At 46.6% G+C, this 72,089-nt stretch overlaps 3 protein-coding genes and 1 pseudogene across 3 annotated transcripts; 2 read left to right on the top strand and 2 right to left on the bottom strand.

The window, feature by feature from the left end:
• Nucleotides 1-6,251: 6,251 nt before the first annotated feature.
• Nucleotides 6,252-7,312, bottom strand: LOC125553623 (uncharacterized). Its single transcript, XM_048717380.2, has 2 exons — nucleotides 6,849-7,312; nucleotides 6,252-6,764 (listed from the first exon to the last, which is right to left on the bottom strand). Exons 1-2 carry the CDS (start codon nucleotides 7,011-7,013, stop codon nucleotides 6,564-6,566), a joined length of 366 nt encoding a protein of 121 aa, XP_048573337.1. The 5' UTR covers nucleotides 7,014-7,312; the 3' UTR covers nucleotides 6,252-6,563.
• A 1,211-nt stretch (nucleotides 7,313-8,523) lies between these two features.
• Nucleotides 8,524-8,949, top strand: LOC147974994 (uncharacterized). Its single transcript, XM_087520229.1, has one exon. It carries the CDS (start codon nucleotides 8,524-8,526, stop codon nucleotides 8,947-8,949), a length of 426 nt encoding a protein of 141 aa, XP_087376355.1.
• Nucleotides 8,950-23,192: 14,243 nt separating this feature from the next.
• Nucleotides 23,193-27,002, bottom strand: LOC125550864 (uncharacterized). The gene is made up of 5 exons (XM_048713975.2): nucleotides 26,538-27,002; nucleotides 24,930-25,027; nucleotides 24,773-24,838; nucleotides 23,974-24,686; nucleotides 23,193-23,429 (listed from the first exon to the last, which is right to left on the bottom strand). The coding sequence occupies exons 1-5, from the start codon at nucleotides 26,906-26,908 to the stop codon at nucleotides 23,418-23,420; spliced, it is 1,260 nt and encodes a 419-aa protein (XP_048569932.1). The 5' UTR covers nucleotides 26,909-27,002; the 3' UTR covers nucleotides 23,193-23,417.
• An 8,529-nt stretch (nucleotides 27,003-35,531) lies between these two features.
• Nucleotides 35,532-38,869, top strand: LOC147974995 (uncharacterized; annotated as a pseudogene).
• Nucleotides 38,870-72,089: the final 33,220 nt, after the last annotated feature.

Below are 72,089 nucleotides of genomic sequence, written 5' to 3' on the forward strand. Positions count from 1 at the left end.
GGAGCTTTCTTGTGTAAATAGTTTTATTTCTTTCTTGTTCTTTGGGGGTCGATAGGAGAAGACCGTAATGAAAATGTTGAGTGGCTCTTATATGCATTATTGTTGATCTAACAAAGAGCCCATATTACCTTGCCTTCTCTCTTGAATTGAATACTTGCAGATTCCAGCTTAGTCCAATGCACGTGCACTATTATTATTATCATCCACACTATTCGGTCATGCAAGTGAAAGGCAATAATGATGATTATATGATGAACTTATTGAGATGAGAAAAGCTGGTATGAACTCGACCTCTCTTGTTTTTGTAAATATGATTAGTTCACCGTTCATGATTCAGCCTATTATGAATAAACTTGTTTGCAATGACAATTAGAGATTATAGTTGCTTATGCCATGCTTAATTAGCTAGGAGTTTATAATGGTTTATCTTGCATGCCAACATGCAATTAAAATGGTTGTGATGTGGTATGATAGGGTGGTATCCTCTTTTAAACGATTCGAGTGGCTTGACTTGACACATGTTTACGCATGTAGTTGAAACAAAATCAACATAGCCTCTACGATATTTATGTTCATGGTGCATTATATCCTACTCATGCTTGCATTAGGTGTTGATTAATTCTAATGCATGTTCATGACTGTTGTCGCTCTCTAGCTGGTCGCTTCCCAGTCTTTTGCTAGCCTTCACCTGTACTAAGCGGCAATACTGCTTGTGCATCCAATTCCATAAACCCAAAGTTATTCCATATGAGTCCACCATACCTACCTATATACGGTATCTACCTGCCGTTCCAAGTAAATTTGTATGTGCCAAACTCTAAACCTTCAAATAAACATTATGTTTTGTATGCTCGAATAGCTCATGTATCAACTAGGGTTGTCCGTATCTTCCATGTTAGGCGGGTTATTCTCAATAGGAGTGGACTCCGCTCCTCACTCATGAAAAAATGGCTGGTCACCAGGATGCCCAGTCCCATGCTTTATGCAAATCAAATCAAAATAATTGCAAACAAAACTCCCCCGGGACTGTTGTTAGTTGGATGCACTCGTTGTTTCAACCAAGCCATGGATTGATGCTTGTTGGTGGAGGGGAAGTATAAACTTTACCATTCTGTTTGGGAACCGCCTATAATGTGTGTAGCATGGAAGATATCGCCATCTCTCGGTTGTTATGTTGACAATGAAAGTATACCGCTCAAAATATTATTCATATCTATTTCAAAACCAAGCTCTAGCACCTCTACAAATCCTTGCTTCCCTCTGCGAAGGTCCTATCTATTTACTTTTATGTTGAGTCATCACCCTCTTATTAAAAAGCACCAGCTGAAGAGCACCGATGTCATTTGCATTCATTACTGTTAGTTTACATTGAGTATGACTTGACTGGATCTCTTTTACCATGAATTATAATGTCTAGTCAGTCCTTGATCTTTAAAGGTGCTCCGTATTTATGTTTTGCGGTCTCAGAAAGGGCTAGCGAGATACCATCCTGTTATATCATATCATGATTGTTTTGAGAAAGTGTTGTCATCCGAGATTTATTGTTATTGCTCGCTAGTTGATTATGTCATTGATATGAGTAAACATGAGACCTAAATATTATTGTGAATATGGTTAGTTCATAATCTTTGCTGAAAACTTGAATGCTGGATTTACATATTTACAACAACAAGAGCAAACAGAGTTTGTAAAAGTTTTTCTTTATCACTTTTAGTTTATCAACTGAATTGCTTGAGGACAAGCAAAGGTTTAAGCTTGGGGGAGTTGATACGTCTCCGTCGTATCTACTTTTCCAAACACTTTTCCCTTGTTTTGGACTCTAACTTACATGATTTGAATGGAACTAACCTGGACTGATGCTGTTTCAGTAGAATTGCCATGGTGTTATTTTTGTGCAGAAATAAAAGTTCTCGGAATGACCTGAAAATCAACGGAGAATTATTTTGGAATATATAAAAAATACTAGAAGGAAGATCCACGTCAGGGGGGCTCCACCTGTCCACGAGGGTGGGGGCGCGCTCTACCCCCTAGGCGCGCCCCCTGCCTCGTGGGCCCCCTGACGCTCCACTGACCTCAACCTTGACTCCATATATTCACTTTCGGGGAGAAAAAAACCAGGGAGAAGGATTCATCGCGTTTTACGATACGGAGCCGCCGCCAAGCCCTAAACTCTCTCGGGAGGGCTGATCTGGAGTCCGTTCGGGGCTCCGGAGAGGGGAATCCGTCGCCATAGTCATCATCAACCATCCTCCATCACCAATTTCATGATGCGCATCGCCGTGCGTGAGTAATTCCAACGTAGGCTTGCTGGACGGTGATGGGTTGGATGAGATTTATCATGTAATCGAGTTAGTTTTGTTAGGGTTTGATCCCTAGTATCCACTATGTTCTGAAATTGATGTTGCTATGACTTTGCTATGCTTAATGCTTGTCACTAGGGCCCGAGTGCCATGATTTCAGATCTGAACCTATTATGTTTTTATCAATATATGAGAGTTCTTGATCCTATCTTGCAAGTCTATAGTCACCTACTATGTGTTATGATCCGGCAACCCCGAAGTGACAATAATCGGGACCACTCCCGGTGATGACCGTAGTTTGAGGAGTTCATGTATTCACTATGTGTTAATGCTTTGGTCCGGTACTCTATTAAAAGGAGGCCTTAATATCCCTTAGTTTCCAATAGGACCCCGCTGCCACGGGAGGGTAGGACAAAAGATGTCATGCAAGTTCTTTTCCATAAGCATGTATGACTATATTCAGAATACATGCCTACATTACATTAATGAATTGGAGCTAGTTCTGTGTCACCCTATGTTATGACTGTTACATGATGAACCACATCCGGCATAATTCTTCATCACCGATCCATTGCCTATGAGTTTTCCATATATTGTTCTTCGCTTTTGTTACTTTTTTGTTGCTATTGTTATCATCACTACAAAACACCAAAAATATTACTTTTGCTACCATTACCTTTTACCACCGTTACCACTACTATTATGTTACTTTGCTACTAAACACTTTGCTGCAGATATTAAGTTTTCAGGTGTGGTTGAATTGACAACTCAGCTGCTAATACTTGAGAATATTCTTTGGCTCCCCTTGTGTCGAATCAATAAATTTGGGTTGAATACTCTATCCTCGAAAATTGTTGTGATCCCCTATACTTGTGGGTTATCAGTACCCACGAGTGATGTGGAGTCGGGTTGACCTGGAAGGTGCCCGCGAGATACTTACGAGGCGTGGCCGAGCATTCTTAGCCCTTGCCGCAAGTACTCGAGACGGGGCGACGGGGTCATATCTTTCGTGAGTCTCTGTTCGCGACCGCACTACCAACGCACTAACGGTTTGGATATTTGATCCAAGGGGCCTCTGGCCTGATAGCACTAACCATCATGTGGGCATTGTATAGGCGTTATGCGTCGTATACATCAGCCGAAACTTATTAGACGTCAGCGACTGAGCGGCGCATGCCGGGTTGGACTGGTAAGCTCCTGCCTTTTTAAAGAGGTAGCTAGGTCTACTCACCGGGCGCCCACGCAACGTGCAGGAGTTCCCGGGGCGATGGCCCAAGACCCCTGGGGCATAGGTTTAGTCCGGCGTGCTTGACCTCTCTATTAAGCCTAGGTCGGGTTGCGGCCTATTGTTTGGCCGAGGCCGGGCATGACCCAGGAAAGTGTGTCCGGCCGGAGTTAATCGAGCATGGTGGGTAAGTTGGTGCACCCTTGCAGGAAAGAAAACATTTATCGATAGCCTGTCCAACGGTAACGGACACTTGGAATTGTATCCCGATCGATACAACTAGAACTGGATACTTAAGGTGATAACTGGATAGTATGGCTCTAGGATTGCTTTCTCGCAGGGAGTCGAGAAAGGATCTCTGGCCGAGGTTGATAACACTACTACTGCTTTATATTATGTTGATCTGTACTCTTCTATATGCTGCAAGATGCTCGAAGATGCTTGAAGATGCTAGTCTTCGATAGGCTAGGCTTTCCCCTTCTCTTCTGGCATTCTGCAGTTTAGTCCATAGATACAGCCCATTTTCTTTGATATAGATGCATACTTAGTTTAGATCTGATGTAAGTCTTGCGAGTACTTTGGATGAGTACTCACAGTTGCTTTGCTACCTCTTTTTCCCATATACCCAATTGTTGCGACCAGATGACGGCTCCCAGGAGTCAGACGACACCACTGATGACTATTACTACCCCGAGGGTGCCTACTACTACGTGATGGCCGCTGACGACCTGGAGTAGTTAGGAGGCTCCCAGGCAGGAGGCCTTGCCTTTTCGATCAATGTTGCTTTTATGCTAGCCTTTTTAAGGCAAAACTTGTCTAACTTATGTCTGTACTCAGATATTGTTACTTCCGCTGACTCTTGTGTATTCGAACTTATGTATTCGAGCCCTCAAGGTCCCTGGCTTGTAATATAAAGCTTGTATTATTTCAATTTGTGTCTAGGTTGTGTTGTGATATCTTCCCGTGAGTCCTTGATCTTGATCGTACACATTTACGTGTATGATTAGTGTACGATTGAACCGAGGGCGTCACATAGCCGCCGGCATTTTCCGCACCTCACAGCCCTGCGGAACCCTAGGCAGTGCGATAGCAGTGGATCCCGGCCGAGACGGGATGGCGGCGGAACGTGTGGAGGCGGATGCGGCCCCAGACCCCAAGCGCGACATTGCCAAGCTCATCAACTATGTCGGGGTAAGCACTCCCCACTCTAGTTTCATTGTTTGCCTCTACCACCTTGGTGCTTCATGCCCGGTGTCGCATGGGTTGCGGATTTGTGTACTGTTAGATCGTTACGAGATCGAGTGCTCGGCCAGGAAAAGATGTTGGTTTTCTCATGTTGACGAAGTGGGGAATTTTCGGCCTACCAACGCTCAATTTTGAGGGAGAACAGTATAAAGAAAAATGTGTTTTTCTCGAGCTCTAAAAAGGAAATTTCTGCGTGTTTATTTTAGTTCAAGGGGAATGGTGGGATGATCAAACGCTAAGGCCCTCCAGAGATCACAGGCTCTGGCTTGCATCCATTTTACTGCTTCAGGGTGAGTAGATAACCAAGGTCACAAATGAGCGTCACAACCCTTTGAAGACTATGTGGCACTGTTCTTTCCACATGCCTCTGATAGGATAAGTTCATAAGTATGATGAGAGTCGCTTTATCATTTCTTTGATCAGACGTTAAATTTTGCCTCCTAGATTGCAACAAGAAGTTCATGTCTTCAGCTGGAACCTAGGACAGGGTTGAGCTCTAGCTTGATTGTGTAGTTGCGGCAATAAATGTTCATACATCGTTGAAAACATGAAAGCATAATAGTCAGACATGCAATGTTGCTGGGTAATTGTTGTGCCATGCATCCGTCAACAAAGGGCCACAGTGCATATTATTATGTTCCAAACCTATGCACAGTTCAATTTTTTGACGTGTGCTTGAGGAGATGTTTAACTTGCATCCGTTCAAAAGCTGCAACTCCGTTCATTTTAGTATGTTTCAAAGAGAAATGTCTAACAGCTCCCGGGTGCCCCTACACCCTCATGAATAGTAAATTCATATAAAATTGAAAAAAATCAAAAAAATCTGAAACTTTCAAGGATCAAAGATTTGATGTTCCTGCAAAGTTTTAGCGACAAATAACCTTTGTGGAGCCCTCACCAAAAAAACAAAATCACTGCTAAAAAATGTACATAAACTTTGAACAATGATTTTGTTTTTTATTGGAGTGCTCTTCGAATGTTATTTTTAGCTAAAACTTTTCAGGATCATCAAAAGTTTCATGATGTTCAATGTCCCAAAGTTTCAGATTTTTTTATTTCTTTTGCATTTGTTTTGAATTTACTGTTCATAGAGGGCCGGTTAGAATTATCCAAGCTTCTCAAAACCTCCATGAAACCAACAAGCCATACCCAGTACAACTCAAATCTGTGTCTGGAATGGATGGGTTTTTAGTCCAAACCTACTCCCGCGTTCACAAATATAAGATGTTCTAACTTTTTTTTAAACCGGATGTATATAGATATATTCTGGGAGCGGATTGACAACTGTCCAGATGCCGGAGAGGGTAATACATACAAAGCCAGTCGCTGCTAATATTTCAGATCCGAACCACAAAACGACATTTTAACATGAGGTGAACCGCAGAATCCGGTTCGCGCTTCAATAAGTGGCACATGCCGCAATTAGGCCAATTACGATGCTGAAGTCGATAGGCGGTCTAGACACATTCTTGCAGTAATAATGATTTCAACATATCCTCCTTTTGTTTTGGTTGAAGTAATCTTCACTCTGAAGCTTATAACACCACAAAAAAAAGGAAAAAAAGTATACACATATAAGACTGACAGTGGCACTAACACATCTATTAACAAACACACAAGCACGACCACACGCGCATGAGTTGGACCCCTAAACATCAAATCATACACCTAGTACACACCACGTGTATAGGTCTCTCTTATATAACACTTCAAAGCATACGATGTGTGTCGTGTGGATGTGGTTAGTGCTCATGTATGTGGACGTCAGATGCTGAAGCGAGCCGACCAGGGCTCTATCTCTTGATCATGCTGGCAACGACGGCCATGCGCGGCCTCTTGCACACGGCGCGCAGGAAGAAGAAGACGCCGACGACGGTGGGCAGCAGAACGGCGGAGAAGACGACCTTCTCCACCCAGTCCGTCCGCGTCATAACCAGCGCCAGCAGCGGGCAGCACGCGACCGCCGTCAGCAGCAGCTGCAGAGGCACCCAAACCTGCAGCGGATGGAACACCTATGTGAGCCACACGTTTCCGAGTAGATATCTGTCGTCTATCTATGCGTGTGTGTGTGGACGTACGTAGTTCGGCATCTTGCGATCGTCGTCGTCGTCTTCTCCGCCGGAGGCAGCGGAGGACCTTGGCCGGGCGCCGAAGTTTGCTGGTGGCGCAACGACGACGATGACTACGGACCCGGGCCTGGACCCCCTCTCCAAGTCCGGCGGCTCGTCTCCTTCCTTGGCCATCGGGCGACGACGATGGCGACGGCGCCGGACGCGAGTTTTTCGGGTGCCAACGACCTAGGTTAATAGCCTGTAACAACTTTCCTCTGCGATATATTATTAACCGAAGAGAGCAAAAACAAGCGGAAGCCCCTTGCGGTAGTATATGAGTATGGACGCCGGATCGAGGGCCAGCAACTAGATTTCCATACCGCGTTTAGTTAGAAATTCCGATGCCGCGTTTAACTAGATTCCTCCAAAAAAAAAAAGGCGCCGCGTACCACTTGGATTACTGTCTCCTCTCCTCACAAGGGATTGACGCAAGGGGATTTGATGTCTTCTCTCCTTTTTAATATAGTTGGTTGATATGTTGACCATTTTTATAGACAGGGTCAAGGAAAACGGTCAAGTGGATGGACTTGTGCCTCATCTGATTGATAGAGAAGTTTCCATTTTACAGTACGTTGACGAACACTATTCTTATAGGCAGCAATTTTTGCGGAGTATGTGGATACGGCTACGGCTATAGGGAAAGGTCATCTATAAACATTGTTATCGGTCTGCTAATCAAGCAGCTCATGTGTTCGGCCACTCCGATCCAATGCACCGGCGACCACATTGCTACGATCGCCGCGGAGATGCAGTGACCCTTTGCTCACTTCCCTATCCCCTACCTCGGGCTGCCCCTCTCTGTTCGCAAGGCTTCTTCCGCGAGTTTGCAGCCGATCATCGACAAGCTTGGACGCAAGCTCTCCACATGGCGAGCATCCATGCTCTCTAAGGGAGATCGCCTATCCCTTGTGCGCCATGTCCTCAGTGCCATTCCTACTTACTTTCTCACCGCCATCGCCTTCAACACCACTGCCATCAAGAACGTGAACCGGATCATCCGAGGATTTCTTTGGGCAGGATCTGATAAGGCCAATGGTGGCCAGTGCCTCGTCAACTGGCAGGCGTCTGCCGACCCATCTCTCTGGGTGGCCTAGGCATCCGTGACATTCAACGTACAGGCATTTCTTTCCGTGTTCGCTGGCTTTGGCTGCAGCGTACTGACGCCTCTCGTCCCTGGAGCCACCTCCATATCCCCCATGACGCGGACGCAAGTGCTATTTTCAGAGCCTCCACGACGTGGCAGCTAGGTTCTGGAGATGCTTGCAGGTTTTGGACCGACCACTGGGTCGACGGCAGGTCTGTGGCCGAGATCGCTCCCCTTGTTCTCGCTCTCGTCCCCAGGCGTCTTCAGAAGGAACGTTGTGTACGTGACGGCCTACTTCAGCGCTCTTGGGTGCGGGACATCAGAGGGGCGCTTGGGCCGGCAGCCATGGTGCAGTACGTCGAGCTTTGGCGCCTGCTGCGGCACACTCTTCTCACCAGCGAGCCAGACAAGCTGCGTTGGCGGTGGACTTCCTCCGCTACTTACACTGCGAGTTCCTGCTACAAAGCTTTATTCATTGGAGCTTGTGAAGACCCCTTCTGGCGGCTCACCTGGCGTCCTTGGGCCCCCCTACGAGTCAAGTTTTTTCTATGGCTAGCCATGCAAGACCGCTGCTGGATCGCGGAGCGCCTCGCTCGCCGCGGACTGCCCCATGACGGTGCCTGCGTCCTGTGCGACCAGGAGGAGGAGACCATGCATCATCTACTTGTCGGATGCTCTTTCTCTCGCCAAGTTTGGCACGAGATCCTCGGTTGGGCACGTGTGCCCATCGGCCTCCCTGCCCCGGACACGCCTTTTCAGCTGTGGTGGCAATCCTCTCTCGACCTCGCGTCGAGTCCTATGCGCAAGGGTCTATCCTCCCTCGTCATCCTTTCTGCTTGGTGGATTTGGAAACACCGCAACGCCTGCATATTTGACGGAGCGACACCATCAATCACCTTCACCTCTGAGACCGTCAAGGACGAGGCACGCCTGTGGGCAAAGGCGGGCGCCACCGGACTACAACACATTCTCCCCGGCGCTTAGCCTCTAGTTTAGGTAGTGGGGCTGAGCATCCCCTTTCTGTTGTGCTCCTTCGCTTGTACACCATGCCTAGTGCGTACATGGACTCGTTAGCGTTGTAACCCCATGCTTGTACTCCTTCTTCTATCAATACAAAGATACGCAGCTTGCGTATTCGTGGAAAAAAAAGCAGCTCATGTGCTAGCGAATCATAGTTATTGTAATAAGATCTTTTCTTTTTGGTTGCACGAGCCACCTGACGTTTTGGTCAGCAAGCTCGCAGACGATGTATCTATTATTTGATTGTAATAAAGATAGTCATGATGGCTTTTTCTATAATAATAAAAGGCAGCGCCCTTGTTTGCTTGCGTGCCACATTGTTCCCCTGTTACATTTGTTGTGTCGATGGTCCGCCGCGTTTATTCGAATTTGAATCAAATAAACGATTAATGCTGGACTTCTTCGAGAACAAATTGCACGCTGCAATTGAATTTTGCAGGACACACACAGAGTTAACATCAAATCTATTTCATCGTGGCATTGCACTTTATACGAGTTTTTTTGGAGTAGCTGAAACCACTAGTTTTGGAAACCCCATTAAAAACTATGAGCGGAGAACATAGGAGCTCCTCCCCTACAAAATTAGGGTTCCTCCGCCTTCCGTCGGCGCTGCTGTCGGTCCGGCTTACCTCCGGTGGCCTTAGGACCATGGGACGCGGTGGATCCTGGCCCTTACTGTGTCAGGCTTCGTTTTTTAATGTGTTTTCAAGTTTTGTTAGGGTTTGTGTCCTGCTCAGGATGGCGAGACGGCGCGACTCCCTGAAGATGGAATAAGGTTCTCCTCGCCTAGTCCCCGCTTTGTTGGTGCATCTAGTATCTTCGGTGGGCGTGTGGAAGTGTGTCTCCAGCGGATCTGCCTTTGGTGGATCTACTCGGATCTGTTCGGCGTTCGTCTAATTTTGTGTGTGTCTTCATGTTGAATTCTTTCGGTCTATGCTACTCTTCATCAGCGGAGGTTGTTGTTCTGGTGCGCCAGTCCTATGGGGCCTCATCACGACGACTTTTCGATTGTCTACTACAACAAGTTTTGTCCAGCTCCTGTGAGGGAGGGACGATGACAACGGTGTGTCTTTGGCTCGCTTTAGTACTTGTAGTCATCACTAGGTGGTCTATGAATCTGAATGTAATTTATTTTTTTATGGTGTTTGGTGTACTGACATGATTAAAGATGAATAGATTGAATGTTTTCTCACAAAAAAAGAAAAATTGTGAAATTTCAGTACTTTTAGGCATTGACGTGAAAAAAATGCCATATAAACATTTACTAGTCTTTTTTTCCTTGGACACTCCTTGATAAACACTTCCTAGCTGACGTCTGACATGATCAATTCAATGTTGAACTTTGCATTTATTTCCTTCTCAATGTATACAACCATGTAATGTTAATGAAAATTGTCGTCTATTTTATTTCAAAGACACGTCTTGATAAGGTTCACTGCTGGAAAAGCTCGCTCTATAGTTACAATTGACACCGAAAGAGTGATGACAAACCGCAGTAATCTATGAAAGATTGGATACGCATAAGCCTTTCATGTTTTATGTAATCCAATTGTCAAATCAGCAAGTGATGACAAAGAATTCAGTTGTGGATGGTTGCAGACATCTAATCGATAGTGTGTAAGTTGTGACTCCAGGTGAGCCTCCTCCTGACTAGAAAAAGCTGTTGGATAGAATTTTTACACAAGCCTACGAATCGTTGACATGTCAAATGACTCATGCCTTGGATCCAAGGGTGCAGAGAGTGTCATAAGCCCTGTAGTCTGAACGCTAAAACAGTCATTTAGCCCAACCAACTGCCGATCTATTGCCACACTGAACACATCTGCTGAAAGAACATGCGGTGTCCCCATGTTTGGTTTTGGTAATTGATGACAATCTCTATGGACTAATGGTTTCCTTGAGTTATATTTGAAGGTTTTGTCCATAGGCTTTTCTTGGAGTGCATGTGTTGTTTTTAAGGAGAGTTTGTGTCGACCAAGGTGTATTCAAGGAATTATCCAAAGATTGGTCATGTGAGAGTTGAGCTTATTGTAAGCATGTCTTGAAGAAGAAGATTGTGTGATCATTCATGTCTACCTTCAAGACATCATCCAAATAAAGAGAATTGGAAAGGTTCAAGGTTGATCAAGACTAAGTCAAGAGTGAATCAAGTTGATCAACTCACAAAGCGCAGAAGATGTACCGAGAGGGATCAAGTGACCCCATGGTATGGTAATAGTTGTCAATTACGCTTTGTGTACTAACCCATGGTCTTCGTGAGAGTTCTTTGTGGGGTTAGGTTGCGGTGTGCAAGTTCAAGTGGAGCATCACGAAGAGATCAAATGCTTGAAGCTTGCCGTCCTTTGTGGTGATAATGGACTTGTGAAGATGTGCGGAAGAGTGGCTCACCCATAGTGGAGTATGGGGAGCAATCAACTAGTATTCATCGAGTCAACACAATCAAGAAAGGTGGTCCAACTTGAGGGAGTCAAGTTTGTCATCATCTAACTCAAGTGGACCATGTGCAAGGCAAAGGTTTGCCCTTGATAGGTTTTCTATTTTACCGGTCTCATGATGGTAGTTGGGAGACCGGGTTATAGGATCGATTGCCGTACTATCAAGGGGGGCTCTCGATGAGTAGCTTGATCCTAACGTTCGTAGAGAGCTCAAACCATTGCATCCTTGCATCATTTTTCTTGGTTCTTGTTTGGTTCTCTTTATGAGTCTTAGAGCTTATGGTCATCTTGATGACAAGCTTGAGTTCATCGAAAACGGAGTTCGCATGCATCTTCTATGATGTTTTCGATGTTGGAGGTTTTGCCGATTCTTCTCAGTTGTTTCACTCCTCTTTTTGTTAGGCATATCTCCACTGCATCTTCTATCATTTTGCTGTTTTGATGCTACTCGTCGTCTTGTTTCCAACAAGCTTGAGTTTGCTCAATTCGGAGCTCATATGCAGAAGTTATGGTAGTTCTGGTTTTCTTGAGTGTGGTTTTGTCAGGGTCCTAGCGGTAGTACCGTGGTACCCAGTGGTAGTACCGCTGAGGGGTCACAAGCGGCAGTACCGCTCCCCAGCGGTAGTACCGCTGAGGGGTCACAAGCGGCAGTACCGCTCCGCAGCGGTAGTACCGGCGGTGACTCTGCAGCAGTACTACCGCTGGCTTACCAGGTCCCTACCGCGTTGATTCGAGGGGTCTTTTTCTGTGTCGGATTGTGCGGTACCTCGCTGCGGCAGTAGTGCGGCAGTACCGCTCCTTAGCGGCAGTACCGCCCTTCCTCCGCGGTAGTACCGCCCGGTTCCCTCTTTCCCTTTACCCTTCGCTCTGCGCGGCAGTACCGCCGAAGGGAGCGGTAGTACCGCTTAACCCAGCGGTAGTACCGCTGTCTCCTGCGGTACTACCGCCCCAAGGTTCATGTTTTGTTGCTCTTTTCCCCTGTTTCTTCCGCCTGAGCGGTAGTACCGCTCATGGAGCGGTAGTACCGCTCGTGTGCGGGCTGAGCACATAACGGTTGGATTTTCCCCCTCCTATAAAAGGGGGTCTTCTTCCCCAATGAACCTTATCCTTTGAGCTCATATTCTTCCCCCATTGTTGACCTTCTTTGAGCTTGCCAACTCTCAATCCCTCCATGGATTCTTGCTAGTTTTTGAGGGAAAAGAGAGAGGAGATCTAGATCCACATTTCCACCAATCACTTTCTCCTCTATGTGAGGGGAACCCCTTGGATTTAGATTTTGGAGTTCTTTGTGTTCTCTTTCTTGTTCTTCCTCTCATTTTCCTCCCTAGAATTAGTTGTTTCGGTGGGATTTGAGAGAGAAGGACTTGGGCACTCCGTGTGCCCTTGCCATTGCATTTGGTGCATCGGTTTGAGTTCTCCACGTGATACGTGGAAGTTACAAGTTGAGAAGCTTATTACTCTTGGGTGCTTGGTACCCTTGAGCTTGTTCCTTTTGGGTGCTTGGGCGCCCTAGACGGTTGTTGGTGTTCGGAGCTCAATCATTGTGGTGCAAAGCTCCGGGCAAGAGTCGGGGTCTCCAATTAGGTTGTGGAGATCGCCCCGAGCAATTTGACGGGTACCGGTGACCGCCCCCAAGGGTTGCCAAAGTGTACGGGTTCGGTGACTGCCCCCAAGGGTTGCCATTTGTACGGGTTCGGTGACCGCCCTCAAGGGTCCCTTAGTGGAATGACGGCATCTTGCATTGTGCGAGAGCGTGAGGAGATTACGGTGGCCCTAGTGGCTTCTTGGGGAGCATTGTGCCTCCACACCGCTCCAAACGGAGATTAGCATCCGCAAGGGTGTGAACTTCGGGATACATCATCGTCTCCTTGTGCCTCGGTTATCTCTTACCCGAGCCCTTTACTTATGCACTTTACTTTGTGATAGCCATATTGTTTCTTGTCATATATCTTGCTATCACATAGTTGCTTATCTTTCTTAGCATAAGTTGTTGGTGCACATAGGTGAGCCTAGTTGTTTTAGGTTTTGTGCTTGGCAAATTAACCGCTAGGTTTATTTCGCATTTGTTCAAGCCTAAACCATAATTATTTTAAAGCGCCTATTCACCCCCCCCTATAGGCGACATCCACGATCTTTCATCTGCTTTCTAGTAGTGAAGCACCGTGATGTTATCGTGTTTATTTTGAGACTTGGTCGCATCAACATACCTACGAATTACAATACGATATATGTGTTAAAGTAAAGCAATTGTGACTAACATTATTCTACTACATAGAGCAAAAGGGACATACTTGCAACTCATATTGGGGATCTCAACTTTTCCAAAAACCAAGGCAAAGGATTTACCTCATATATTAATTAAGAAAGAATAAAGTTTTTACACTAGGCCGGTAAGTAAAAAGTGGTGTTACTCTCCCGGCATTATAGTACCCAGTTTCTTAGCCTTGGCGATGACCTAGGTGAGGGCTTCACTCTTGATGTTGTTTAGCAGAATTGGGGGTGGCACGCTCTTGTTGCGGAAAATGCGGGCATTACTCTCATTCCAAATGGTCTATCCAATGACTATGATGAGGGATGCCATGGCTTTCCTGTTGGGAGTGCTCAAACTCGATTGGCTCACCCACCAATACTTAATGGAGTCCTGAAGGTGCCATACCAAAGTGTCAAGGTTGTCGAGGTTTAGCCGCCCGTTGACCAAATTCCAAAGGCGAAAGGTGAAATGACACTTGACAAGAGGTGTGGCCCAGAGTCAGGCTCCCGTTTGCAGAGGGGGCCAAGATGGCAATTCGTCCATCCCCGGCGTGCTAAGCGATCAGCAGTCCATCTGATCCTGGATGGCAAGCCACGCGAAGAACTTCACCTTGAGCGGTGCCCAGGCTTTCCACACTGTGTGATCCATAGGAGAGTAGAAGGTTCCGAAGAATTGTGCCGAGCAAGCAGATGCCGCTGAGTATTGACCATCCGTAGTGTGCTTCCAAGAGGTCCCGTCCTCCGCATGCTCCTCTAGGTGGAAATCTGAAACGAGCATATGAAGCTCCACAAATTGGTGGATGTGAGCCATAGTGAAGTTGGTAGTCATCTTTATTTTGGAGATCCATGAACCCTTGTTCAGTGCTTCCCTGACCTTCCAGTTTGTTCTTCATACAAAAGGACTTAACCTCCTCTATAAGAGGTTCCAAACCTTCTTCTCTTAGATCAGCGAGTAGCACCTGAGTGTTCAAGAGTGTTTGGCACAAGACATCTGTGATTTTCATAATCTTCTCCATAAGGTGCAAAATGAATACATAATCAAATGAGACGATTATCCTTATGGCGCCTCCAGGCTCCAGCATCTCCACGGAAATATTGTGTGACCGAATGATTGGTTGCTATATTTCGTAGGACTATAACTGTAGCAGCAAACGTCTTCCCAAGCTCTGAATTGACTCGAAGTGGGAACTCCATCTAGTGTCTCCTGGTCTATCCGGTTTGCCTCTTTACCCATATCAAACTCCCCCAGCTCAATTTCAGATGCAACCTCAGTGGCTTAATTTGCTAGTAACTCATCATTGTGTTTAGGTGATGCACTAATGGTATTTTATGATGAAATTAGCATGTTAAAAAAAATGCACTTCATGTACCTCCCGTGATGCTGCAACAAGAGCCAATATTGAAGTTGTTGTGCCATAAAATAAATGTAATATGCATAAGGACACTCCTTAAAAATGTAAAGTCTCCAATCCATCCCACTCTCCTCGCATGATGATGGCCCCGCCATAGCCTGACCTTTGGTACCTTGCACATTTAAATTATTATCTGCTAGGACGGTGCAAATTTTCTCCTTGAGAGTCAATGCAAGAGTGTCATTGACATGATTGACATCAAAGAAATGCTCCTGTATGAACCCTTCAGTATTAGGCAACGAGATGACCAATGCCACTTGCTCCTTTTGGATTGATCACGGCCTTGGTCAACCATTATACAAAATTTACTAGCAACAATTTCTTCTGTAATTATTCTTTGCACCTTCCCAGAAAGTATACTAAGATTTTCTTGTTGAACAGAATGAGAGGTTTAGTTTGACTTTCCAGGAGCATTTGCCAACAAAAAAACATTTTTCACCTCCTTGTTATAAGAAGCCAAAAGTTTAACTAGTTCAAGGGGATTACCCTGGTTAATGGATCTTGCAAAGTCATCATGGCCTCTAAAAGGACAAGCCTGAAATGATAACCACCTGTATCATATCACAGAAAAATTCTTGTTAGATGCTACAACATAACAAATATTTTAATTATTGTGACAGAAGTGTTGAGTAACGTGATTGTATTAGGAAATATAGGTTAGACTAGGAAATATTCTGGCTTGCTTTGTACTGCAAGTAGATCATGTACTCCTATATATATGCCCACGAGGCTCAAGCAATACAAAAAACTATTCCATCAATCCTCTCTCTCCCTTCTAACATGGTATCTATCGCAAGTCGATCCTAAACCCTAGCCGCCGCCGCTTCCGCACCCGCGCGCCGCCCCCGGGGCGGTCGGCCTCCATGACCGCCGACAGGGGCCGCGCCGCCGGTACCTAGGGTTCGTCCGCCGGCCGTGTTGGCCGGCTGCCCTAGAGAATCTTTTCTCGAGCCTTGCTCCAGGTTTTTTGGCTCTCTCGCCGGTCGTTTTGATCGACATTTTTCTTTTTGGTTTTTCTATCTAATCTTGATTGGTTTGCGTTGCCCGCCGCCGCCGTCGACCCCTGTGCGTCTCTACTCCGACCCCGGCGTGACTAGTCGGCCTCTCCTCCGACCCGGCGGCCACGCGCGCCGTGGCAGCCCGTCCGGGCCGGTCGCCGTTCGCGCGTCGGTCCGCCCGTTGCCCTGCGCCGGCTGTCACCGCCCTGCTCCGACCAGGACACATGCATCGCCCCGATCTGGCGGGCTCGCGCCATGCGACGGCCAATCATGGCCGTCACTCGCGCGTCGGCCCGTCCATCGATCCACGGCACCCGCCTCCGCCGCGTCTGCACAGCGGCCCAACGGCTACCTCGCCGACCTCGTTCTCGGCTGCGTCGGGACGGCTACGTCAGGCTTGTCGGCTGCCTCAACTCGGACGCTGCTACTCCGTTGGTCGCTCGGGCCTCGCTGCCCGGGCGCCGGCGCTGCTTTGACAGCCCGGGTGCCGGTGTTGATAAGCTCGTTCGCGACGTCCCACGGCGTCCGTTGTCGTCGGCTTCATCTCGGACTCCGCCGCCACCACGCCTCCACCGAGCGGCGTTCCCGACCTCGCGTGCGATCGGCTTGATCACCCGCTCGCCGCCGCGATCCGCCTTATCTACGCCGCGCGACCGACCTGGCCCGTCGGCTATGCGCGCCTCCGCGGGTCCGTGAAGATCATCCCCGAGTTCAGCGGGCCTCTCCATCGATCGAGCATCGGGCTGCCGCTGTGTCTCCCCGTCGGGCTGCAGTGCCGCCGCCCCGTGGTTCTTCTCGCGGCTGCATCGACTTGTGTGTCGCCGCTGCGTCGCCCCTTCAAGCCGTAGTGCCGCGATATGCGGTCCCCACCGCCACCCCGAGGTCGTCCCCGCGGTTGCACCGACTCGCGCGCCGCCGTTGCGTCGCCCCTTCGGGCCGCAGCGTCGCGACGCGCGGTCCCCGCCGTCGCCCCGACCCGCCTGCCGCTGCTGCGTCGCCCCTTCGGGCCGTAGCGCCGTGGCCCGCGGTTAGCTCCACCATCACCGTGCGTCGACCTCCCGTGGTATGCCGCGCCGTGTTCCTTGGCGTGGGAACGCCACCGTCCGTGCTGGTCTTCGTCACACTGTGAGGGTTCTTCGCCTACTTCGAGCATCGCCGCTGCGCTTCTAACCTGGCCGCCGCTGCCGTCAGGCCGCCGCCGCTGCTCTTCTTCGGCTGCCGCCGCCGCTACCCCCGTAGCTGCCGCATCCGCCCGTCCACCCCCTTCGTCTTTGTCCAGCACCAGCCCGTCGCCAGTGTCGCCGTCATCTACCCTGACCGCTTCATCTACTCCATCAACAGCGGGCGACATTGGCCTCACGCTGATTGGCGCCGCAACCGTCGTCGAGTCCTTCTCTGCTGGCCTCTCTGACTTCTTCGACATGGCGTACAGCTCGTGCAGGTCCCAGTCTTCGCATGCCCGGTGCTGGCAACACCGATGCGTGGCTTCATCCACGACGTGTCCCCGGGCCTGGCAAGCCTGGTCGGCGCTTCGTCAACTTCGTATTCGTCCATCTACGCATTCCCGGTGCTGGCAACACCGGTGCGTGTCTTCGTCCACGATGTGTCCCTGAGCTTGGCAAACCCGCTGCGACGCATCATCAACAACATCTTCTCCCCGGTGCACCACTACTTCGGCACCACTGCGCCCATGCTAACTCGGCGCCCCCTTGCGCCCGCGACTCCACGGCGACTTCCTCGACACCGGCTACCCTGACTCGACATCGACCACGGCATTCTTCGCACGGCTACCTCGACCACGGCTCCACCACCCACCCTCTCGGCTACATCGACAAACGGCACAAAGGGCTACCGCCTGCTTGAGCAACCTCGTTGGTTTCCACTCCAGCCACGACTCCGTGATGCGTCGACCGTTACGACTGTGGGGGGTGTCCGTCGGCTTGCCTTCGGATTCTTCTTCATTCTCACCGTCTGTGTTGCTACCGTTGTGACTGCAGGGGGATGTTGAGTAACGTGATTGTATTAAGAAACATAGGTTAGACTAGAAAATATTCTAGCTTGCCTTGTACTCCACGTAGATCATGTACTCATATATATATATGCCCACAAGGCTTAAGCAATACAAAAAACTATTCCATCAACCTCTCTCTCCCTTCTAACAAGAAGATGAAAAAAAATTGTTTACCGAATGGAATCAATTGTAACTTTGAGCCTAAGCCTCTGCAATCATTTTTGTGGATGCTTTCACAAACACCTTATTGATACGAGTCATGTTGATTTTAAATTTCTTATAATAGCGAACTGAGAAGTTATGGGCTGAATCGACATCTTTGCCCATATGAGTTAAAAAAGCACACTCTTTTCCATTATTCACTTTCTTCCACCTATCAAAGCCCAAGACAGTAAACGTATCTGAGCCGCACTTCCTAATTGGCTTATGTGCATTGTGTAAGGTGGAAACTCGAGCCAATCAAACTGCTTGAACCAACTATATTGGAAACGTTGACGATTTTTTGGTGGATGATCCTTATATAGATACTCCTTATGTGTGGCATGTATTGGTCTTCAGAAATATAGAATCACTGTGCATATAGATTTTCTTAGAAGTCAAACTTTGATCATTTTATACATAAAACTATTTATATACACAATACCATATATATATATATATATATATATATATATATATAATATGAAACTACGTCTTGTGATGAACTAATGATATGTATTTGGCATTCTAGATGTAAATATTTTTCTCCATAAATTTGATCAAAATTTGTGAGGTTTGAATTTTTGATATATGCACTACATCATGGAATCATGGGAGTATTTGGTTACTTGCTTATTAAAAATATTTCAAGAGAAGGTGTTGCGTTTAGAAAAACTTAGAAGCATACGATAATGTTACATCTGACAAACGTCAGCTGGGAGGGAATGGCAAGGGAATGCTCTTTTTTTTTGCAAATTTAGTTGGGAAGAGAGGGTAAATCCTGCCTTTTTTACAGCAAATGGCATGCGTTTATGAAGAAACTGCCAACCTCATACTTCTTTTTTGCGAGAAAATTACCGATATATTCATCATAGCATCGCAGTACAAAGAACATAAAAATAATAAAAATTACATCCATATCCGTAGACCACCTAACGACGACTACAAGCACTGAAGCGAGACAAAGGCGCTCCATCGCCATCACCCCCTCCCTCAGTGGAGTCGGGCCAAACTTATTGCAGTACACAGTCTAAACTTATCACCTCAAATGTTCGTAAATACCAACCCCTCCTAGAGAATGTTCGCCGGCTGCGGTCCAAAACATAAGATTAAGGCATCTCCAACGCCGACCCTCAAACCACCCGCATACGTTCGAACCGCGCATCCGGATGTGTTGTACCACCCAATGTTGGTCCTGTCGGTCCGTCCAGCGATCCGGACGTGTTTTTTCCCGCAAACCGGAGACAAACTACGGGGGTTGCGGGCGTCCGGACCGCTGCCACGCCCGCGTCTGACCGCCTTGCCCCATAAAAAATCCTACCCGCCTCTCCCGTGCTTTCCATCGGACGTCGGCGCCGCTTGCCACTCCGCATTCATATCGGCCCACAGCATGCAACGGTCGGCATTGATGCCCGCGATTTGACCGAACGGGAGGGCGGCAAGGAGTGATCGCTTAGCGATTGCTCCGCCAACGCCGGCAGGGGCAACGCCGCCGCCAGGGCTCCGCCGACAGTGGCCAAGGCGGCTCTCCGCACCATGCAATAGGAGGCGGAGCCGCTCCTACGCGAGCGGCAGGCAGCCACCGGACAAGGCTGTCGCGGCCTCAAGCAACATTGCGTCACTGAAGGGACGACGAGGACACAGACGACGATGGTGGTGCGGCAGGACAAAGCGGCCACGCGTACGAGATAGTCGTCTGGTATTTATAGTTTTTAGTAAAACAATCAAAAAATCATCCGTTATGTAAATTATATCCGAACTTGATGAAATATGTCGTCTTTGCATGAATTTCATATGGTTAGTTCAAACAGTTGATGAAATGTATGCAAGCAGCTTTGGATGTTCTGCTCCCGCATCAGTGTCCGCGGGCTGACCCCTTGTCCGCGGACGAATGCCGGAACATATTTGCGGTCCAGCTTTAGAAATGCCCTCATCCAGAAAAAATACCCTATGGACAATAAAGTGGCGCGGCAAAGGCAAGCGATCCCTGCTGGCTAGAATTTTGTACACTAGGGACGTGTTTGGTTGCCTGCAACCATATGATGAGGCTGTATGAGGAAAACGATACAGGCTAAGCAGGGCCTAGTTGAAGAAAAATATTGCAAAAAACGACGTATACATGTTGATTGGTTACCTGTATGGTGGTTGGTGGGGTTTTGCAGCATACAGGCTCACACATTTAGTAGCGGCGGCTTCCCATATACGCTGTGAGAGGAGTATATGGTCTGACACGGAAAAGAAGAGAATTTTTCTCACCTCGTGATCCGTGCGAGTTTGCATGAATGAAAACCGATAATGTGGGAATTTCTCCTCAGCATGATCCTAGAGTGCTTTAAACATTGTGCAATACACGGAATTGATGCGAGCCAAATAACCAAACACCGTTAGCGAATTTTTTTCTCTATATGCAGCCAGTCTATCGACCTCCGTATGGGAAACCAAACACGCCCTATCCGTAAAAAAAAAACACGCCCTAGAAAGATCCGGATTCTTGTTTGCATTTTTCAGCTTTGTTTCTACGTCGCCCGTAAACAAATCTTAATTCGCAGCGTGGAACATGACACTTGGACAGATGGAGACGAAACCCTCCCTCTGTGCAACGTGCTCACGGCGAGGGCACACGTCGGGACGGGGCCACGTCCGTGTGTGTGCTGTACTTCATGTCACACGTGTGGCGCCGCACAAACTCCTCGTGTCCGTTCGGTCTGGCAGAAAGAAGCTTGTCCAATTCTTGGATCCGGTGACGGCTGTCGCACGTACTACTATACCTGGCAAACCCTGCATGCACCTGGTGGCAGCAGAACATCAGAAATAATAAGCAGGGAAATTGTCCCCATCTACCTGGGGCTTGGACACAGCAAAGCCTGGTACTAATCTTGCTTGGTAACTTTTTTTTTTGAACACATCTTGCTTTGGTAACTTACCAAAGGGAGTCTCCCCAATAACCACACAATGGTGACTGAATTCTGAATCCAAGAGTTGCCCACCTGAAGAAACAGCATTTGATTCTCACCTAAAGAAAGAAGGATTCAGAAGGTGAGATCGGGACGCGTAGACGATTATCGCATTGCCGAATTGAACTCGACCTGCAAAGGAGATCGAATCCAGTGGCTTCAGAGAGATTTTTCATTTTTGTTTCTTGAAGAGGGATGGCCTGGCATGGTGGATGAGAGCCCCTCTGGTTAGCCAAGAAGACCCACCCATGCAACCACACAAACTGCATCCATCACAGGGGCTTCCCAGCCGATGGTGAGATGGATCAGTTAGCAGAGGCATTGCATAGGCAAGTCATTCTTGGCTATCAGATGAAGGGAGGCTCTCCATCTCCATGCAAGGCTTCACCTCTTCTTCTTCTTCTTTTTCTTCACACTTGATATGCAATTCCTTCTCTCATGTATGTATGTTTGATGGTGGGTCTCCTTGGGGGTCTGTGTGGCATGCGTCCCTGCTGGCTCAGACAAGCTGGCATTTATAGTGTGGACATGGGAGGAGGTCAGGGCAGGTGTTGCTTGCGGCTTGCCACATTTAAGCTGAGTCGCACAATTGGGATCAGTCCAAATTGTATTTGTAGCCGAGTGAAAATCAATTGTATTTATTTGAGTGAGGATTTTGGATTATCGGAACTCTACATGAGGTTTTTATTTTTAACCGAGTGATGTATGTGCACCGTCCATTATAAAAGTTCACCAGAGGAACAAAACATATACCAAACATAAAAAAAAATACATTGAGGTGTCTACCACCAAACGACCACTATCGTCGTCAAAACGAGCCGCCGACGCACCTCTGCCGATGCTCTCCTATTGGAGTTGGCCTGACCTTATCGATGGCAGTCAGGCAGTCTTCATGAACATGCCCCTAAGGACCAATGTCCTTGAGCCGCAGTCGCATGTCGAACCCTTTAATTGATCAGAAGCGCCTGGCACCAGATCTCGCTATCGCTTATGTACGATGAGGAACATTAACCTTGCTACTACAAGGAAACGACAGGAATCTACATAGAAGCGACGTCAAGCTAGTCATCTTCCACGACGAACTCGAAGAGGCTCAGAGCTCGAAAAACCAACTCAAAAATGAAGCGATGTCATCAGCCCATAATATAAACGCTTTTATATTATAGAACAGAGAGAGTAAATGAAGCCAAGGAACCAGGATTTCCCTTGCCGCCGCCAGGGTAGCAGATACAGGGAAGGTGATTCCACAGACTGACCAGCAGAGCCTGGAGGGGATGAGTTCAGATGGTTAATTTGCATTTTCCAAGATTTGTTATGCAATGTTTGTTCAATGGGAAATGACATTTTCGTCGGCTACAAGGTATTTGTGGTGACTTTGACAATCTCAAACTTCGTATGTTTGGTCTCTTGGTAGGGTTCGATCTCTTAGGTGTAGTCATATGGATAGGGTGTGCATATGTGTGTTCATAGGTATATTTATAAAAAGAACATATATTTTACTGCACTTCCCCATTATGTCCATATCGCAATATTATTCCATTGAAAAGTAGATTTTATTCTATAGATCCTGAAAGTTGACCCACAAAATTCTTTTGAAATCTCATCCTCAGGGATTGAGATGCCCAATGTCAAGATCGATCAAAGCATCTAAACGGTACCTCTCGAAAAGTAAGTCTAGCGAATGTCAATGAGCATCCAAGAGTCAAGAGTAACAATCACAGGCAGTATATGCTTACTGCATGATACCAACGATCATTTCCCAACACAGGTGAAATGGTCAGATCACCGCAGCAAATGATTAAGGAATATTGCTTGAGGCTGCAATTTCAGGCATCAACTTGTACGTGTATAGTGCACTTGTACGGGCCATCAAATGCAATAATTCTACTGCTTATATCATAAGTTGCAGGACTACATCACAAGTTCGACGACAACTAAAGCATGAAACATCCATCAAAAGCACAGACCGCTCCAGACTTCACAAACCTTTCAAAAAGTCAAATATATGGCTACAAGAAATAGTAACGCACATCGATTTATAAGTCTACGATGTCAATGCAGGCAACAGGAGGCAATAAAGTAGTTCGGTTGTTTATTTTACAGGTGGAAATTTCTACATTTCAAGTAGAGCAACTAATGCCTTGTTCTTCGTGAAGCTACTTCTCATCAGATCCTTACTGCCTACCCTGCACGACACCAAAATGAAGAGGCATCAGTGATTAGCCACAGATTAACAGTATTATAGCAAGACTACAGATACAATTTTTCATAGGCATATTCCTCAGGGACCGCTGCTGCCAAATGAGTGTGCGGAGAAATTGGAACAGAATAAGATTGTCATAGCTTGGGTTTGATGTATGCGTCAGGATTTCCTTATAAATGATTGAATAATGATAATATATGCTTGCACTTATATTTAACAACTTAGGAGGTTCATTGCTCTAATGGTTTACCAAACAGATGTGGGTGAGCATTTAAGAACAAAAATTTAATCCACTTAGGAGACATGTGGAAACTGAAATCTAACAGTCAACATACAAACTTCAACCTCTCAGTGGGCAAGCACTACAGGCGTGATAAAAGTAATATTCATAGGTTTGATCGAAGTACTAGGTCGCACCATAATTATGCGATTTAAGCTTTATGGACAAAAGATATCAACATTGATCAACTTTAATCCGATACTTGTCCATAGTGCCAGTAAAAATCATATGACAAATGCTTTTATACCTGCCAGTTCCCTTGTTGTCCTTCACCTGGGCTAGGATACTGATCGGAAACCCCTTGTAAGTTATCTCCTCCATATGCAGGCGCTGCACCCTGTCTGTTGTCTCCACCATAACCAGGACCCCCTTGGTTACCTCCAGCATATCTCGATCCAGACGGTTGCCCATAAGCTGGAGGTCCAAATGGCTTCCCATAGGATCCAGGTGCAGACGGTTGACCATAATTTCCAGGTGCAGGCGGTTGACCGTAATTTCCAGGTGCAGGCGGTTGACCATAATTTCCAGGTGCTGAAGGGCCACCAGGCCTGAGATCTCCTTCCTGTCCTTGCGAGAAACTCCTGCGCTCTTGTGGATCTTGGAAACCTTGACCGGCTTCATTTACACGCCCTTGGTACCCACCAGGTGCATTGTAACCTGGACGGTCGGCGGAATCATTCCTCCCATAACCTCTACCATCTTGTCCAGCTTGTGTGTAATTCTGCTGTGGAGCGTAGCCTCTTACTTCTTGCTGTGGGCGGGACCCTTGGAAGTTTCCTTGTGGTGGCGACCTGTTCTGGTAATTTCCGTGAGGTGGAGGACTGTTCTGGTAATTACCTTGCGGTGGAGGACTGTTTTCGTAATTCCCACGATAGTTGCGGTTTCTATCATTCCTTGACGGTTTGCTATACTGAACAGGTGGTGGTCTTGGAGTTATGACACCATTCTCATATTTGTCTCCTGATGAAACCAATTCACACATACAGATTAGATTGGGGGCATAGGAAGTTACTAAACAGTAATTGATGAACAAGAATACAACAAACCTCCATACTCCTTTGTCTCTGGGTATAAATATGAATCAGGCAAGATAAAAACAACTCCAGGCAATCCTGATCAAAATGCAAAAAAAGAAGGTACTTAAATTTATAGAATAACAAACATTTCAAACAGAATATAAGTCTATATATCACATCATCTCACCGCGAAACTTTTCTGACATTTCCTCAGTCATTACAGCTTGAAAACCAACATATGTTGTTGTACTAAGAGCATACATCCTCTTCTTAGCCTCCTCATAACTACAAGAAGCTAAGAGCTCAGCTAAATGTTGCAAATGATATTACATTGCTTACACATCAGTCGGAAGAAACATTAGCATCATAAATAAGGGCATGCCTTCACTAGATAATTTCAGAGCCATCAATTTGATAAGCAACAGCTTCACAAATTCTAGGCAAGAGCAACGACTTAACCTTTTAAGAGCGGAAACAGAACCATCAAATATAGGGAACCATTCGCTAGCAGTATTCATTGGTGTAGAAACAGACCATTCGCTAACAACAACAACAACAAAGCCTTTAGTCCCAAACAAGTTGGGGTAGGCTAGAGGTGAAACCCATAAGATCTCGCAACCAACTCATGGCTCTGGCACATGGATAGCAAGCTTCCACGCACCCCTGTCCATAGCTAGCAGTGAGCATCAAATTCGATGAATAAGAACATACTGCAGAAACTATAACAGATAATGGGATCTTTGAACTGAAAAGTACATTCAAAATACTAGATGTAGACCCCATAATGACTTAAGTTATATATTACCAAAACGTTATGAAAAATTACCATTGCCATTCTCCAAAATCAAATTATTCTATATTTCCCTTTATAACCAGTTAATTACTATTCTAATTTCATACAGAAGAAAGCAACAAAGCTGACAGCGCAAACGATATTAGTTTTCAGGTCAATCTCGAGGTGCTACTTCTGATATTTCTGCCTAGTGGCCCACGTCTAGTTTAGTGGAGAGCCCTAACTAGAAAAGGCAGGATTAAATGTATGGTTGGATTATGGAAAATGCATGTCTTTACACTCAGGAAATGATAAATAGCAGTGAATTTAGAATATCTTGAATACTTCAAATCACCACACATACAAAAATGCTCCAAACAGAACAATGTTACTTGACATAGGTGTATCAAACTACCCCCTCCGTTCCATAATTCTTGTTTATTCAAGTCAAAAAATGTTGATGACACACAAAAAAATTGCATCATTCATGACTAAATCACTGGAGCTATCGAGCATATAAAATTTTAAAACGTTATTAGTCGCCATAAGTAGAACAAGGCACATTATCGCAAGAATCAAATTCTGTTGACATAATTCAGATCCATAGCCACCAAAATAAACATGACACCCGCCCTCAAAGCTATCACCCACTCACCTGAAAAAGCAACAAGCAGCTCAATGATTCCAGCAATTGCAACTACAGATTATTATCGTAAACCTTTGTTAATAAAAATATTAATATGGAACGACAATCAAACTAACAGCACGCCATATATCCGAACCAAATGAATACCACACACACGCAGCCTTCAATCACTCCAACCATACACAAGACACAAGAAAGGAAAGCAATCAGACTCATCCTCTGAGACTACTTCGACACGAGATGAGTCCGATTCCTGACCGATTCACACATTTCTAACGAGAAACGAAATAAGACTAATTCGACATGAAGACAGGTCCATTTCCTGACCGATTCACAGATTTCTGACAAGAAACGAAATAAGGGGGACTTCGTTATACCTTCCGACGACCTTGGCGAGGGTCTGCAGGTAGGTCTCGATCATCTCCTCGCGGGAGGGCTTGGGGTCGGGGAACTCCATTGTGATGAGCCAGTGGTTGTAGTCGCACCCCTCGAAGAGGATCTCGTCGGGGTCGATTTTGGCGTCGTCCGCCCCACCGCCGTAGTTACCCCGTGCCGCTGCCGCCGCCGTCGACCGGAAGCCGGCGGCGCCCCCGGGTAGGAACAGGCGCGGGAGCGGCAGCGGCGCGACGAAGGGGGCGAGGAGGGGGGGCCGATGGGGGGATGCCGCGGCGGAGGCGGTCGGACGGAGGAGGGACGCGGAGGTGGAGGCGGCGGCGAGGGCCCGACGGAGGCGGAGCGCGAGGGCCATGGCGGGCTAGGGTTTTCGTTGGGGGCGCCGCGGATGGAGGCTTCTGGGGTTTAAGGGGGTCGCGTGAGATGGGAGCGGTATACGGAAATGAGCAGCAGGGAAGCGGCATACGGGTGAAAGTTGGGCCCAAAAAAATGTCTAACCAGTTTCGTTAAACGCTATAAATTTTGTAGTGACCCGTATAATCAGCTCAACTTCCCCTCTCATCGTGGGAAGGATGGCCCCTTTATGTAGAAATGCCACATCAGTGCGCCGCCGGCGGAGTCTGCCATCACAGGCGACGACGACGACCATCATCGTCACGTCGCCCACCCACCCGCTTGCCGTTGTCACCCATTGTTCGCCATCGTCGCGCCACTGCTAAAAGAACACTTTCAAAAAAAGTTTTTACAGGACTTGCTAAAGCACCTCACGTAAACCTCCCCTGAATTATATAGACACCTCGTAAAAGTATTTTTAGAAGAAGTTTCTTTTAAACTTGTTGAAGAGGCTCTAAGTGCTTACTTCCTCCGGGTTTAGTAGACCCTTTATTTATTTATTTTGATAGAAAGACTATAAAGAAATCCCCTACAGTACAATTGGTGCAACAAACCCAAATTGCAAGTACCGTGCCTTGAACCTGGGTGGGTGGGAAGGCATCAGCCCCTTCCCACCACTAGGCTATGCCTTAGTCTGGTAGACCCCTTATGTTTGGAATCAAATTCTGATCATCCATACAACAAACATAATATAAAGTACATGCTACAAAAAGATACCTCGAAACAAGTTCCTTGCAGTATTTTTTTGTGATATATATTTCTTAGTTTATTAATTAAATTTATGGTCAAAGTTTTGCCCAAAATAAGAGAGCTAATAAGGCAGGCGGAGGAAGTATTTCTCATGGTGTGTTTGGTGGTGTGCATCATCTCATATATTCCTTTTTCAACCCATGTACAGTTGTTTGGTAGAGTGCATGTGCTCCATCATTGGTGGTTTCCTCGGGAAACCGTCATGGTACCTTGATCCGGGAAACCGACAGATGGAACCCCCGCAATCTGACAATATGTCGTCCCTCGAACCCGATTGAAAACGAAAGTATGTATGCCACAAGCCGAAGTGCGGCGAGCATCCGAGGAAGGCCTCATATAGGGTGATGAAACACACTATGTAAAGGATTGAATTGGGGATAAATGACGCAATTGGAGGCAGTAAAAATGCAAGAGTCCCCCGCAAGAAGGGGTGAATTGGAGATCCCAAACCTCTAATAAGAAAAGGGGACAAAAGCATACCCGCTCCTTCTTCTAGGGGTTGGGGTGGGTTCTTGGAAGGTATCCTGGTCAACGATGACCGGCCCCGGACGTGCATACGCGAGCTCCGATGGGGTAGATGCCTGGCATTAGAGAGACAGTCCAGTTGGCCTTGAGACATTGTGTAGTGATTCCACTCTCCCTCAACAGTGATGGTCCCACATGAGGACGAGGCAGGGGCATAACCCACACCCCTGGATCTTTTCTGTGGGAGACCGTCGGCAATTAGTGGAAGCAGGAAAGCGCATGGGAGCACGGCGGAGGTTGGGGCGAAGAGGCAGAGCACGAGGAAGAAGATCACGACAAGGAATGACGTGTAACTCTTCGCTTGTGACCCTCGTATCCTTTATATGCGAGGGAGATTTGTGAAGCGACGGTGGCATAGCCGAGCCATGGTGCATTAAATCTGCTTTTTTCATGTGCGTCATGCGCGAGAATTGAGTTGGCAATAGTTAAAATTTGTATTTGTAGAAACGCACGGTCGCCTTTTTGATGGGATGGGCGATGGTGAGTCCTGACCCACGTTTGCACTTAGCACTGACCGGCGCGGCAGAGACGTCTTTGCAGCCATGTAGGTTGATGGACGGGATGGGGCAGCGATGTCGGCCTCAGCCCCAACCATCATTACCCTACCAAACATGGGAATACTTCACAACTAAGGGGGTGTTGTGCGAAAAGATTTCCGACATTCGGAGCAACAAGGAAGTAACGAAGAGCTTGCCGTAAACCGAGGTGGACCTGAAACATCTCGAATACGAACCAAACATCGGATACATAAGGATTCATTGAACCAATTTTCGAGACTGAAGACCAAAGAATGAAGAACAACTCGAAAGATCCGAGGAGCGTCTATGATTTGAAGACTGGTTCAGGGGCTACTAACGGTGTTCCGGATTGTGGGTCACTCACCACGTTGTCTCCCGGCCAGATGGACTGGGTCATGGACCTCCATATCGGTTCACCAGTGGGCTACGTCAAGGGGCCCATGGCGTGTGAAAGGAAGGCTCCTGAAGACTTGACGTATACTCCAAGACATTAGAGGTTGTTTACAACACGTTCCCTTTTGTGTGTAATCGACTAACTTGTAACCCTAGACCCCCGCCCCCAGCCACTATATGTAAGTGCATCTAGTGCCACCCCTTGTTGATTTGGGAGTATTGACGACAAACTTGGTTGTGGGACTAATGTGTTTGTGAGATTCATAGGAGAACACAGGTATAAGTCCCTATGGATTCAGTTTACCCATCAAAGATGACCCCTAAAAATGTATGGAGACATTGAAGATAATGGTACACGAAGATTTTCGCTTGAAGACAATGGAGCGCGAAGACGTAGTCTTTTGGTAGCTTCATTTTATTCTCTCCTGAGTCATAGGAACCACCGAAGTATTGATGGCCCACAAGTATAGGGGGTCAATCATAGTCCTTTCGATAAGTAAGAGTGTCGAACCCAACGAGGAGCAGAAGGAAATGACAAGCGGTTTTCAGCAAGGTATTTTCTGCAAGCACTAAAATTGTCGGTAACAGATAGTTTGATAGCAAGGTAATTTGTAACGAGCAACAGGTAGCAATAGTAATAAAGGTGCAGCAAGGTAGCCCAATCCTTTTTATAGCAAAGGACAGGCCAGAACTTTCTCATATAGCAAGTAAAGTGTTCTTGAGGACACATGGGAATTCATCTAGTCACTTTCATCATGTTTGTTTGATTCACGTTTGTTACTTTGATAATCTGATATGTGGGTGGACTGATGCTTAGGTGTTGTTCTTACTTGAACTAACCTCCTACTTATGATTAACCCCTCTCGCAAGCATCCGCAACTACGAAGGAAGAATTAAGATAAATCTAACCATAGCATGAAATATATGGATCCAAATCAGCCCCTTACAGGATAGCGCATAAACTAGGGTTTAAGCTTCTGTCACTCTAGCAACACATCATATAACTACTACTCCACAATGCATTCCCTTAGGCCCAAATATGGTGAAGTGTCATGTAGTTGATGTTCACATAACACCACTAAGGGAATCACAACATACATATCATCAAAATATCGAACAAATACCAAATTCACATGATTACTTATAACTGGACTTCTGCCATGTCCTCAAGAATAAAAGTAACTACGCACAAATCATATTAATGTTCAAGATCGGAGGGGTATTGAATATCATTAAGGATCTGAGCATTTAATCTTCCACCAAATAAACCAACTAGCATCAACTACAAGATGTAATCAGCACTACTAGCAACTCACAGGTACCAATCTGAGGTTTTGAGACAAAGATTGAATACAAGAGATGAACTAGGGTTTGAGATGAGATGGTGCTAGTGAAGATGTTGACGAAGATTGGTCCTCCCACAATGAGAGGATCGTTGGTGATGACAATGGCTTTGATTTCCCCCTCCCGAATGGAAGTTTTTTCGGTGGAATCGCTCCGCCGGAGAGCAAAAGTGCTCCTGCCCAGGTTCCGCCTCGAGACGGCGGTGCTTCATCCTGAAACCCTTCTTCTGATTTTTTTTCTAGGTCAAATGACACCATATAGGAGAAGATGGGCCCCAAAGGCCTGCCAGGGGCACCACAAGCTTGGGGGGCATGCCCCCTAGGCTTGTCGCTGCCTAGTTGGTCCCTTTTGATATTTCTTTCTCTAGTATTATATATATATATATTCCAAAATAAATCTCTGTCAATTTTCAGGTCATTTGGAGTTGTGCACAATAGGTGTCTCCAATATTGCCCTTACCAGTCTAGAATTCCAGCTGTCAGCAATCTCCCTCTTCATGTGAATCTTGCAAAATAAGAGAGAAAAGACATAAGAATGGTATCATAAAGTGAAATAATAGTCCATAAATGCAATAAATACTGATAAGAAAACATGATGCAAAATGGACGTATCAACTCCCCCAAGGTTAGACCTCGCTTGTCCTCAAGCAAAATCCGGTATCGGTAATCATGACCACATGTTTAGAGATAGAGGTGTCGATAAAAACAAAATACAAACATGAGAGCATCATAGTCATTATCGTAACATCAATATATCATCATAAAACTTCTCATGCTACACTAGTACAATGAGGTGCTATACAAACGGTTTTTAACCCCTTTTCGCGATGGAATTTTGAACCGTCGCCAAGTGAGTGTGTGCGATAGGGGGGTCCTTCCCACACGACCCAGAAACCATCGGGGATAGGGAGCCTTGATGGATACAGTTGTCCCTATAAAACTGTTTATGATATCTCGAATATTCCAAACGCTTCATCCTTGCAACTCGTTTGTGCTTGCATTGCCATCGCGGTCGGTATTGTGTGGTGCTATGTTTACGATGCGCGGCCCATCACAAACAGTTCACAATTATAGAACGTGTATGATAAGCAGACAATCACACACATTTACTTTTCCTCGACTGTATGCGATTCGATGTAAGAGCGCATGCAGTTGTCCCTATAGAATTGTATGCCAAGCTTGAATACATCCCACACGATTCATCCGTCGTACCCGCGTTGGATGAAGACCTATCGCACGCATTCTTCTAAGACCAAACATTTGCGAAGCGCTCAACATCATAAACAGTCCATAATTGCCAAGCGTGTGTGATAAGGTGACTTCCGCAAACATTTAATAAAAAGTAACTGCGTGCGATGCTGTTGTTAATCGCAAATGTTTTTTCTTGGCTGATCGTGTGTGCAGTAGAGATTGATTGCACATGTAGTGGATCCGAGAAACATGTCTGATCTCCACGTCTATCGCAGACGTTTCGCTTTCGCAAATCGTGTGCACTATAATCCCTAATTTAATCCATAATTTAAAAATCACAGATTTTGAATTTGAAAGTAGGCAATCACTTATTTCATATCTAAACATGTTTATTACAAATATAGGTTCAACCACGAATGCATAATTCGAGGCACAAGTATATACACCGAAGAACTACAAAAGCACCAAGTAAAGAATGATGAACCACAGTTGTACTGAAGATTGTAAAGAGAGAGGCGAAAGACATTCTGGTTGCTGGAGAAGGTGAAGTGGAATGCCCATATTGTGCCCTCCTCCATGCATAATGCACGCACGACTCTAGGCCAACCCCTTGTTATGGCTACCTATCCATCCTTCACTGTCTTCATAAGGACTTCTCGATGCTCATTGTAGTCTGGATGAAATATTTTAACCTTCATTGCGTGTCCACCAATCATGTACTTTGCGAGGTAATCTTGAGTAAACTGCTTCGGGAACCACTGCGAATGAAAAAGATCCAGACACAGTTGTCTAACAACTCATTATGGGCAATAAAAAGAGAAGGCTGCAGAGTTTGTAGTTACCATCACTACAAAAAAGACACATCCGTGACATTTTGGGCCGAACGAAATTTTTTTCTGTCATGCTTATGATACTTCTATGATGATAATTGTGACAAAACCTGGTATCATCATAGATGTGGTGGGGTCCTACTTCTATGGCAAAAAATCGTGACAAAATGGGCTTTTCGTCCTGGGCGGGCCGGAGACGCAGCTGCATGACATTCTTTGGGTCGTCCATGACGGAAAAAACCGTGGTAGAAGTGAGGGCGAGGAAAATATCGGGGGGGGGGGGGTCCCCGGTTATGGTGGGTGGTCGGGGGCCGAGCGATGCGCGTTTCTCTCGTACGTGCACGCGTGTGCGAGAGGCATTGCGCTCTAACTAAACCTGAGAGAGGCGTTGGGCTCTAACTGAACCCGAGCGATTGCACTGCAGGCTACGCGTTACTGAACCCGAGCGATCGATCGATCCCTTGTTGTTAACTGAACCCGAGTGATTCCTTCGCTACTGCTGCTAACTGAAGCCGATCGATGCTGCCTCTTGATGAACAGTGAGCGTTGTTGGGGGGTTTGGATGAACAGTTCCCGATGGGGGTGGATGAACAGGACCCCATGGTGTTGCCGTTGGATGAACAGGACCCCCATCGAGCCGGTTGGGGGTGGATGAACATGACCCCATGGCGGGCTGGATGAACAGGACCCCGTGGAAGACTGGTTGAACAGTAGCCGGTGGAGGGCTGGATCAATAGTAGCCCATGGAGGGGTGGTTGAACAGGAACCCGTGGAGAGGGTTGGTTGAACAATAGCCGGTGGAGGAGCACGCGGTGGAGGCTCGATGAACAGGAGCTCGTGGATGAACAGTCACAGGTGGAGGCTGGAGGAGGTCGACGGTGGATGAACAGTAGCCCATGGAGGCAGTCGATGGTGGACATGAATAGTATCTTGTTGGCGTCCAGGGAACGGGGGTCCCCAGACTTGCCTACCTGCGGCTCGCGGCGTGGCTCCACCAGCGGCCCTGTATGACCCATCTGCATCAGCGAACACTCAAGACCCTCGCGAGGCGGACGACGCAAGACCTCCTCAGGGGCGGCCTCACCAAGATGGCTCACGAGGGGCGGAGAGATCAAGGCGAGGGGTAGCTCGCGAGGTCCCTGTGACGTAAGCCATGACAATCAAGGCCAGGCGGGTGCCAGCGCGCAGTGTCCTGGTTTCCTCTTTGATGCTAAGGAGGCAAGCGCAGGCGAGGAGTCCCGAGGCATCAGACAAAGGTTTCCATATCGATGCAACAAGACCAAGACCAGCAGGACGGAGGTCATCGTGGAGCCCAGGACGGCGTCACCACCAGAGCCTTTGGCAGACAAAGACCACCTGTTGTCAGGATAACTTGTACTAGTTGTCTCCTTTTAAATTTGGCCGTTGTGGGATCCCTTCCTGCCTACATTTGGGAAGAGGACCAGGGCCTCTATAAATAGGACTAGCCACCATCGTAGGTAGGCATCGGATCTGGAACTGGACCCATTCCATCCTCGACCACACAAGCTTACCGAGCTCGAGGACACCTCTCCTCAGGAGGCTATTCTTCCCTTGTATTTGTTCATCCTCAGCCCAAGAGGCAATCCACCACACCACACTGGAGTAGGGTATTACACCACATCGGTGGCCCGAACTAGTATAAACCCTGTGTCCCTTGTTCTGCGAGTTCGACGTGCCGAGCTTTGAGATCGTGGTGAGAGCGTGAGCTAGGGGGAGAGATCTTCGTGCGCACCCCAGAGTTCGAACCTCAAGGGTTTTGCCGGAACCTGAAATCCAACATTTGACGCACAAGGTAGGGGTGCGCTGAAGCTTTCCTTCCGTTGATCCACATTCCACCGCTCCACCGCATCCATGGCAGACGCGCGTCGAGCCCGCGCCGAGTGCCGGGCCGCCCTCGCCGCCCGTGTCGCTCAGACGGCCCCTGTCGGCGAGCCTCCCCATCGTTCTCCATCTCCTGTTGCCAACGCCGCTACCGGCCCGGCAGCAAACGAGCAGTAAGCATCATCACTGCACCCCTCCGTGCAGCGGGATGGCCGCACCGCCACCACGTCGCTGACTCCGGCCGGCTCATCGTCTCACGCTTGTCGCGCGCCCACGGACGCGCAGGCCGCGCTGCTCATGGCACGCGAGCTCCCGCGCTACCGCCCGGTCGATGACCTCTATGAGGACTGATTAGACCGCATCGCCGAGCTCGTTAGCGCCGCTGGGGGCTCTCCTGCACCATCCCTCTCACTGCCTCGCCCACCCCCAGCCGCGGGTGACGTAGCTCACGGAGCGCCTCAGCATCAAGATGGCGCCCTTGCGCCGAGACGCGCGGCTCATGGAGCGCCACCGCCTCCTCCGTGTCAAGACAGTGTCCTCGCCCCAAGACACGCGGTCCCGCGGTGTGATCCGCCATGTCGTGTGCCCACGCACGAAGAAGGAAGCTGTCAGGAGGTCCCTCGGCCGCAAGAAAACGCTCCAGTGCTCTCGACGCCACCACGGCAAGACCGCGTGCCGCCTGCGGCGGCGGTGCGCGGACATCAAGGGCAGGCTCCGCCTCTGCAGAGGGCCCCGGTGGTCACAGCAGGCTGCTGTGCCTTCACTCCCGAGCTGCGCACCGTCGTTTGGCCAGGCAAGTTCAAGCCGGATCTACCTTCGCGCTACGATGGCACCCCGACCCCGCGGAGTTCCTGCAACTCTACATACTGAGCATCGAGGCAGCCAACGACGACGAAAAGGTCATGGCGAACTGGTTTCCCATGGCTCTCAAGGATGGCGCCTGCTCGTGGCTCCTGAACCTGCCCGCGGGATCAATCTCCTCCTGGGGTGAGATGTGCAACCGCTTCATCGCCAACTTCCAGGGCACTCGCGACCGCCCTCCGACCGCGGGTGACCTGCGCCGTATCAAGCAACAACCAGGAGAGACCCTACAGAAGTACATCCAGCGCTTCAACAACGTTCGCCTCAAGATCCCCAAGGTGACAGACGAGGCCATCATCTCAGCGTTTTCCGATGGCGTTCGCGACGTAAAGATGAAGGAGGAGCTCGCCATCCACGAGGAGCTATGCACGACTCTGGAGTTGTTCAACATAGAAACCAAGTGTGCAAGAGCTTAGGAGGGGCGCCTCTCCCTCCTCGAGCTCCCTGTTGCTGACCCAGAAGAGAAGAAAGCCAAGGTCAAGGACGTGAAGCGCAAGGGAGTAGTCGTACTCGCGGTGGAGCCGGACACGAAGCGCGGCCGGGACCACCCCGAGTCATCCAAGAGCAGTCATCCGTTCTGCGCCTTCCACAATGTAGAAAGCCACAACACCAATGATTGTCAAGAGCTCAGGGCCATCCGAGATGTACGCTTTGGTCGACGCCCCGAGCGCAACGACCAGGGCTATGGCCGAGGAGGAGGACGAGGTGGAGGATGCTGGATGACCGCGACCCCCGTCAGGAGTGGCGCGACCGACCTCGTGAGGACCACTGGCAGGAGCAGCCTCGTGAGGGCGCCTGGCGCGACCAGCCTCGCGAGGACCGTCCTCGGGGCAATCCTGGCCTCCCTCTGCTGCCGCCACCACCAAGAAGGAACGATGACCACCATCAGGACGAGGGGGTTGGGGGCTTCTAGGAGCCACGCGTCGTTGCTTGCATCTTGGGCAGTGCTCAGGCCCTGGCTTCCCAGCGCATCTTCAAGCAGCTCTCTCGCGAGGTGAATGCAGCCCTCCCCAGGCTCGAGGCCACGCGTCCGCTCAGGTGGTCCAAGTACGCCATCACCTTCAGCTCGGCGGACCAGCTCAAATGCGCGGCGACCGCCGGCGTCCTTCCGATGCTCTGTTCACCCGTCATCAACAATGTCCAAGTCACCAAGACCCTCATCGACGGCGGCGCGGGGCTCAATATCCTGTCCGTCGAGACGTTCGACAGCCTTCAAGTACCCTATGATCAACTGCAGCCTACTAAGCCCTTCTCAGGAGTGACCGATGGTTGCACCACCCCGATAGGGCAAGTTCGTCTCCCTGTCACCTTCGGCCAGCGCGACAACTACCACACCGAGCTCGTCGACTTCGACGTCGCCCACATCCGTCTGCCGTACAATGCCATCCTCGGGTACCCAACATTAGCCAAGTTCATGGCAGTGACCCACCATGGCTACAACGTCCTCAGGATGCCAGGAAGCGGCGGAATCATGACAGTCCCCTACGAAGAAAGAGATGTGGTGTGCTTCCTCGAGCGCGCCTTCCAAGCCGCAACAATCGAAGACCCTAATAGCGAGGGCACGCAGTATCCTCCTGAGGCCGTCCCCAAGAAGAAGAAGCAGCTACTCCACATAGGGCCTTAGAGGGGCGGTGTCTCTAGCGGCACCGCCTTAGGATCAGCGCCCGCACCTGGGGCACCTCCCTCCCTCGCATAGGAAGGCGCGCCTGGCGCCCTCCTCGGGCAAGGCTCGGGGGCTCTCTTCTGGAGGGCCTCAGACCTGGCCAACATCACGAGGGAGGCGCTCGGGCACCACATGGAGGTGTTCTTCGTGGCACGTTTCCCTCAGGAGGGCACCAGGCGAGGAGAGCCCGACGCTCAGGAGTTCATCGTCAAGGCCACCCAGGAGCTTCAAGAAGCAAGGGCCATGCGCGACGACCGCCGCCCACCTGGTGCAGCTCCCCATCTAGGTGAGGGTGGTGAGCTGCGTGTCTGCATCGACATCCCAGGGCTCAACAGGGCCGCATCTCAGGAGCGCTTCTGGCCTTCGCGTGCTGGCCGGTGCGAGGGTCCACCTCACAGCTATGTTTGCATGCCGTTTGGCCTGCCGAGCATGGCAGCCGCCTTCCAGCACAACCTACAAAGCATCCTGGCAACCCAGGAGGCCAGGCATCACGCGGTCCTGGCGGAGATGGAGACGGTCCTCAAGGAGCCACCTGAGCCCCCAGAGCCTCCCGAGGCTCAGGGTCTTGGCGGCTCGTGAGGAGCGACTTCTTCAGCGTGCGCCTTCAGCTACCCCAACACTCCTTCGGCAACGAAACCAGGTGACACTTTCCAAAGCTTATTAAGCTGGGAGCGCCCCTCAGGCTGCATTATTCCCAGGTCGCATGGCCTGTCCCTGCGGCATGTATCCTCTTGCATCTTTAGCTTACCCTACTGGGGGCGCCCCTCGGGCTGCATCATCCCCAGGCCGCTCGGGTCCGTCCCAGTGGCATGTATCGTTCTCGCATCTATCTAAGCTAGCTGGTTACCATGCATGATTTATTTATAGTCATCCCTTGCTTGATTGTCACTCGCCGCGGCCGCCTGCGTCGCCCATCGGCCCCTCGCTCATCCTGCAATGGGGGCTACCCATGTTGGCACGACGCTTGTGCTCGGGTCTGCCCCTGCAATGTTGACAAATCGGAGCGGTCGAGCTCTGGCTCACGGCACGCCCGCACACGTCACCTCACCAGACCCTCAGTGCCTTCATCTTCTTGCGGAACGACCAGTGGCAGACCAGAAATCGTGGTTGCGATTTGTACCCTTCTTCGCGCTAACCTGCAGGAACCTCCCGAGGGCGACAGCAGGCGGTACCGCGGGCTCCCTCTTTTCCCATGCGATTCGCTTGTGCATTAAAGGGGGGTTCCTGAGCATCGCGACTCAGGAGCTCTTACTGGCTCTCCAGCCGTCACCCCTGGCCTTGACCACGGCATCGCGACCTGGCATACCAGCGGCGCCTGAGCTCGCTCGAGGGTCGGGACCCAAGGATGTAGAGCACACGGAAGAGCGTGGGAAAGAGGGGGAGACTCGCACGGGCCTAACCTGGCTACGTTATGGCCATCGACGCGCAAGCCTGGTGCTGCACAAGGAATCAACTCTGGACTGCCAAGATAAGTTTTGCACCCGGGTCTGCCGAGCGCTACGGCATAAGATTCCCACCTCTTGCAGCCTTGCTGCAGTGACGTCACCTCCCTTTCCCACCTTTAGGTAGCTGCTTGCACGCTAAAGGGGACCTCTTGAGCATCGCGCCTCAGGAGCTCTAACTGGACCTCGGGCCGCTCACCTCCTGGCCTTGACCACGACATCGCGACCTGGCATACCAGCGACGGCTGCAGCCTGCCTAGGGACCGGGACCTGTCGGCGTAGAGCACCAAGCTACCGTGAAGTTGGAAAGGGGAGACCGAGCCGAAGTAGGACATGCATTCCTAAATCTTCATAATAAGGACGATATCAACAAAAGGCATTACAGACCCTTTACACGCCCTCCACGGGGTCCATCTTGATGCCTCACAGGGAACAAAAGAAGGAAGTTCTAGGAGCCCTATCTACACGCGCCAACGCTGCCGACACCATCATCAATAGTGGGCCATGGGAGGCCGGCACCAACCTCATCCAGATCAGCGGCGGCGGTGGTCGGGTGCCACGGTAGCGCTCTGGGCACGATGGGATCTTGCATGCACGTAGTTGTCGTCGCTTGTCTCCGGAGTCTTGTCATGCTCGGGAGAGTCGCTGGACCACCAGGAGTCACCACTATTGCTGGAGGAGCTGTCAGCAGGTCCGAGGGCGGGCTGAGCGCCTACCGCCGCAACGTCCTGGCGCCCCCTTTAGGACAGCACTCCAAGCGGCGGCCTTCCTCGTCGAAGACCTTGAAGAACATCGTGGAGGCGCCGTCGTACTCGAAGTGGATGGCGAGGGCGCCCTCCGTGCGGCAGACGTGGGCGACCTCACCCCATCCATGGGTCATGAAGACCTTGCCAGGGGAGATGACCTCAACCTCCGCCCCCGTTGCTGGGGTGTTGCACCCAGCGTGCTGCAACCACAGCTCCAGCGACCCCCTCGATGGCATCACCTCGGTGAAGAACAGCGAGAACTGGATCCACGTGCTCGGTGGCATCGCCGCCCACACCACGAATTCGCGTGAGGAGCCCTCAGCGTGGGTTCGCGGGGCGGCAGCGCATGCCGCCACTACACGGCCACCGCGGCCGTGGTGCGGGGGCATCGGTCCCTACTACCTCCTTCGGAGCCCTCTTCCTGGGCGTACAAAGACATCGGATAGCCCGGGGAAGGCCGTTCGTGCCAAGGCCTTGACACCTCTGGCCTCACGGCTACATCACAGCGTCGGGCCAGCCTCTTCTTCGGCTGAAGCGGCCCCGGCTCGTCGCGGGGGGCTTTTCCCTTTTCTTCGGCTGAGAACCTCCGTATTGGCGCCATAGGTGACGCGGCGCAGCAGCGAAGCAAGGAGGAGGAAGAAGAAGAAGCAGGAGGAGCGAAGGAAAAGATGGGTGATGGGGGCTCCGCCCCCCTTCCCATTTATAGCCAGGAGGAGGCCAACCGCCGGCCTCCATGATCTAAGGTAATAATGACCTTTTTTCTGCATGCAACAGGGACTCGTCAAGTCGGGCAGTTGCCGAGGCAGCATGGGGAAGCAGAGACGCCCATGTCCCAACAATCGCCACGCGTCAACCGAGGCCGCAGGCTGTTGGGGCCCACGGCACTCCGCACTGGCCCCTTCGCTTCCCCTCAAAGCCAAGTCCGAGCGTGCCTTGGGCCTGGGGGCTACTGTCGGCGTCCTGGGAATGGGGGTCCCTAGACTTGCCTGCCTGCGGACCGCGGCGTGGCTCCACCAGCGGCCCTGTACGGCCCATCTGCATCGGCGAACACTCAAGACCCTCACGAGGGGCCAAGCCTCACGAGGCGGACGACGCAAGACCTCCTCGGGGGCGGCCTCACCAGGTTGGCTCACGAGGGGCAGAGAGATCAAGGTGAGGGGCACCTCGCGAGGTCCCTGTGACGTAAGCCATGACGACCAAGGCCAGGCGGGTGCCAGCGCGCACAGTGTCCTCGTTTCCTCTTTGGTGCTAAGAAGGCAAGCGCATGCGAGGAGTCCCGAGGCATCAGGCAAAGGTTTCCATATCGGTGCAACAAGACCAAGACCAGCAGGACGGAGGTCACCGTGGAGCCCAGGACGGCGTCACCGCCAGAGCCTTTGGCAGGCGAAGACCACCTTTTCTCAGGATAACTTGTACTAGTTGTCTCCCTTCAAATTTGGCCGTTGTGGGATCCCTTCCCGCCTACATTTGGGAAGAGGACCAGGGCCTCTACAAATAAGACTAGCCACCACCGTAGGGAGGCATCGGATCTGGAACTGGACCCATTCCATCCTCGACCACACAAGCTTACCGAGCTCAAGGATACCTCTCCTCAGGAGGCTGTTCTTCCCTTGTACTTGTTCATCCTCATCCCAAGAGGCAATCCACCACACCACACTGGAGTAGGGTATTACACCACAACGGTGGCCCGAACCAGTATAAACCCTGTGTCCCTTGTTCTGCGAGTTCGACGCGCCGAGCTTTGAGATCGTGGTGAGAGCGTGAGCTAGGGGGGGGGATCTTCGTGCGCACCCCAGAGTTTGAACCTCAAGGGTTTTGCCGGAACCCGAAATCCGACATATCCTGTGGAGTCTCGTTTTGCGGTACGCCACACCCTTTCTGATGAACAGGATCCCCATTTCGACCGTAGCACTCCAACACAAGTCCGTTTCCTTCGTTTTGCGGTACGCCACACCCCTCCCGATCAACAGGACCCCGTTTCCATCGTAGGAGGTACAAGAGAAGTCTGTTTCCTCCATTTTACGGTACGCCAGACCCCTCCCGATGAATAGGATCCCGTTTCGACCGTGGCCGGTCGAACACAAGGCCGTTTCCTCCGTTCTGCGGTACGTCAGGCCTCGTTTCCATCGGCTGTTTCATCCAAGCTGGTTGGCTCCCGATGAACAGCACGCATTCCGTTGCCTCCCAATGAACACGATGCATGATGTCTACTACACAACCTTCTTCTTGTAGACGTTGTTGGGCCTCCAAGTGGAGAGGTTTGTAGGACAGCAGCAAATTTCCCTCAAGTGGATGACCTAAGGTTTATCAATCCGTAGGAGGCGTAGGATGAAGATGGTCTCTCTCAAGCAACCCTGCAACCAAATAACAAAGAGTCTCTTGTGTCCCCAACACACCCAATACAACGGTAAATTGTATAGGTGCACTAGTTCGGCGAAGAGATGGTGAAACAAGTGGTATATGGATAGTAGATAAAGGTATTTGTAATCTGAAATTATAAAAACAGCAAGGTAACTAATGATAAAAGTGAGCGTAAACGGTATTGCAATGATAGGAAATAAGGCCTAGGGTTCATACTTTCGCTAGTGTAAGTTCCCTCAACAATAATAGCATAATTGGATCACATAACTATCCCTCAACATGCAACAAAGAGTCACTCCAAAGTCACTAATAGCGGAGAACGAACGAAGAGATTATGGTAGGGTACGAAACCACCTCAAAGTTATTCTTTCCAATCAATCTGTTGGGCTATTCCTATAGATGTCACAAACAGCCCTAGAGTTCGTACTAGAATAACACCTTAAGACACAAATCAACCAAAACCCTAATGTCACCTAGATACTCCAATGTCACCTCAAGTATCCGTGGGTATGATTATACGATATGCATCACACAAACTCAGATTCATCTATTCAACCAACACAAAGGACCTCAAAGAGTGCCCCAAAGTTCTACCGGAGAATCATGGCGAAAACGTGTGCCAACCCCTATGCATAGGTTCATGGGCGGAACCCGCAAGTTGATCACCAAAACATACATCAAGTGAATCACGTGATATCCCATTGTCACCACAGATACGCACGACAAGACATACATCAAGTGTTCTCAAATCTTTAAAGACTCAATCCGATAAGATAACTCCAAAGGGGAACTCAATTCATTACAAGAGAGTAGAGGGGGAGGAGAAACATAAGGTCCAACTATAATAGCAAAGCTCACGATACATCAAGATCATATCACCTCAAGAACACGAGAGGGAGAGAGAGATCAAACACATAGCTACTGGTACATACCCTCATCCCCGAGGGAGAACTACTCCCTCCTTGTCATGGAAGGCACTGGGATGATGAAGATGGCCACCGGAGAAGGATTGCCCCCTCCGGCAGGGTGCCAGAACGGGTCTAGATTGGTTTCAGTGGCTACGGAGGCTTCTGGCGGCGGAACTCCCGATCTATTGTGCGTTCTGGAAGTTTTAGGGTACGACGATATATATGGGTGCAGGAAGTACGTCGGAGGAGCCACGGGGGCCCCATGAGGCAGGGGGGCGCACCCTAGGGGGGTGGGCGCGCCCCCCACCCTCGTGGGCAGCCCGTGTCTCCCCTGACGTGCACTCCAAGTTCCCTGGGTTGCTTTCCTTCCAAAAATAACTTCTCCAGTTGATTTCGTTCCGTTTTGACTTCGTTTGATATTCCTTTTCTTCGAAACACTGAAATAGGCATAAAACAACAAATCTGGGCTGGGCCTCCGGTTAATAGGTTAGTCCCAAAAATAATATAAAAGTGGAAAATAAAGCCCAATATTGCTCAAAACAGTAGATAAATAGCATGGAGCAATCAAAAATTATAGATACATTGGAGACGTATCAAGTATCCCCAAGCTTAATTCCTGCTCGTCCTCGAGTAGGTAAATGATAAAAAGATAATTTTTGATGTGGAATGCTAGTTGGCATAATTTCAATGTAATTCTTCTTACTTGTGATATGAATATTCAGATCCATAAGATTCAAGACAAAAGTTCATATTGACATAGAAATAATAATACTTCAAGCATACTAACTAAGCAATCATGTCTTCTCAAAATAACATGGCCAAAGAAAGTTATCCCTACAAAATCATATAGTCTGGCTATGCTCCATCTTCACCACACAAAATATTTAAATCATGCACAACCCCGATGACAAGCCAAGCAATTGTTTCATACTTTTGATGTTCTTAAAGTTTTTCAATCTTCACGCAATACATGAGCGTGAGCCATCGATATAGCACTACAGGTGGAATAGAGTGGTGGTTGTGGAGAAGACAAAAAGGGAGAAGATAGTCTCACATCGACTAGGCGTATCAACGGGCTATGGAGATGCCCATCAATAGATATCAATGTGAGTGAGTAGGGATTGCCATGCAATGGATGCACTAGAGCTATAAGTGTATGAAAGCTCAAAAAATAAACTAAGTGGGTGTGCATCCAAGTTGCTTGCTCATGAAGACCTAGGGCATTTTGAGGAAGCCCATCATTGGAATATACAAGCCAAGTTCTATAATGAAAGATTCTCACTAGTATATGAAAGTGACAACATAGGAGACTCTCTATCATGAAGATCATGGTGCTACTTTAAAGCACAAGTGTGGTAAAAGGATAGCAGCATTGTCCCCCTTTTTTGGCCTTTCTTTTTTTATTTGGCCTTTATTTTTATTTGGCCTTTTTTATGGCCTTTCTCCTTTTTTGGGACAATGCTCTATTGAATAATGATCATCACACTTCTATTTATTTACAACTCAATGATACAACTCGATACTAGAACAAAGTATGACTCTATGTGAATGCCTCCGGCGGTGTACCGGGATATGCAATGAATCAAGAGTGACAAGTATGAAAGAATCATGAACAGTGGCTTTGCCACAAATACTATGTCAACTACAGGATCATGCTAAGCAATATGACAATGATGAATGTGTCATGATGAACGGAATGGTGGAAAGTTGCATGGCAATATATCTTGGAGTGACTATGGAAATGCCATAATATGTAGGTATGGTGGCTGTTTTGAGGAAGGTATATGGTGGGTGTATGGTACCGACGAAAGTTGCGTGGTACTAGAGAGGCTAGCAATGGTGGAAGGGTGAGAGTGTGTATAATCCATGGACTCAACATTAGTCATAAAGAACTCACATACTTATTGCAAAAATCTATTAGTTATCTAAACAAAGTACTACGTGCATGCTCCTAGGGGGATAGATTGGTAGGAAAAGACCATCGCTCGTCCCCGACCGCCACTCATAAGGAAGACAATCAATAAATAAATCATGCTCCGACTTCATCACATAACGGTTCACCATACGTGCATGCTACGGGAATCACAAACTTCAACACAAGTATCTCTCAAATTCACAACTACTCAACTAGCATGACTCTAATATCACCATCTCCATATCTCAAAACAATTATCAAGTATCAAACTTCTCATAGTATTCAACACACTCATAAGAGAATTTTATTATTCTTGAATACCTAGCATATTAGGATTTTAAGCAAATTACCATGCTATTTAAGACTCTCAAAATAATATAAGTGAAGCATGAGAGTTCATCTATTTCTTCAAAATAAAACTACCACCATGCTCTAAAAGATATAAGTGAAGCACTAGAGCAAATGACAAACTACTCCGAAAGATATAAGTGAAGATCAATGAGTAGTCGAATAATTGTGCAACTATGTGAAGACTCTCCCATTCAATAATTTCAGATCTTGGTATTCTATTCAAACAGCAAGAAAAGCAAAATAAATTGACGCTCCAAGCAAAACACATATCATGTGGCGAATAAAAATATAGCTCCAAGTAAAGTTACCGATGAACGAAGACGAAAGAGGGGATGCCTTCCGGGACATCCCCCAAGCTTAGGCTCTTGGCTATCCTTGAATATTACCTTGGGGTGCCTTGGGCATCCCCAAGCTTAGGCTCTTACCACTCCTTGTTCCATAGTCCATCGAATCCTTACCCAAAACTTGAAAACTTCACAACACAAAACTTAACAGAAAACTCGTAAGCTCCGTTAGTATAAGAAATTAAATCACCACTTCAATGTACTGTAATTAACTAATTCTTTATTTATATTGGTGTTAAACCTACTGTATTCCAACTTCTATATGGTTCATAAACTATTTTACTAGCCATAGATTCATCAAAATAAGTAAACAACACATAGAAAACAGAATCTGTCAAAAACAAAATAGTCTGTAATAATCTGGATCAAACATATAATTATGGAACTCATAAAATTCTCAAATAAATTTCTGGACCTGAGGAATTTATCTATTAATCATATGCAAAAATAATTAACTAAATAGAACTCTCCAAATAAAAATGGCAGCAATTCTCGTGAGCGCTAAAGTTTCTGTTTTTTACACCATGATCAACAAGACTCTCCCCAAGTCTTCCCAAATGTTCTACTTGGCACAAACACTAATTAAAAACCACATCTAAACAGAGGCTAGATGAATTATTTATTACTAAACAGGAGCAAAAAGCAAGGAACAAAAGTAAAGTTGGGTTGCCTCCCAACAAGCGCTATCGTTTAACGCCCCTAGCTAGGCACGATGATTTCAATGATGCTCATATAAAAGATAAGAATCGTAACATAAAGAGAGCATCATGAAGAATATGACTAGCACATTTAAGTCTAACCCACTTCCTATGCATAGGGATTTTGTGAGCAAACAACTTATGGAAACAAGAATCAACTTGCATAGGAAGGTAAAACAAACATAACTTCAAAATTTTAAGCACATAGAGAGGAAACTTGATATTATTGCAATTCCTACAAGCATAAGTTCCTCCCTCATAATAATTTTCAGTAGCATCATGAATGAATTCAACAATATAACCAGCACCTAAAGCATTCTTTTCATGATCTACAAGCATAGAAATTTTATTACTCTCCACATAAGCAAATTTCTTCTCAGTCGAAATAGTGGGAGTATCATAAGAGACTTGAATACTATAAATTGTTTCCACATTAAAAGAGTAATGTTCAGAGAAAGGGTACTCATAATCATGACAAGTTTTATAAATATAATCATCACTACTCTTTATAGCATAAGTTTCATCACAATAATCATCATAAGTAGCAACTTTGTTCTTATCATAACAACTTTGCATATCAAAATTTGGAAGACTAAAAATATCATCATTAATAAACATAGCATCCCCAAGCTTGGGACAAACATTAATTGCAGCAAATATATTCTCAAAAACATCATCTTCATCAAACATAGCATCCCCAAGCTTGGGCCTTTTCATATCATAAGCATAATCACTCTCATCATTAATTGTATGAATAACACCAATAGTATAGCAATTATCATATTCTTCCAAGCAAGTGCCAAAAAGATTTTCAAGATCATAAGAAGTATCATTATCTTCCACAATTATATTTTCATGAGGCACAATAGTAATAGGAGCAGTATTATTTGGAAGAGATATCTTTTTACCTCTCTTCCTTCTTCTTTTCTTCTTCTTCACCACATCATGTGTGGGTTCAATCCTCTTTTTGGAGCTCCTTATTAATGAGATTGGTTGAATAGGAGGCTCTTCCTCGTTACCTGATTCATCATAAGAAATAATAGGAGGGTATTGGGAAGTCTCTTCCCTTTCATTAGTATTCTCTTCATCTTCTATTTGTCTTCTTTTCTTTATGTAAGTGGCAATATAAGGATTTTCAATGCAATTCACCACACAATACATATAAATCTTCTCTAGATCAAAACCAAGAAGTTTATCGAGATTAAATTTTGGAATACCCTCAGTTATACATTTCATTTCTTCATAACCCAATAGCAAACTAAGTTCAGTATGATGTGCAAGGGAAATCAAGTCATCACAATTTTTGGACACGATACGGCCATGGAATAATTTGCATTTGATATTTAAATGACCATGTTCATTGCAAAGTTCGCAAGTATGGGTAAGATATCTTAAATTTTCAGCACATTCATCTATCTCTTCTTGCAACAATTTGGTTTCTAAGTACTTATGCCTCTTGCAATATCTATCTTCCCTATTTGGTGTGTACTTGCAAACCCAGTCTACTCCACAAAAATTGACATGTTTATAGGAGGCATTTTCATCATAACTAGTGCAATCATAATTAGCATCATGGATATTCAAAGAATTCGTACTAACAACATTGCAATCATGCTCATCATTCAAATATTTAGTGCCAAAATTTTTAGAGATCTCTTCTTCTAGCATTTGAGCACAATTATCCTTTCCATCATACTCACGAAAGATATTAAAAAGATGAAGCGTATGAGACAAACTCAATTCCATTTTTTTGTAGTTTTCTTTTATAAACTAAACTAGTGATAAAACAAAAAACTAAAAGATTCGATTGCAAGATCTAAAGATATACCTTCAAGCGCTAACCTCCCCAGCAACGGCGCCAGAAAAGAGCTTGATGTCTACTACACCACCTTCTTCTTGTAGACGTTGTTGGGCCTCCAAGTGCAGAGGTTTGTAGGACAGTAGCAAATTTCCCTCAAGTGGATGACCTAAGGTTTATCAATCCGTAGGAGGCGTAGGATGAAGATGGTCTCTCTCAAGCAACCCTGCAACCAAATAACAAAGAGTCTCTTGTGTCCCCAACACACCCAATACAATGGTAAATTGTATAGGTGCACTAGTTCGGCGAAGAGATGGTGAAACAAGTGGTATATGGATAATAGATAAAGGTATTTGTAATCTGAAATTATAAAAACAGCAAGGTAACTAATGATAAAAGTGAGCGTAAACGGTATTGCAATGATAAGAAATAAGGCCTAGGGTTCATACTTTCACTAGTGTAAATTCCCTCAACAATAATAACATAATTGGATCACATAACTATCCCTCAACATGCAACAAAGAGTCACTCCAAAGTCACTAATAGCGGAGAACGAACGAAGAGATTATGGTAGGGTACGAAACCACCTCAAAGTTATTCTTTCCAATCAATTCGTTGGGCTATTGCTATAGATGTCACAAACAACCCTAGAGTTCGTACTATAATAACACCTTAAGACACAAATCAACCAAAACCCTAATGTAACCTAGATACTCCAATGTCACCTCAAGTATCTGTGGGTATGATTATATGATATGCATCACACGAACTCAGATTCATCTATTCAACCAACACAAAGGACCTCAAAGAGTGCCCCAAAGTTCTACCGGAGAATCATGACGAAAACGTGTGCCAACCCCTATGCATAGGTTCATGGGCGGAACCCGCAAGTTGACCACAAAAACATACATCAAGTGAATCACGTGATATCCCATTGTCACCACAGATACGCACGGCAAGACATACATCAAGTGTTCTCAAATCTTTAAAGACTCAATCCGATAAGATAACTCCAAAGGGGAAACTCAATTCATTACAAGAGAGTAGAGGGGGAGGAGAAACATAAGGTCCAACCATAATAGCAAAGCTCGCGATACATCAAGATCGTATCACCTCAAGAACACGAGAGAGAGAGATCAAACACATAGCTACTGGTACATACCCTCAGCCCCGAAGGAGAACTACTCCCTCCTCGTCATGGAAGGCACCGGGATGATGAAGATGGCCACCGGAGAAGGATTGCCCCCTCCGGCAGGGTGCCGGAACGAGTCTAGATTGGTTTTCGGTGGCTACAGAGGCTTCTGGCGGCGGAACTCCTGATCTATTGTGCATTCTGGAAGTTTTAGGGTATGATGATATATATGGGTGCAGGAAGTACGTCGGAGGAGCCACGGGGGCCCCACGAGGCAGGGGGGCGCGCCCTAGGGGGGTGGGCGCGCCCCCACCCTCGTGGGCAGCCCGTGTCTCCCCTGACGTGCACTCCAAGTTCCCTGGGTTGCTTTCCTTCCAAAAATAACTTCTCTAGTTGATTTCGTTCCGTTTTCGACTTCGTTTGATATTCCTTTTCTTCGAAACACTGAAATAGGCATAAAACAGCAAATCTGGGCTGGGCCTCCGGTTAATAGGTTAGTCCCAAAAATAATATAAAAGTGGAAAATAAAGCCCAATATTGCCCAAAACAGTAGATAATATAGCATGGAGCAATCAAAAATTATAGATACGTTGGAGACGTATCAACGCATTCCGTTGCCTCCCCATGAACACGACGACGACGCAGTTTCTCCTTCCGACCCAGCCATGTACACGAGCCCTGGCCGTACGTATACGCGAGTAGGTGTTCGAGACCCCGCCCGTATGTATGTACGTGGCCGTATTTACTTTCTTGCACCCTGGCCGTTGTACGTACATGTACATGCTATGTGCGCACCTCTACTACGATACACGCGCGCCTCTACTACGACACGTGCCCTTCCTTACACGGTCACGGTTCATCGCTGCAACCTGCAGATAGACCAATTGTATGTACGTACACGTTCGCGACCAGAATGACAACGCTACGTACGCTTCGACCAGGTGGGTCCCGAATGTCAGGCACTTCCTTGCATGCGAAGATGTAGCTGTTGGGTCCCAGCAGTCAGGGGGAGAATTATTTTTTTCCGTAATATGGACACACTTCCTTGCGTGCGAAGATATAGCTGGTGGGTCCCAGCAGTCAGGGGAAACATTTTTTTCATGAAATACGGTGGCCCATCTGGTGGGTCCCTGCTGACAGGTGGAGGAATCATTATTTTCCGCGTAATAAGGAGGCACTTCCTTGCTGCAGGCGTGGACCCAGCTGTCAACCTCTCCATGTACAGTACTCTTTTGACGGAAGTCATTCCTTGACCACGTTGACCATGCCGTGCCGAGAGCACTAGGGCGGTGGATGACGGCGAGGCCTAGGAAGGGGACGATGCAGAGCCAGAGAAGACGCGGCAGCGGATGCCCACACGGAGAGGAGTACGAGGGTTCACTGGTTCGACTTCAGTGTGAGGCTGCCGTCGGCACAGGGCCTGGCCAGGGATGGGAGTAGTAGGGGCGGTGAGGCCTCCGCGGCAGCATAGTCGGCCATGGGAGGCAAGAGCACGCGGTGGTTTGGACGGCTGGAGCAAGAAAATCAGAGGTTGAAGAAGCAGGACGACCGTTGGATGTTAACAATCCAACGGTCACTGGTGATAGAATCGTTTGTTGACTAAGTTGACAAAGCCCTCCGTACGCGTCAACTTAGTAGGCCCACAAGTCAGGCTCCCACTATGGTGGGTCCCAGCTAGCAGGGGGAGTATTCATTTTTTTGTGCATAATAAGGAGGCACTTCCTTGCATGCGAAGATATAGCTGGTGGGTCCGAGCTGTCAGTGGGAGTATTCATTCTTTTTGGCGTAATAAGGAGGTAAGTACTTGCTTGCGTGCGGCCATGGACCATGTGGGCCCAACTGTCAACCTCTTCATGTACATCCCTCTTCCGATGTTGTCGTTTGTTGACAATGTTGGCCACGCCGTGCCGAGAACACCAGCGCGATGGACGACGGCAAGACCCAGGAAGGGAATGACCCGGAGGCGGCAAAGCCACAACAGTGGAGGGGTGTGGGTGAGTAGAGGGATGGCCTAGCCAGTGGTGGGAGTAGTAGGGGGATTTGAGGCCTGTACGACAGCACAACCGACCATGGGAGGCAGGAGCAGGCGGTCCTGCCGGCGCTGGATTTGGCGGCTGGAGCAAGAAGATCTGCTAGAATCGTTTGTTGACGTATATAATAAGTAAAAAAATCTTCCATACGCGTCAATTTAATAGGTCCACAAGTCAGACCATTCCCTATTTTTTTAATAATTTATATATAGCTCATTGCAACTTCTTATGCAATTTATTGCAGTCCGTTTTTTTATTGGCCATGGCCAGGGTTAAAAATTTAAATGAAATTTCGCATATTTTTGTGAGTTCCAAACTATTTTTAATACCGAATGTCGAGCCACATTTAAAGTACTTTGAAGATATATTTAAATTAGGTTAAAGCCCGGTGAAATAGGAATCTGAAAATGTGAAAAAATTCAGAAATTATAAAGTAATTGCCAATTTGTTATCTGTTTTTATATTTACAACCCATTTCATATTACTTTCAAGATTTGCAGGCGTCTTGAAAGAGTTGCAGCCCATCAGGGTGTAGAAAAACAAGTAGGCCTGGATTGGGTATTCTTCAGAAAAATAAACTGGGCTCATTTTCATAAAGAAAAATAGTTGGGCTGGTCATATGGTGATCATAAAATACAAGCCTGGGCTAGACGGGCCACAACCCAGTTGAAACCCTGCTCCGTCTCAACAATAAAAAAAATCTACTCAAGCAGCTACATCCCAGTTGTCAGCCGATCTTGTGGTGCTGTTCTCCTGTCTATTGACTATATACGCTGACAATGTCATGGGTCCCAGATGTCAGGAAACCACTAGGAGGAAACATTTTCTTTTTCCATAAGCTGACAATGGAGTATATATAACAAAAAGTGAGAAACTTCCTTGCGTTCGGCCATGGACATGGTGGGCCCCTACTGTCATCCTCTCCACGCTACCGATTCCTGTTGTTTGTTGACCATGTTGTCAACGCAAGAGGGCGGCACCGTGGTGAGCGCACCAAAGCGTGCGGAGGACGACGGTGAGGCCTCGGATGTCGTGTTAACGATTTAGGAGATGGTGGGTTGGCGATGCGTGCACTGAGGCGCAGCCAGCCGTGGGAGGCAGAAGCAGGCGGCCCCGTCGGCGCTGATTTGGTTTTGGCGGCTGGAGGAAGACAGGACTGAAGAAATACAACAGCCTGTAAAAGCAGCAGGAGTACTTAACAATCTTAACTGAAACCAGTAGGGGCACTTAACAACCATAGCTGAAAGCAGTATGAATACTTATACTGGTTCAATAGTATAAAACACGCCTCGAACAGTGCTACTTTGCCTACAGTTAACCAAGGGTGAGGCCACCAAGCCCCAGGACAAGGCCTAGGCGCCACCCCGCGCATCCACAACCTTCTGAAAGCGGCTTCATCTCGCAATGTGGTTAATAAACAGTATATTCGCTTTAGAGCCATAAAAAAGTAGGAACATAATCTTCTGTCCTATTCTCCAAGATGGACGGGCCTTCATTATTTGAGACCACCCATGAATAAGTATCTTTTCACCTCCAAGGGGAATGGAGTAGGTCGGCATAAACATCATGTTGTGACCAAGCGCAAGTCTGACCCGACCATGGTCAAGCATCTGCATAGGATCAATAGAACTGGGCAGTTTCTGTTTGAAGAAGATCATAGCTGTAAAACTGTGTATAAGCAAGAGTTTATGAACAACATATATAACAGAAAACAGCTCGTACCATAAGTTTCTCGACACAGTTGGACCTGTTCAACGAGTGCAGCAGTTGCACACATATCCCACGTGGCCTTCCACCATTGAAACGCCCCACAAGGACCTCAGGACAATCAATAAAGTGTAGGAACTTGTGGATGTCGTCCCAGTCAACTTCAATGCCATCAGTAATAGCCGAGTTCTTACAGAATAACAAACGAGTAGCCTGCTTAACTCTGAAAAACCTACACGTGCCACCAATTATAAGAAAATATTAGTTCGAAGTAGCATTTTCATGAGAGATTCGTTCCTACTTCTAAAGTTAAATTGTGATTAGTTAGACAAAATAGGTGGATTAAGAAGTAATCGAGGCAACAAGCAAAAACCAGATACAAAAGTAACATGGATGAACAATTGGAACGACATCGGGGTGGAATATCGCAGTGAAGATGAGACCAGGTTCTGCTATTTCCATCAACATTCATGCGCCAACTTTCAGTCCGTAACACTTGAGAAAGTTTATCCAAGTTCGGCCATAAAAAAAGCAGCGATCTTCTTGGTTCATGAACCCAACTCGGAACTTATATCCATGGCTTGTCTTCACTGTGACCATTAAACTGGTGTATTTAGTTATAGTAAGGCCGAGCATCTTGAGTACACGTGTTCTGGCAGAGCAAGGAATGCACTGCAGGAAAAATAATATAAGAACACAAAGTATTCCCTATCCAAATCTAGAAATAAATTCCTGCTTCACGTCAGTGTTGACCATGGTACTAGTACCTTTTATCCAAATATAGCAATACAAATTTCCAAATTAGTCGACAACATGTTCAAAAAACCCCACCCTCCCAGATAGAAAAGAGGATTCTAAGAACATACTGTGCGTGTCTTAAAATCCTGTGTTAGGATAGAATGAACAAGTGTGGCGTCTTGCCGAAGGCGCAGAAACCTGTAGGGTCCTCGCACTTTGGGCACTGCAAATGAAACACACTAGATTCAGTAGGAAGAAAAATGCATCAACGACTGCGGCTACTATCCTAGGATTACCCGTGACCAAGGGACTTGGATTTATTGGGGATGGATGAAGAATTCGTACCAGGTTCTCCATGAGAAAACCCTATGCAATCGCCGAGCGGGGTTTTTCTCTGAACAAGCAGACGAGGGAGAAGGGGATTCAGGCCCAGTGAAATATTGCCGCTTCGTGCGTCCAGCTTACTGCTAAAGCTGGAAAGGTGGGGTTTTTTTGTGATTTGACGGCTCATTGGGCATTACTGCGGCGCTACAACCGGGGTGTGTCTACCGTGTAGTTGTGCACTCTAATTTGGTGCATATGGCACGTGGACCCCATTGCCGGATGCTCCACATATCAGCAAAAGGAAGTAGAAAGACAAGAGTAACTAGTTACACATAAATATATTTTTGACACAGAGATACTCCCTCTATAAAGAAATACAAAATTCTTTTATATCACAACTTTATACATAAGAAAAATCAAGGGGAATATATATATAACATATATAATTATAAAAACAGAGTTTTTTGAACACAGCATAGAAGAGTTGGTGATGATGGTGTGCATGCCATCCTGCAATATAGGCCGCCCGATTTATATCTGACGGATATGAAGGAAACTATGGCAATTTTGCAAAAAGGTACCCACACACCTCTCCACATTTGCAAATAAGGCCTTCCCTTGTTCATCCTTTTCTCTCACAAGATAAAATACTCATACAAATGCATCTTGATGTTACGTGGAACGCACGGGCATTATGGGGGTTCAGCTGAGAATATAATACTCACGCAGGCTCACGGTTCTGGACTTTGGGCCACAGGCCGGTGGGCCTGCATGTTTGGGGGGCCATGTGTTCTACCTCAGCGCTTTTCATATTGCAAGCAATTAGTACGACGCTGGTTTTAGATGCGGTCGCAAGGCGAATACACAAAATTGAGTAAAGCACGACATCTGTTAGAATGAAATCGAACAACAGTTCCTAACCAGCAATCAGAGTTGCAATTCTATCAACGATATACCATGTGATAAATAATACTATCGTACTACTTATACACACATGACACTTGTTTCACCATGCCAGATTATTACATCAAAATCTCTCGGAGGATAGATCAGTTCGGTAGTTGCGTGCTGCTACTAAAGAATTTCAAAGTTGATTTGGACCAGCTCTCCTTGCCGAGAAAGTTCGATTTTGACATCATCCCCTACCACAAGATATGATTTAGATTTAAACCTTGACCATCCTTTAGCATCAATCATCATGCGACCATCCTTTATACTTACGATATATTGAGTAGGTTCATTCACACCAAGGCTGCGCATGGTAAGAGAAACTTGGCCACGGTCGCCCGGATTGTTGAACGACTCCCTCGTTGCTCTAGGAATTCTCTGTTTGCAAATAAGAAGACATACACAAACAGTTAGATCAACACAATGAATCATGTGAAACAACATGGAAAGAAAAAAGAACGAATCACTTGGGCGGCCAATGCTTACCAAGAAGGTGGACATGTCGGTTTTTGTAAGGACTTTGGTATATGAAGTGCGAACTGTAGCCCAGTCTGTTGCCGGTGCAACTGCTGGTTCTGTTGCCGCTGCACAGGCCGGAGCAGATGCAAGTGCAAGTGTTGGTGCAGGTGCCGAAGCCTTTGCTGGTGCCCGTGCGACTGGTAGTGCCACTACTGCTGCTGGAGATGGTGATCCTTGTAGAGCTGGTGCCGGTGTCGATGCCTGATCCTCCGGTAGATCAGCCTGATCCGCCGATGCGGTCGGTGCCCAATCCTCAGTTGCATCAGACTGAGCTGTTGCCGCTGTCAGTGCTAGAGCAACTGCCGATGCTCGATCCGTTGCTGAAGGTGGTACCAATGTGCAAGACAGCGGCGATCGTGTCTGGTTTGCTATGATCAGCTTTCTAACTTGAGTAGGCTCCGTGACCGTGATCCAGTCTTTTCCCTCATTTCTTTTAAACGCGAGAAGGACTAATTGTGGTGTGTTTGTTAAACCAAACTGCAGTTCATCATAGGGATTCAGCTTGTACTCAGACAACAGACTGATCCAATTTTTTCCAGTAATATAAGTGATGGACAGTGCCTTCGTTACTGACACGACATAAGAAGTGAAACCTGCAAAAATGTCCATCGTATAGCAAACCAAATGGTTTATTCTGTGATGAATGTCACATGGCAAAACCTGCATCGTAAAATTGCAGCAAAAGAAAGAAAACATGACACTAAATCAATAAGATTTAGACAGTAAATCAATAAGATTTACTTGATGTGACACCGGTGAATCCTTACCAGGAAATCACTATGTTGAAGTACTAAACAGAAGATTGATCGTCCAACTACGCGTGGCATGCAGGGCCCCTGCCTACTCCCACAAGCAAGACAATCCAAAGGTCAAGAAAAATCATATGGACCGAACATCCATGGGACTGGAAATCCTGGTGGGTGCGATGAACCCTGCAATGCATACAGATATTGGAGTGTAACCATAATTGATAAACCGTCCTCACAAAAAATATGATCTGGATACTTCAAAATATACAGACTGAATGGAGTGGACAAACATTAACATAGACTGTTCTCAGGACTCACCACACACCAAAAGCGGTAGTACTAAACAATACAGGGTTCACGAACACAAATCAAGTATTGAACAATAGTACTTACTATAGACAAGCAAAGTTGCACTAATTAAACTCTGCAGACTATTTCTTGCCACCGACCTACGGGATGAACCCCGCATAACTGACTAGGCCTTGGACTTCGTGAGAGATGTCTACTTGCATCATCACCATCTCGTCAACCTTGGAGGACCTAATAGAGTGGTCTTTCCACTCATAAACATGACGATGAAGACATGCCACATCAGATTTGTTGGGAAGCTTTACAAGAACCACACCCTTCGTAATCGAAGGCATAGCCAGGAAATTGTTGTGGTCAAGTACAACCTCGAGAACACGCCTGACAACAATGCTATAGGAAAACACTAGTTCAGGACACGTGGCGACAAGGACACATCAGCTGGATAGTTTAGCAGTAGAACTCATCCTCATGTCTTCCAGTTCACACGGCATGACTTTGAGAACTTCATCTCCACCGCAGACCTGGTTCTAATTCAAACAGAAACCAAATATTTTATTACTACCTCCATTCAGAAATATAAGATGATTTTTGATATTTTACTCCATATATGACTACATATACGCACAGAAATGAGTGAACAAAGACACTAGAACATGTCTTCAAAGGCATGAGAGCAGAGGGATTACTTACAATATCCATAACACAAGTTACTGAGGCAAATATACCCGCTTCAAAGGTAGCATTGATGTTCATAAAGTAGTTGAAAGTAATCTATAAGAAATCAGTGTCAACCTCTCGCATGTTTTGGTCAAAAGAGGAATTTAGAACTGTCATTTGGCAGACAAAAATCACATGCAAGATCACCCAGAAAGTTGTACTACTAGTACTAGTACTGCGTGTTAGATGAAAAAACACGATCAAGATCGAGAAAAAGATCATCAAGAAGAGATATTACCTGGACTTGCTTAATGAAGGATCCCGGAGAGGGGGGCTTGGACAGGGCGATGGCTTTGAGCTTGTCTGCGGTAGTGTCGGCGGGGTGCTTGCGCTTCTTCGTACCATGAGCCTCGACGGTTTTGGCCAGAGCCATAGACATCACTTTGGCCGGTGCTCCAGCGTCCATCAAGAAATTGTCAAATAGAAATAAAAGAAAAGAAACCATAATCACAAACCCAAAAGAAGAACAGAGAGGGAGTTATAGGATCAGTCTCGGGGTTGCAAGACCGGGCCTTGGCCAGAATCAACACCATTGATGCGCTCACCTTTCCTTCTTTGGGAGAGAAGAACAATGGCAGAAGCAGGTCAGGGTTTTCTTGAAGAAATGAGGAACACGATGAGGGAGAAGCGAGTGGGGGTTTTCTTCAAGAGAGGAAGCTGAGAGAGAAGAGTGAAATGATGGTTGCCTCGTCCGTCAAACTTACTGCTGGAAAGGAGGGGGTTTTGTGATTTGACGGCTCATTGGGAATTACTGCAGCACTTCGATCGGGGTAGTCTACCATGCAGTTGGGCACTCTACTACGGAGTAATTTAGTGCATGGTTGATGGACCCTGATGCTGGTTGTCCCACACGTCGGTGAAAGTGATTAGCAAGGTTCCTGATGACCGTCAAGGAGGATCCGCACGGTAGAGCGTGTCCACTGTTTTTCTGGAAAAAAGTGATTACAATAAGAATTTCCACTATTACGAGAGGAGTGCGAAACACGTCAACCACTTGAATATACACAGTGCTCCTACTACTAGGCATGTGCAGTGGTTCACACATCAGTACTACATAATCTTGTTGCTAGCGTAGTAAGATATGATGACAACAAATGATGTTGTGCGTATGTCAACTATATGAACAGTAATGTAACATAGTACCACTTTTTTGACTGTCCGGTCGAGAATGAACGATGAGATCAATGTTAACAAAACTAGGCCTACAACACACGGAGAGTACGGTGCTACAGTACTCCACGAAACATGAACCATATGAAGCACGAATCGGTGTTAGGCAGGGTGTATGAAGGGTGCACGGGATGGGAGCAAAAGTTCCATTCTCGACCCACTTTTGGGTGTTTGGCAGAGTGCATGAAGGGTGCATGAGTCCACACTAGTAGGTTAACACAAATACACGAAGAGGGAACAACTATATTGAGATGAGAATGCAACCAAACACACCCACACGCTTTGTGCTACAGTGAACGATCTGCACCGTCTAAGTTTGATCCAACGGTCATGTTGCACCGAGACATGGACATGCCCATGCAGAGGACGCCTAAACACCACCGAAGTCCCTCTACTTCTCGAGGCGCACGACATTGGTGATGTAGGGTGCAACCACCTGCAGAGCCCACTCCCGATCGACGGGAGCCAGCTCGTCAAAGATGGCGTCCAATGGCACGAATGGATTCCGGTGACGGAGCCCTGAGAGGATTCACCCGGCAACAGCGACGGCAGCCTACAACCCCTCCTTGTTTAGTTCTGCACCCACCATCACGCGGAGACGGATCAGCTCCTCGAAGATATAGGTGAAGAAGGAGGCCAGGTCAGGAAGCCGCATCTCGTTGAAGTCGATGGGGTGGTCGAACGGGTTTAGCCCAACGGTCGGCATGGCCGCGCTGGCATGATGGTAGGCATCGCACGACCGCAACACGTGCATGGCAACTTGGTCCACCAAGTGCCTGAGGTGATCCTGGACCTCGTCACGATCGGCCAGCTCGCACTCCAGCCGGCTCCCCTGACGGCCTATCGTATGTCCCGCTTTCTGCAGCAATGCCGCTGACACCTCGAGCATCCTTGTGGTGGACGCCTGCCGCTTTTGAAGCTCCGTGAACTCCCGCACATAATGGAGGAGCATGGCACTCCTCTCCTCCTTGACCTCACGGAGCTCCACGTCCTTGGCCCCGAGCTCCGCATCCTTGGCCTGGAGCTCCTATGTCAGGCGCCTCACCTCAAACTCCGTGATCTGCTGCGCCGCCATGGCACCAGGTAGAAGCAATGGGGAGAGGAAGCAAAGGGGGTGAAACGACTGAAAGGCAATGCAATCTATGGGAAGGCGGAGGGAGCCAGCCAAGGAGCGGGGTGAATCTTTTGGTTTTCACCATGGGAAAACACCAGTCGACGACTTTTCACATCAACGATTAGTGGGTTTTACAGGCGGAGTCATCGTGACTAATTGCTGCCATGCGTGCTCCCATCAATCAAAAAATTAAAAATGTTGCCGCGCCTGCTCCCATCAATCAAAAAATTAAAAATCCTGTCGCGCCTACTCCTGTCAATAAAAGAAAATTAAAAATCCTGCCGCGCCTACCGCACCCAAAGACCAGAGCAACGCCGCAATGGATATTTAAATTTACCTGTCGGCAAGGAGATAAAAAAAGGGTGAAAAACAAATGTGGCGGCGGCCTAGCTAATCGGTCGCACTGGCCCAACTAGGTAGACACCGTGCTTCACTGATGTACTCATCGGGAAAGGTGGTTTCTCATGATTTGACGACTCATTTGGTTGCTTCGATCGGTGCTATGACCAAGGAGGACCCAGAAAACGCGTGGTATGGCATCCCACGTCTCGGCAAGGAAGAATATATGTGGCACCACCCGGGAGGACCCCGAAACCGCGCGGTAGGGTGTGCCACGTCTCGGCACGGAGGAAGAATGTGTGTGTAAAATTATACTGTATCAGACGTACTACCTATGGTTCGACCTCGGGACCCAACAATTCGGTCGAAAACACCCCACTAGCCACAAAACTTCATCATGCTAACGTGGCACAGAGGATAGGTGTGCTTAGCTCCGTCTCGATCAGCCACAACGTCTCTTGTTCTAGGCGATTCTTCTATTTTCCAAGTTTTTTTAGTTATAATAACACCACGATAAAGTAGAGCCGCTCTGCGTGTGTGCCCGTGCGTCTAAAGGTTAGACAATGGAGAGGAGAGAGAGACTGCAGACCCGGGACCCACTAGTAAGTGAGTCAATGGCCATGCACGTGTTGACGAGCCACTCCATCTACTCTACTGAATGTAATACTCCCTCCGTTCCATAATGTAGTGCCTATAGATTTTTGCAAAAGTCAAACATTACAAACTTTGACCATATTTATAGAGAAAAGTAGGTACATCTAGAATACCAAATGCACATCACTGAATGCATCATGAGTTATATTTTCAGAATGTACATGTTTGGAATTGTAGATGTAGACAGTTTTGTCTATAAACTTGGTCAAAGTTGACAATGTTTGACTTTCACAAAAATCTATAGGCACTACATTGTGGAATGGAGGGAGTACTGTATAAAATCAAGTTATGGGACAAAGCCAACAACCGGTGTTGTTTCAGGCTATTGACTTACGCTTTGTAGTCCAGGTTGCTATTTCGAATCTCGTCATTCAGATTTGTTAGTTTTAGGTCCAAATTTGATCAATGATAAGTGGGACCCCTGCTACCTCTTGAGCATGTGTTGCTTTTCCCTTGAAGAGGAAAGGGTGATGCAGCAAAGTAGCCTAAGTATTTCCCTCAGTTTTGAGAACCAAGGTGTCAATCCAGCAGGAGACACCGCACAAGTCACCTAGTACCTGCACAAACAATCAAGAACCTTGCAACCAACGCGATAAAGGGCTTGTCAATCCCTTCACGGTCACTCACAAAAGTGAGATCTAATAAAGATAGTAAGTAAATATTTTTGGTCTTTTTGTTGTATAGATTGGAAAGTAAAGATTGCAATATATTAAACAAGATGCGATGTAAATAAAAGAGATGCAATATAATAAGAAAGAGACCCGGGGGCCATAGGTTTCACTAGTGGATTCTCTCAAGATAGCATTTATTATGGTGGGTGAACAAATTACTGCCGAGCAATTGATAGAAAAGTGCATAGTTATGAAGATATCTAAGGCAATGATCATGAATATAGGCATCACGTCCGTGTCAAGTAGATCGAAATGATTCTGCATCTACTACTATTACTCCACACATCCCCCGCTATCCAGCATGCATCTAGAGTATTAAGTTCATAAGAACAGATTAACGCATTAAGCAAGATGACATGATGTAGAGGGATAAACTCAAACAATATGATATAAACCCCATCTTTTTATCCTCGATGGCAACAATACAATACGTGCCTTGCTGCCCCTACTGTCACTGGGAAAGGACACCGTAGATTGAACCCAAAGCTAAGCACTTCTCCCATTGCAAGAAAGATCAGTCTAGTAGGCCAAACTAAACCGATAATTCGAAGAGACTTGCAAAGATATCAAATCATGCATATAAGAATTCAGAGAAGAACCAAATAATATTCATAGATAATCTTGTTCACAAATCCACAATTCATCGGATCTTGGCAAACACACCGCAAAAGAGTATTACATCAAATAGATCTCCAAGAACATCAAGGAGAACTTTGTATTGAGAATCAAAGAGAGAGAAGAAGCCATCTAGCTAATTACTATGGACCTGAAGGTCTGTGGTAAACTACTCACGCTTCATCGGAGAGGCAATGGTGTTGATGTAGAAGCCCACCGTGATCGATTCCCCCTCCGGAAGATCGCCGGAAAAGGCCCCAAGATGGGATCTCACGGATACAGAAGGTAGTAGCGGTGGAAAAGTGATTTCTTGGCTCTCCACGATCGATCTAGGGTATAAGAGTATATATAGGCGAAAGAAGTACGTCAGTGGAGCTACGAGGGGCCCATGAGGGTGGGGGGCACGCCTACCCCCTTGGGCGCGCTGGGCGCGCCCTCCTGCCTCGTGGCCGCCTCGTGGCCGCCTCGTGGAGTTCCAGACTTCGAATCCAAGTCTTGTGGATTGCTTTTAGTCCAAGAAAGATCATCGCGGAGGTTTCATTCCGTCTGGACTCTGTTTGGTATTCCTTTTCTGCGAAACTCTAAAATAGGCAAAAAAACAGAAACTGGCACTCGGGCCTCCGGTTAATAGATTAGTCCCAAAAATAATATAAAAGAGCATATTAAAGCCCATTAAACATCCAAAGCATATAATATAATAGCATGGAACAATCAAAAATTATAGATACGTTGGAGACGTATCACCCCCGTGTGTTGTTCCGATATTTCAATGTAGGATGGTTTTATTGAACAAACATTTTGCGCGGTTAGACAAGTAAAGACACGAATTACACGTATTTTGCAAGTTTACAAACAAAAATGACAGCGGAATATCACATCCACCCCACAGCTTAGATGCTATGGTGATACGAGTTTTTACATCGTTGGAACTGAGATCCAATGGCTTGGGAGTAGTCTTTGTAATTATGCGCAATTTCCAAACTCTACAAGGTTTTTTTGCAAATAAAACATTTAGGCCTCGTGTGTGCCGTTGTATCTTGGATCCAACGGTTCCCCGTTGCTCATATTAGGTGCTCCCCATAGCTTAATTAGCTGATACAGTGATACGAGCATCTAGGTCGTATGATCTGTGATCAGATGCCACATGCATAACACTTGTACTTTTTGTGCAATTCCCAAACTCTCTCAGGTGTATATTGCAAAAACATCCAAACCTCCTACTGTGAGCCGTTAGATCTCCTGTGAACTCGTATCACCATAGAATCTACGGTGCGGGGCACCTCATATTCTCCCGTGCGAGAAAACATCAGGTGCTCACGCAGCTTCGATGCTACGGTGATACGAGCTTTGAGGTCGTTTGATGTGAGATCCAATGGCATCTAAGTAGTCTTTGTGCTTGTAGGCAGTGGCCGAACTATTTGGGGGCTTTTCTGCAAAAAAAACATTCAAACCACCGAGGTTTCATTCCGTTTGGACTCCGTTTGGTATTCCTTTTCTATGAAACTCTAAAATAGGCAAGAAAACAGAAACTGGCACTGGGCCTCCGGTTAATTGGTTAGTCCCAAAAATAATATAAAATAGCATATTAAAGCCCATTAAACATCCAACATAGATAATATAATAATATGGAACAATAAAAAATTATAGATACATTGGAGACGTATCAAGCATCCCCAAGCTTAATTCCTGCTCGTCTTCGAGTAGGTAAATGATAAAAACAGATTTTTTGATGTGGAATGCTACCAAACATAATTATCAATGTAATTTTCTTTATTGTAGCATGAATGTTCAGATCCGAAAGATTCAAGACAAAAGTTTAATATTGACATAAAAATAATAATACTTCAAGCATACTAACAAAGTAATCATGTATTCTCAAAATAACATGGACAAAGAAAGTTCATCCCTACAAAATCATATAGTTTGGCTATGCTCTATCTTCGTCACACAAAATATTCAGATCATGCACAACCCCGATGACAAGCCAAGCAATTGTTTCATATTTTAGTATTCTGAAACTTTTTCAACTTTCACGCAATACATGAGCGTGAGCCATGGAGATGGTACTATAGGTAGAATAGAGTGGTGGTTGTGGAGAAGACAAAAAGGAGGAAGATGGTCTCACATTAACTAGGCGTATTAATGGGCTATGGAGATGCCAATCAATAGATATCAATGTGAGTGAGTAGGGATTGCCATGCAACAGATGCACTAGAGCTATAAATGTATGAAAGCTCAACAAAAGAAACTAAGTGGGTGTGCATCCAACTTGCTTGCTCACGAAGACCTAGGGCATTTTGAGGAAGCCCATTATTGGAATATACAGGCGAAGTTCTATAACGAAAATTCCCACTAGTATATGAAAGTGACAAAATAAGAGACTCTCTATCATGAAGATCATGGTGCTACTTTGAAGCACAAGTGTGGAAAAAGGATAGTAGCATTGCCCCTTCTCTCTTTTTCTCTCTTTTTTTGTTTGGCTTCTTTGGCCTCTTTTTTTTACTTCCTCACACGGGACAATGCACTAATAATGATGATCATCACACTTCTATTTATTTACAACTCAAGGATTACAACTCGATACTTAGAACAAAATATGACTCTATATGAGTGCCTCCGGCGGTGTACCGGGATGTGCAATGGATCAAGAGTGACATGTATGAAAAAATTATGAATGGTGGTTTTGCCACAAATACGATGTCAACTACATGATCATGCAATGCAATATGACAATGATGTAGCGTGTCATAATAGACGGAACGGTGGGAAGTTGCATGGCAATATATCTCGGAATGGCTATGGAAATGCCATAATAGGTAGGTATTATGGCTGTTTTGAGGAAGGTAAATGGTGGGTTTATGGTACCGGCGAAAGTTGTGCGGTACTAGAGAGGCTAGCAACGGTGGATGGGTGAGAGTGCGTATAATCCATGGACTCAACATTAGTCATGAAGAACTCACATACTTATTGCAAAAATCTACAAGTCATTGAAACCAAGCACTACGCGCATGCTCATAGGGGGATAGATTGGTAGGAAAAGACCATCGCTCGTCCCCGACCACCACTCATAAGGAAGACAATCAAAGAAACATCTTGTGCTTCAAATTTGTTACACATCGGTTACCATATGTGCATGCTACGGGACTTGCAAACCTCAACACAAGTATTTCTCAAATTCACAATTAATCTACTTGTAGCGACCAGACCTCAAACAGTCTGATCTCTGTGCTCCGGTGTCATCCCTGGATCAGTAATGCTGACACCACACAGTACTCGGAGGATTTATAGCAGAGTAGCAATCACACACTTATTACATCGGGAGTCTCAAAAGAGAACTTATTACAATAAATGTGGCTTAAGGCCATCTAGTGTCGATAACAGCGGAAGGCTTGGAAGATAAGTGAGTCCATCAACTCCAACGGCATCACTGAGTATAGAACCACGACCTAAAACTCCTTAATCGTCGTTTGAACAGTCTGCAACATTAACGTTGCAGCCCGAAAACGGGTCAGCACATGGAATATGCTGGCAAGGTAACACATAGAGAGTATTGGAATGCAACAACTATACTATATGCATATTTGGCTGGTGGAAAGCTCTATGGTTACAGTTTTTGCGTAAAGCCAATTTTTCCCTACTTCAAAGGAATAAATTTAATTACTATCATGGTGGTTGTGAAACATTGAGAATGGTTGACAGCATCCTCAATCCCAATTAAGTAACATCATTAAAACCCATCAAAATTAATTTAGAGTAACATGTTGAGATTCACATGATAATCCAGGTACCAGATACTCAAGATGTCCATAACCGGGGACACGGCTAATCATGATTAGTTTGTTACACTCTGCAGAGGTTTGCGCACTTTTCCCCACAAGACTCGTCGCCTCCGTTTGGTTTCTCGCACTACAGGGTGTTTGAGAAGACGGATGACCGAGACATAGTCTTTCAGAAGCGCTAGCACCTTACGACGTGATAGACCGTACCACCTACATCCCCTACATCTGCTAGTCTACCACTGTAAGAGTTCGCACAACTTAGTCGACCATGCCAGAGCCCATAATGGCTTGTGGCTGCACACGGAAGTTTCTAGTATGAATAATCTCATGATCCCTTTGAGCCTGGGTGGCGGTCCAAAGAAAACAGGCAAGTCCTGGATACCCCAGGTGCCTCAATCCACCCAGATGTGTGTTAGGTTGCCACCTTAGATAAACCCTTAATTATCAATCTCACATCTGTCATGGATATCACTCACCCAATCCACGTCTACTAGCATAGCATGGCATAATAAGCAAACGTAGAAGTAGCTCCCAAAGGTTTGATAAGAAAAACAGGTAATAGGTACTACCTCATCTACTTCCCATCCCACAGTTTAATTAGGTCCTAATCATGCAATGTGTGAGGATTGATCTAATGCAATAAAACTGGGTTGTAGAAAAGGTATGATCAAAGTGTTACTTGCCTTGCTGATGATCCGCAAAACCTAGAGATTTGAAGTAACAGGCGGCGCACTCCGGGTATTCTATCGCAGACAAACAACAAGCATACAATAAGTACTCATCTAATGCACAGGTAAAACTCAAATAGAAGATCTAACCAGAAAGTTCAACTTAAGAACCCTGGTTGGCAAAAAGAATCAAATCGAACGAAGCAAAAGAAATCAAACGGCGAAAGAAAACAACTTCGTTCTAGTAATCTGGATCTAGGGCAAATTTTACAGTAGCAAAAACTTGTTTAAGTTGATTATTCGGAAAGAGGGTTTCGAGACGAAACTCCAGGCGCTTGAATCGCCTGATTCCGATAAACGAGCGAAAAGTTATACTAAAACGAAAATCGGATCAGAAATCGCGATCAGAAAATAACCGCGAAAAATCCGACGAAAAAGAAAAACGATGAACAGAATTTTTTTTAAACAGAATTTTTTTTACAGCACGGAAAACAAGGCGGCGGCGAACCTCGAAAGGCGCGTGGCTCCGGCGAGTCAGCGGCGGCGGGCGGCGGCGGCGGCGCTATGGTTAGGTTTAGGCGGGGCTGGGCTCTCCTCGGGCCGGCTCGGGCGCTATTTAAAGGCGCCCCGGGCGGAGGTTTCCTGGCCGGGTACGGCCCGGAGTTGGTTACGTGTTTTTTTTATATAAATCCGCTTGGAAGAAAAATAAAAAGAAATACTAAACGGACTCCAAAAATCACGAAATAATTTTGCCGGGTTCCTAAAATCAAGCCCGATAAAGTGAACATTTATCTGGGCCCAAACTACAACTTTGAAAAAAACGCATTTTTCCTAAATTCAAATAAAAATACCGAAAAACTCCGAAATAAATTTTATTTGATTTTTTTATTAAATCTTCAATATTTCTATATTCTGGGAAAGTCATTTTATTCCCCCTCTCATATTTTTGTAATAGAAATAATTGATGACAAAATAAATAAAATCAAATGATCCTGTTTACATAATTTGAGAAAACTCAAATACGTAAATAGCGAAATCCCCAACTCTCTCCGTGGGTCCTTGAGTTGCTTAGGATTTTTTAGGATCAAAACCAAAAGCAAAATAAAATATGATATGCATGATATCCTAATGTATAACATTCCAAATTGAAAATTTGGGATGTTACAAACCTACCCCCCTTAAGATGAATCTCGCCCTCGAGATTCGGGTTGGCTAGAAAATAGGTGAGGGTGGTCTTTGAGCAAAGCTTCCTCTCGCTCCCAGGTGGCTTCATCCTTCGTATGGTGGCTCCACTGAACTTTGCAAAACTTGATAACCTTGCTGCGAGTAACTCGACTGGCAAACTCGAGAATCTTGACTGGTCTCTCCTCATAGGTCAACTTGTTATCCAACTGAATTGCTTCCAATGGCATTGTGTCTCTCAAAGGTATGTCAGCCATCTCCGCGTGACACTTCTTCAACTGAGAAACGTGAAACACATCATGCACTCCGGCCAATCCTTCTGGCAATTCCAACTTGTAGGCCACTTCTCCCATACGCTCCAAAACTCGATATGGTCCTACAAATCGTGGCGCTAACTTCCCCTTAACTCCAAAACGCTTAATCCCTCGAAGTGGGGATACTCGAAGATAAGCTCTGTCTCCGACTTGGTAAACTGTCTCCTTGCGTTTAGAATCTGCGTAGCTCTTCTGTCTGGACTGGGCTACCTTGAGCCTATCGCGAATCAACTTTACCTTCTGTTCAGACTCCTTAATCAGATCTGGTCCAAACAACTGGCGATCTCCAACTTCATCCCATGACAACGGTTTCCTGCACCTCCTTCCGTACAAAGCTTCGAAAGGTGCCATCTTCAAACTGGTCTGATAGCTATTATTGTAAGAAAACTCTGCAGATGGCAAATTATCGTCCCAACTAGATCCATAATCTAGCGCACAAGCTCTCAGCATATCTTCCAAAATCTGATTGATTCTCTCAGTCTGTCCATCTATCTGCGGGTGAAAAGCTGTACTAAACTCTAGCCTAGTACCCAAAGTCTCATGCAACTGCTTTCAGAACTTTGAGGTAAACTGGGTTCCTCTATCTGATACGATGCTCCTCAGAACTCCATGCAAACATACGATCCTGGTCATGTATATCTTTGCCAACTTAGCACTGGTGTAAGTGGTCTTTACTAGGATGAAATGAGCTACCTTCGTCAATCGATCGACTACAACCCAAATCGAGTCATAGCCTGAATGAGTCCTTGGTAATCCCGTGATAAAATCCATGCCTAGCTTATCCCACTTCCATTCGGGTATCGGCAATGTTGCAACAATCCTGCTGGCTTCTGATGCTCTGCCTTTTACTCTCTGACATACATCACAAACTGCTACATACTCCGCAATATCCTTTTTCATTCCGGTCCACCAGAAAATATCCTTCAAATCCAAATACATCTTGGTATTTCCTGGGTGAATAGAATACGGTGAGTCATGTGCCTCTTGCAGAATCAACTTTCTGATCTCCGGGTCATTGGGCACGTAAACACGGTCTTCAAACCATAGGGTGTCGTGCTCATCCTCGCGAAATCCTTTAACTTTTCCTTTGCTCAGTTTCTCCTTTATAGCGGCAATCTCTTTGTCAGTTTTCTGAGCTTCCCTGATTCTGTCCATCAATGTTGACTGAATCTCCAATGCTGCTACATAGCCTCTCGGAACTATTTCTAAACATAGTTCACGAAGATTTTCTGCTAACTCCTGGGGTATTTCTCCCGTCATTAGTGTATTGACATGGCTCTTGCGGCTTAATGCGTCAGCTACTACATTAGCCTTCCCGGGATGATAATGCAATTTCATATCATAATCCTTGATGAGTTCCAACCATCTCCTTTGTCTGAGATTCAACTCCTTCTGTGTGAAAATGTACTTCAAACTCTTGTGATCTGTGTACACCTCACAATGATTTCCAATGAGGAAATGTCTCCATGTCTTCAATGCATGCACTATGGCTGCTAACTCCAAATCATGCATAGCATAATTCAATTCGTGAGGCTTCAGTTGTCGTGAAGCATACGAAACAACTCTTCCTTCCTGCATAAGCACTGCTCCAAGTCCTCGACGTGAAGCGTCGCAATACACCTCATAATCCTTGGTTTGATCTGGCAAAATCAACACTGGTGAGGTAACCAAACGGTTCTTCAACTCCTGGAAACTTGCCTCACACTCCTCAGTCCATTTGAACTTATTATCCTTCTTCAATAACTCCGTCATAGGCTTCGCAATCTTTGAGAAGTTCTCAATAAATCTCCGGTAGTATCCTGCGAGTCCAAGAAAACTCCGGATCTCTCCAACTGTTGTTGGGGCTTCCCACTTGGTCACGGTTTCAACTTTAGCGGGATCTACTGCTATACCTTCTCCAGATATAACATGTCCGAGGAATCCTACTTCCTTCAACCAAAATTCACATTTGCTGAACTTGGCATATAATTGGTGTTCTCTGAGCTTTCCAAGTATCAAATGCAAATGCTCCTTATGCTCCTCTTCATTCTTCGAATATACCAGGATATCATCGATGAACACTACGACGAACTTATCCAAAAACTCCATAAACACTTTGTTCATCATGTTCATAAAATCGGCAGGCGCATTAGTCAGACCAAATGACATAACGGTATACTCATACAGCCCATACCTGGTGGTAAAAGCTGTCTTAGGAATATCCTATTCTCGAATCTTCAACTGGTGGTATCCTGATCGCAAATCGATCTTGGAAAACACTTTAGCTCCTTGCAATCGATCAAACAGATCATTGATCATTGGTAGCGGGTACTTGTTCTTGATTGTTACTTCGTTCAATCCTCGATAGTCAACAACCATCCTTAACAATCCATCCTTCTTCTCTACTAGAAGTACCGGTGATCCCCAAGGCGAAGAACTTGGGCGAATATATCCCTTATCCAGTAACTCCTTAATCTGCTTCTTGATTTCCACCAAATCTTTTGCTGGCATCCTATATGGTCTCTTCGATATTGGCCCAGTGCCTGGCAAAAGCTCAATCAAAAACTCAATGTCTCTATCCGGTGGCATGCCTGGCAACTCTTCGGGAAATACATCTGGAAAATCCTTTACCACTGGTACTTCCTCCTGCACAACTCCTGATAAGGAATTTACTTGTGTCCTGTTTGGCGCATGTCGGGATACATACTTGATCCTTCTTCCTTCTGGTGTGGTAAGCAAAATTGACTTACTAGCACACTCAATATTTCCCTACTTCAAAGTAATAAATTTAATTACTATCATGGTGGTTGTGAAACATTGAGAATGGTTGACAGCATCCTCAATCCCAATTAAGTAACATCATTAAAACCCATCAAAATTAATTTAGAGTAACATGTTGAGATTCACATGATAATCCAGGTACCAGATACTCAAGATTTCCATAACCGGGGACACGACTAATCATGATTAGTTTGTTACACTCTGCAGAGGTTTGCGCACTTTTCCCCACAAGACTCGATCGCCTCCGTTTGGTTTCTCGCACTACAGGGTGTTTGAGAAGACGGATGACCGAGACATAGTCTTTCAGAAGCACTAGCACCTTACGACGTGATAGACCGTACCACCTACATCCCCTACATCTGCTAGTCTACCACTGTAAGAGTTCGCACAACTTAGTCGACCATGCCAGAGCCCATAATGGCTTGTGGCTGCACACGGAAGTTTCTAGTATGAATAATCTCATGATCCCTTTGAGCCTGGGTGGCGGTCCAAAGAAAACAGGCAAGTCCTGGATACCCCAGGTGCCTCAATCCACCCAGATGTGTGTTAGGTTGCCACCTTAGATAAACCCTTAATTATCAATCTCACATCTGTCATGGATATCACTCACCCAATCCACGTCTACTAGCATAGCATGGCATAATAAGCAAACGTAGAAGTAGCTCCCAAAGGTTTGATAAGAAAAACAGGTAATAGGTACTACCTCATCTACTTCCCATCCCACAGTTTAATTAGGTCCTAATCATGCAATGTGTGAGGATTGATCTAATGCAATAAAACTGGGTTGTAGAAAAGGTATGATCAAAGTGTTACTTGCCTTGCTGATGATCCGCAAAACCTAGAGATTCGAAGTAACAGGCGGCGCACTCCGGGTATTCTATCGCAGACAAACAACAAGCATACAATAAGTACTCATCCAATGCACAGGTAAAACTCAAATAGAAGATCTAACCAGAAAGTTCAACTTAAGAACCCTGGTTGGCAAAAAGAATCAAATCGAACGAAGCAAAAGAAATCAAACGGCGAAAGAAAACAACTTCGTTCTAGTAATCTGGATCTAGGGCAAATTTTACAGCAGCAAAAACTTATTTAAGTTGATTATTCAGAAAGAGGGTTTCGAGACGAAACTCCAGGCGCTTGAATCGCCTGATTCCGATAAACAAGCGAAAAGTTATACTAAAACGAAAATCGGATCAGAAATCGCGATCAGAAAATAACCGCGAAAAATCCAACGAAAAAGAAAAACGACGAACAGAATTTTTTATTTAAACAGAATTTTTTTACAGCACGGAAAATGAGGCGGCGGCGAACCTCGAAAGGCGCGCGGCTCCGGCGAGTCGGCGGCGGCGGCGGCGCTAGGGTTAGGTTTAGGTGGCGGTGGCTGGGCTCTCCTCGGGCCGGCTCGGGCGCTATTTAAAGGCGCCCCGGGCGGAGGTTTCCTGGCCGGGTACGGCCCGGAGTCGGTTACGCATTTTTTTTTATAAATCCGCTCGGAAGAAAAATAAAAAGAAATACTAAACGGACTCCAAAAATCACGAAATAAATTTTGCCGGGTTCCTGAAATCAAGTTCGATAAAGCGAACATTTATCTGGGCCCAAACTACAACTTTGAAAAAACACATCTTTTCCTAAATTCAAATAAAAATACCGGAAAACTCCGAAATAAAAATACCGAAAAACTCCGAAACTTCAAATTTGTTACACAGTGGTTACCATATGTGCATGCTACGGGACTTGCAAACCTCAACACAAGTATTTCTCAAATTCACAATTAATCTACTAGAATGACTCTAATATCACCATCCTCATGTCTCAATACAATCATCAAGCATCAAACTTCTCATAGTATTCAACGCACTTTATATGAAAGTTTTTATTATACCCATATTGGATGCCCATCATATTAGGACTAGTTTTATAGCCAAAGAAAATTACCATACTGTTCTAAAAGACTCTCAAAATAATATAAGTGAAGCATGAGATATCAATAACTTCTATAAAATAAAACCACCATCGTGCTCTAAAAAGATATAAGTGAAGCACTGGAGCAAAATTATCTAGCTCAAAAGATATAAGTGAAGCACATAGAGTATTCTAATAAATTCCGATTCATGCGTGTCTCACCCAAAAGGTGGGTACGGCAAGGATGGTTGTGGTAAACTAAAAATCAAAGACTCAAATCATACAAGACGCTCCAAGCAAAACACATAGCATGTGGTGAATAA

The sequence above is a fragment of the Triticum urartu genome, chromosome 4A, assembly GCF_056163025.1.
Source record: "Triticum urartu cultivar PI428250 chromosome 4A, HENAU_Tu73, whole genome shotgun sequence".
Taxonomy (NCBI): domain Eukaryota; kingdom Viridiplantae; phylum Streptophyta; class Magnoliopsida; order Poales; family Poaceae; genus Triticum; species Triticum urartu.

Excerpts from the sequence above, each read along its gene's own strand:
- LOC125553623 (XM_048717380.2), bottom strand. The coding sequence starts at position 7,013 with ATGGCCAAGGAAGGAGACGAGCCGCCGGACTTGGAGAGGGGGTCCAGG. Across the intron at positions 6,765-6,848 it reads ATCGCAAGATGCCGAACTAC|GTTTGGGTGCCTCTGCAGCT; the intron begins GTACGTCCACAC and ends CATCCGCTGCAG.
- LOC147974994 (XM_087520229.1), top strand. The coding sequence starts at position 8,524 with ATGCAAGACCGCTGCTGGATCGCGGAGCGCCTCGCTCGCCGCGGACTG.
- LOC125550864 (XM_048713975.2), bottom strand. The coding sequence starts at position 26,908 with ATGGCCCTCGCGCTCCGCCTCCGTCGGGCCCTCGCCGCCGCCTCCACC. Across the intron at positions 24,839-24,929 it reads AATGTCAGAAAAGTTTCGCG|GATTGCCTGGAGTTGTTTTT; the intron begins GTGAGATGATGT and ends CATTTTGATCAG. Across the intron at positions 24,687-24,772 it reads AGAGACAAAGGAGTATGGAG|GAGACAAATATGAGAATGGT; the intron begins GTTTGTTGTATT and ends TGGTTTCATCAG.